General features: G+C 42.5%; 4 protein-coding genes across 4 annotated transcripts in view; 3 read left to right on the top strand and 1 right to left on the bottom strand.

The window, feature by feature from the left end:
- The first annotated feature begins 17,810 nt into the window (after positions 1 to 17,810).
- Positions 17,811 to 32,025, top strand: SPARCL1 (SPARC like 1). The gene is made up of 11 exons (XM_026041302.1): positions 17,811 to 17,849; positions 22,153 to 22,267; positions 22,400 to 22,453; positions 24,063 to 25,148; positions 25,912 to 25,981; positions 26,540 to 26,658; positions 27,275 to 27,395; positions 28,380 to 28,516; positions 30,301 to 30,449; positions 31,136 to 31,284; positions 31,852 to 32,025. The coding sequence occupies exons 2-11, from the start codon at positions 22,214 to 22,216 to the stop codon at positions 31,878 to 31,880; spliced, it is 1,968 nt and encodes a 655-aa protein (XP_025897087.1). The 5' UTR covers positions 17,811 to 17,849; positions 22,153 to 22,213; the 3' UTR covers positions 31,881 to 32,025.
- A 5,686-nt stretch (positions 32,026 to 37,711) lies between these two features.
- NUDT9 (nudix hydrolase 9) lies at positions 37,712 to 45,170 on the bottom strand. The gene is made up of 8 exons (XM_026041308.1): positions 45,037 to 45,170; positions 43,686 to 43,925; positions 42,473 to 42,568; positions 41,616 to 41,702; positions 40,609 to 40,720; positions 40,074 to 40,220; positions 39,753 to 39,837; positions 37,712 to 38,494 (listed from the first exon to the last, which is right to left on the bottom strand). Exons 1-8 carry the CDS (start codon positions 45,168 to 45,170, stop codon positions 38,319 to 38,321), a joined length of 1,077 nt encoding a protein of 358 aa, XP_025897093.1. The 3' UTR covers positions 37,712 to 38,318.
- A 718-nt stretch (positions 45,171 to 45,888) lies between these two features.
- LOC112948941 (estradiol 17-beta-dehydrogenase 11-like) lies at positions 45,889 to 56,661 on the top strand. Its single transcript, XM_026041286.1, has 7 exons — positions 45,889 to 46,259; positions 49,463 to 49,570; positions 50,228 to 50,359; positions 51,935 to 52,041; positions 53,400 to 53,537; positions 53,883 to 53,999; positions 55,375 to 56,661. The coding sequence occupies exons 1-7, from the start codon at positions 46,050 to 46,052 to the stop codon at positions 55,454 to 55,456; spliced, it is 894 nt and encodes a 297-aa protein (XP_025897071.1). The 5' UTR covers positions 45,889 to 46,049; the 3' UTR covers positions 55,457 to 56,661.
- A 6,983-nt stretch (positions 56,662 to 63,644) lies between these two features.
- Positions 63,645 to 71,399, top strand: part of KLHL8 (kelch like family member 8) — a 25,341-nt gene continuing 17,586 nt past the window's right edge. Inside the window, exon 1 of the mRNA XM_026041291.1 lies at positions 63,645 to 63,756. The gene's annotated coding sequence lies outside the window, so the exon portion shown is untranslated. The remainder of the gene's footprint in view (positions 63,757 to 71,399) is intronic.

The raw sequence follows: 71,399 nt of genomic DNA, 5'->3' as shown, positions 1-71,399 counted from the left end.
GATGGGGCTAACTGAAAATCAGCTCTATATACCTGAGAACAACATATATACAAATATTTAGGTGTGCAGATACACATTCCTATATATATGTATATACACACATATCTATGTACAGGCACACATGCTGATCAAAGACTTCAATGCATCTCCATGTGCACAACGTATGACAACATCAACATACACCTCCATAGGCCCCAGTCCTTACGTCTTCAATAAGGGCAGAGCTACAAGGAAAGCAGCTCCCTCTGTGCGTGGCCTCCAGCAGGACGACTTCCTTGCCTTTATTTGGCCATGGCTAAATCCACCACGTCGGCATCACACCCCACTTTGCTAATAACAGCACAGTGAATATGCAGATGTCTTCTTTTCAAGTGGGCCACACGTCACCATTCTGCAAGTTGGTCTTTTTTTAAAAGGAGGAGTCTTCCTGCATACTCCCTCGAGACAACCCGGCTTCTCCTGCCCATGGTCACGTTGCAGGTGACGGATGTTGTCAGCCCCCGAGGGGAAAGCCTGCAGCAGGCCCAGGGTAAATAGCCCAGCCTGAGCTGCTGACCACAGGTTCACCAGGCTTCCTTCAAGAGCGGGAGAGGAAGGAGACTACGTGTGTTTTATCAGGGGGAAACGTGTAGATGGTCTGAGCAGTGGGCACTGGTCATTCCTGCTCTCACACGTGCGTTTGCACTTCGCCTTCTCACCAGAAGAAGGTCTCTTTGTTTCCCTGGGCAGAAGAAAGAGGCCTTCACAGCAGGGCTACAACGTCATGCTGCAGAACCCAAAGCAAATTAAAATCAAGTGCAGCTTAATGTCTTCAACTACGGCTTAATCCTCACCTCTGCTTTTACTTGAGTTTCTCTAAGTCGCTCTGTATTTCAGGGCCAAGCGAGTTCTTCCATGACGCTGGAGTCAGCCTTGATTCCATGTCAACTTGTAGCACTCGCAACATCCCCTTAATGTGGGAATCTAGGTACTAACACAAGCACCAAGTCACCAGAAAGGACAAAGAACATGAAGAAGGGGACATGTCCTGCCCCTCTTATGCTGTAAGTACCTCACTGAAGGAAAAGGCCTCTGAACAAGCAACGACCTCCAAAGGAGAGTCATTTTCTTAGCCTTTCATGCTCATGTGAGAGAGCAGGCCTTAGAAATAAAAAAAAAAAAAATCCTCCTGGGATTTGGATGTAAGCAATGTCTTTGGCCTCCATGCTCCGGAGGACGAGTTCTTAAGGACCACCACCATAAAGCTGTGTCACATCACCTTGTGTCACATCAAAGGCTCCACAAGGTGCTTGGAAAGCCTTTTTCCTGATAAATACTACTGCCTGGCTATATCTCAAAATCTTTGCATCTTGCTGCCTCCCTCTGTCACTACACATTTTCTTGAACTCTGGTCTCTTACACACACCACATCAATTCTTACGCTTGCATCTTCTCTCCATCCTATACCCCACTCTGATTCCTAGGCTTATTGCCTTCATTCTATCTCATTTTTTTCCTGACTATCTTCCACCTTCTCCCATTTTTCCTCCTTTCTCTCTTTCCCTAGCACCGCCCAGAGTGGCACCAATGCCTTTCTTTGCTATTCCAGGGGTCTCTCTAAAGCCCACTGCTGTGGGCAGAACAACCTCCATGGGGGTCAACAAGCCCTCTGTCAAACCATCTGCTGTCAAATGCACCTCTTGGGCAGCTCCTTTGCCTCCTCTTTCTTATCTGCCTATTGCTGTAGATACCGTGGGATGTATTTTCCTCTTCAACCTGAGACAAAATTATACCCCTGCCTTTTGCCAGAGATGAGTTCATGTTACAGACCTTTTTTAGGTGCCTTAAACAATAACAGTGTTTTTAAATTGAACCTGCATTTAACTCAGCCTCCAAAGACCTGATGTTGCCTTTGTCAAAACGTTGCTCTTCGAGAAAGGGATAAACATGGAGTTTTGCCTATCTGAAAACACACCACGTACCCATCTTTTCATAACAGCCAGTTAGCCCCAGATACCTTCAGCAGGTCACTTACTGCTGTCAGACGAGATCATGCAGCGGTTGCCACCTCCATCTCGCTCGTTGTTGGGTGAAAGGCTGCAAAACTTGTCCCCCTCATTCCATGGTGGAGACCGGGCCACCAAATAGCACGTGCTCACTGGAGCCTGCTTGAACCCAACACTGAGGGTATCACATCAGTGAGCATCTAGGGTGCAAAGGCTGCTTATGTGAGGAGATACAGCTTTGAGCAGAAATATAGTTCAGATGGATGAACTTCTAGGAAAATTAACAGCTCCTTAAACATGGACTAGTTTTATTCATCCAGCTTTGCACTGCTACTGAGGATGACCTGGGGTCTCTCAGAAATCTAAGATGAACATGGTTGCCTTCTCCTCTGGTGCCTGCTATTTTTCAGTTTGGAAAGGGTTGCAATAAAATGGCACATGTCATCTCATCAGACTTGTGTTCGACACCCTCAGCAAGGTGGGTGTCAAACCCTGCATGTTTTCTCCCAAGACTGGAACTTTAAATTACAGCTTAAAATTCCTATCATTTTAAATTTATATATGTATAATTTTTATATAGGTCCCCTGTCCACTAGAGGAAAATAATTAACTCTGCTAGTCCTGAGTTGAAAGACCGAAGTCTTTTCACCAAAATCATTTCTAGAATCGTCTCCTACATAACAAAACTGGGGTCAGTTCGCACCCTGGAAGAAAATGGGCCAAGTTAACCAAATTTGAGCACGCTGGTGGCAAAGCAAACTTTGTCCCCCCCCTCACGAGATGGATGCAAGCCAGGAACAGCACACGGCAAGGTTCCCACTGGCTGCCACTGCTTCCCCACTGACTGACAAGCAAGTGTCCCATGTGCCGGGGCTCCCCATACAGCCCGGGGGACACCCATCAGGCTCTCTCTGGCACTGTCATACCACACTATTTATATAATATACACATATTTAATATAACACTTGGAGACAGGGTAATATAACACTTTGGGGCAGCGCTGTTCTTCCAGAAGCTGGCCACACTGAGAGAGGATGGAGTCCTCCCACACCAGCAGCCTCTACTACCAAGGAAGATTCGTCAGAGTATTAAGATCAAGAGGGCCCAACCAATATATCATAACGTTGTAACAAACAATTCAAAACAGGAATATTTAAGAGCAATTTAGTGTATAGCAGGGTTTGGGAAGCTGGTCCAAAGCTACTGAAATCACTGGATTCCTGGCCTTGAGTCTTCTTGAGTTTTTAACTAGCAGTTCACAGCATGAGGGCACTCGTGAATTTTTTTGACTGACCTCTAGTGGCGATAAATGGCCAGCAAGTAATACAGCCTTCTCAAAATTAATGAGATGATTAAAATAGATGGATCTGTTTGTCATAATCAGGGATAGACCTGTCCTGACTGTTGCACTCAGGTCAACATCAGTATTCGGTCTTGAATCCAAATCCTCTGAAGTGATTTGAAAATATCCCATAGATTTCATTGAGCTTATGGCCATCTCAAGTGGTTTTTGCTTGCTGCCCTGCCAAGGATCTATTTTCAAGGTCCTTTTGGCCATGTTTTGTAATATTGCCAAAAAGGAGCCAATTTGCTTGTATTAAGTCTGTGAATTTGTTGTTAGTTGGAGGAAAAAAAAAATGTTACTCATTGTGCCAGGCACTCATGGATCCTGGCATAGGCTCTTTGCTCCCTTTCTTGCTGTTGCTGTTTCCTTCTGCACTACCTGCCTGTCTGCTGCTCTCTGCTTCATCAACAATGTTTGTTCCTCTTGACCCCAATGCTTTCCTCCTCTGTATCCCCAGCACCATCTTCTGCGTTCTTGCTCTCAGAGCAACTCTCACCCTCTTTGCATCTCTTACTTACTGTTGCTACAGTAAGGAGGGCAGGTCTTTCCCATTTGAGATATTTTTACCCCGTGGAACAAGTCTGCTGTTGTATTTTCTAATTGTTGTTCAGCACACTAGGGAAAGAAAAAGGTCAGAAGCTCTAAAACGCCATGCTCGGCTAGTTTAGCTTGGGTGTCAAGAAAGGCTTTGATCCTAGCAAAGCCCTAGGGAACATCTTCGACGATACACGAGGGAAGGATCCTATCAACCACCTGAGGCACCTGAAGATTTTCACTTAAGCACAGCCTTACTGCTTCCCTCTGCGTGCAGGGGTACATAAACAGTTACTTCACATGCGTAAAGAGTTGTTGGGATACATCAAATAACTAAATCCTACATAAGCAGCAAAGATTCAGAGTGAAGAAAAGCTATTTTAACCACACAGAATTTAACCGTTTTTACATGAATCATTCAAAACTTCCATGAAACAGTTAAGCAGGCTATCAATTGCTGCTGTTTTTCCCTTCTGTAGAAAGTTTCCAGGTAAGGTTTTCCATGACTTTCTCCAGGGCTGTATTTTCAGACCTAGACACTCCAACTGCACCTGCAACCCCACCCGTGGCCATTTGCTTTGCTCTTGTGAGGCAACGCAGCCACGTCTCCCCTCCCTACTGCAAGGTGTCATCCATCCCCACCTAACTCCCCCAAATACCTGCTACAACTTATGTCATTTGTGTGATTTGCTTAACTTCCTTTGGGAAGCACAAGCTTATGTACCAAGGCAGGTTATTTCATAAGCAGCACCAGGAGCAGGTCATCTACCCAACGAATGCTGCCATGATAGAACAGGCCACAGCTCATTTGGACATGGACAAGACTCACGGCTTTGAGCAAGAATACATAGCTCCATTGCACACATGCATGAAAAATATCACCTGTCTTCGCTTCTGTTAGTTTTTCTGTCCTTTGAGATGGCAGACGTGAGAAGTAACAGGGTGAGGGAGATGGTGAGAAAAGCAACCAAGCTAAAGATGGGATATTCAGACCACAGAGGAGGAGGTCGCTGAATCAGAAGTAAAATGGCTGCAGGACTGGTTCCAAGATGTAGAATTTTCTTCAGCGAACAGTACCCAAAACCCAAAATTGTCAGAATATTTATCCTGTTAGGACACTTTCCCTCTGATAACAACTGCTAGTTTTGACAGCAGCAGTAAAATCCTAGAGACAGACAAGGAAAAATCAGAATCAGATCAAGATTCAACGCACGAGCCCTCCATCTTTCAAGGACTATCCACTCATGGCTTCCGTGCAGATCTAAAATCATTTGCCATTTCCTTACTACTGACATTGATCCACTTCTTTAAAAGGGATACTAAATCCTGCAAATTAGCTATGTTTTCCTGTCACTACATGGTCTGCGTAGATCTAATCCTGCACCCATCAAATCTACAACAAAACTCCTCCAAGAGAGCAGCACTCCCCTGCACAAGGAACTGTCCCACCTCCCACCCCACCAGTAAGAGGTGAGACTCCAGCACCCAGGGTCTTCCAAGGCAATATGTTTCTAAATAAATGAAGGACTGGAAGCTGGAGAGACACACAAGTGGTGATAATTGCAGGTGGATAAACCGCAACGAGCGGTTGCTGACACACAAGGGGAGAAGCAGCTTGTTTTGTTTTGGTTTTGTCTCCTATGCACCTGGAAAGAATTTAAGCAGGGGTGTTTTTCTTGTTCTTTAAAGTCATATTAAATATTACCAGCACTTAGCAGTGTTAATAAGACAGAAAAATGCAGTGGCTTGTCATAACATTTTAGATATTCAAAGAAAAACATTGATACTAATATTGAAAAACCACCTAGGTGCTTTTTCCTAAAAACCACCAAGTTACAAGGGGTTCAATATGGGAGATGGACATAGCCGTCCTGGTTTTGCAGTGGGGAATCGTGTGCGAGTCTGACTTAAATTTGTGCTTTTAAACTTGCATCAACTTTCTGCTCACTGAAAGAAAACCAAGAAAAAAAGAAGGGTGGAACCTCTTGAGCTCTTGAATTACAGATATACAAGGTCCCATAAAGGTACAGCCATACATTTTATCGGAATAATGATTTGTTTACTTACAGCATCAGGAGAGGATCATTAACCCACTTTTAGATGTCTATGATGAGGCTTGCTTTACAGTCAGAGAAAACAAGCAGCTTTTACAACACAAATCATTTCATCTATTTTAGATGCCTATTTTAGGATGAAATAAATAGCACCTGTGAAGGGTCTGTTTTTCTCATCTGAGTGTCACCAGCTCTGATGCAGAGGGTCCATTGGATGGTACCTTCGACACTTGTACAGAAAAATCCCTTCTGTGGTGCCTGGTTAGTAGTTTCAGCAAATAACCTCATCATTACTGTCAGCCAGGTTCTCTGACACAAAAACTTCAAGTTTTTAACTGCAAGTTTAAGATGTTTAGTACCTCTAGGATAAAGGGTTGTGTGGGGCATGAGAAGAACCCTTAAAAAATAGCCATGTTTAGGCACCCCAAAATGAGGATACTCCAAATAAAGACCATTTTTAGCAATGCAACCTAATAATTGCCCAAGGTCAGGCTGAAAGTCAATTTTCTGTTTCTGTCTCCCTCTGTCTCACATAATCTCCTCACTCTCATATGTGTTGTCATGTTAGGACCAGCATCCTAAAACTCCTATGCTTAACCTTACCTTCATTATTTGAAGTATTTGACATGAATAGAAGAGTTTTCCTGAACATACCTACCTCCACACTTGAAATTTCCTATTTCCTTCAGCTGCATTAATAACAAAACTCAACTATTTTAATGAAACTAATGCTGGAATCATTTTCAGCTCTTAGCTATTCAGTACAGTGACAAGGTGGCTTCTGCAAGAAGTGAACCCTTTCATTCAGTAACAGCAAGTGAAAATCTCTATCACTTTCAGAGAAAGTCAAACACATTATTCACATAATTCACCAGTGAGGTAAAACTCGTATCAGTGAGTTCAACTCATTAACTTACCATTCACATACTCAGCAATGTGAAGGCCCTCTAAAGTCTTCAGGCTTTACAAAAGGTAGATTTGCAAGAAAGACTTAGTGGGATTGCACAAGCTGTCATCGTGATGGAGAGGAATGTGACAGTAGCCTTCATCCCCTTCAGGGACCTCTCCCTCTGGAGTAATATAAATGACTGGGAAGAAAAAGGTTACATATGAGCTATGAATCTAAGCAGGCATTAGTTATCCAAAGCCCCACGGTTGTGATACTATAACAAATGGTCAGGACCCAGGTAGAGCAGAGGCATAATAAGAACATGCTATAATAACTATAAAATAAGTTTAAAAAATGAATTCACTGACTTGACTGAAAAAGGCAGGTTGTATATACTGCTTATAGGAGCTAACACTTTTACAAACAAAATATTTAACAGTCCTTACTTTTGCTTACAGTAAAAAAAAAAGAGCAAAATGTGTCATATAGCAATCTTATAACACCGCAATGACATGATATATGCACTACTGGCCATTTAGGACAGACAAGTCACACCGATCCATCACCCCAGTCACAACCCAAATTACTATTGCCAGACAGAACCTAACTAAAACAAAAGGAGCCAGGTTTTAAGTCCTGCAAAACACATATTAATCTACCAACCTCATTCATCTGCAGTTACAAGATCAGCTAATTATGGACTGCGTGGCCAGTTTTAGTTCTAACACTTCTAAGTTCATGCGGATACTGCTAAAGATTGCTGGTTTCAGATCAATGACAGCAGTTTTAGATAGCTGGTTCTAGTCCGTGGCCAGAACGAGTATTTGCACACCAGGGAGTCCTGGTCAGGATGGCTCAATAACAGTAACGACAATAACAGTAACTCCTAGTTTTCGGTTACTTTAAACTTCTAAAGTTTCACCTCAAATATGTCACCATCTACAATTATTCTGAGCTCAGAAGTCTCCCCCTTTCGAAGGGGCAGTGGAAGACGTCTTGGTCTTGCCAACTTTCTCTGGACACGCCAGGAAAATATCCGGCTTGCCACACAGAGCTGCCATCGGCCACATCGCTCCACAAGTCCTTGCACTGTTTCTCAAATTTTCTTCTGCTGAGTCACAGATCTAAGCCCTGGATATCTGTATATTTTCCATGAACAACCAAAGCAAACATCTCTGCCAGCAGCTGAGAGGAACCCTGAGCAGATATGAGCAGTAAGCCCAAGCTCTCAGCATAAGGCCCTAAAAAGACAAGCAAGTCTTTGCGGTGGCCCGAGTTACTCAGCTAATTGCCAAGTTCAGGTGAACTAGCTACGTTGCTGAAACCAGAAGAAACCCTGGGGACCAGGGGAATATCCATCTTCTCCCTGCCAAAAGCACAGGATAAGGACTGCCTTCTCCAGGGACAGAGGGTTCCCATGGAACAAGGATAAACCCACTTGGGCTGGAATGACTTCTCCAACCGCAAGGCTCCTGCAAGGTCAAGGAACTTGAGCAAACACTCCCAAAACCATGGGCCTAGCTCACAACTTTGGGCAACAGGCCCTGAGTTTTAGGTCTGAAATACGGCCAGCTGCGTTCGCATGCCTGTGAGATGTCTATCAACATCCCTACAACTTGTTCTAGGTGGAAGAAATACACAGGACTGGTCGAAAAGGACTGCAGGAAACAGGAACTCCATGAGGGAAAATAAGTGCGTCTGAAGCACGTGACTAACGGGAACGAGCAGCGAAGCCAGGAACACGGTGGGCTGCTTGAGGGAGGACCACAGCTATACGGACAGGCAGACTTTCCTTCTGGAGAGCAGCCAGTCCTCTTTGGGTTTGTATGCTGTAATTATGCCTCCCTTTTGGCTAAATTTACCACTGCTCAGCGTGGCTGGACAGGAATTCTTACCACAGTCCTCCTGAAAGCCTGGAAAAGCTGGATGCATACGGTCAATATAGCCCTGACTAATAGACGGGCAGCAATTTGGCATGCACTTTTTCAGGGCCGTTTTTCAGGAGTTAGCAACATTTTCCCTGTTTGGAGCTTGATTGGGCAAAGACCCAAATCAAGCGCTTGAGTTACAGCTCCTGAAGAGGTCCAGCCTTGCGCTTACACATCTGCCTGTTGGATTCCTTTGGAGCAGGGCAAAGACATCACGCGACACCACCAGCATTTCTACTCCTTGACTAGAACGTCTTGGGGTAACTTACTGCAGTTGGCAAAATAAAAATAAAACTGTTTCACACACTAGTTGTTTTACATCTCTCGGGTTGGTTATTTTGGATGTAGTGTACATGAAATGCCTGTGTATCTTTCCTCAGGCTTGACTGAGTCCAGATTCCATCTCAAATATTCTCAAAGGCACTTGGAAAATCCTACCTATACAGAATAATCAGAAGATAAATGACTATAGCTCAATATGAGAAAGACTGAGACTTTTCTGAGTAGAAATAAGGTTCCAATCATGCTCTGGGTTATCCACAAATATTTTTGGCAAAATATGAAATCTCCAATTCTCCAATTGAAATTCCAGTTTCACAGAAGGAAAGGAGTCCAATAATCTCCTCTGCTCCTTTAGCCTCAAAAGGCAGAGAGGATGAGTGCTTCTGAGAGCAGATTTATTGGCAATACAGAATCACTCCAAATAACCAAGTGAATCATGAATCCATTCCGATTTTTCTTTCTTTTTTTTTTTTTTTATACAACAGAGTTGTATAAACATGGGGGTGTATTCTGTTATTGTAATTCCATACCAATCAAATTACTTGCGCACATCTTAAACGACAGACTATATTCTGCTGAACAAGTAGACTCTCTTTCTATTAAATTTCCAATGAACTCCATGACACACATCAGAAAATCAATGTGCCTACAATCAAACGTGCTAGCAACAACCTTTTGACTTGAACCATCTTCCATTCACTATTCCCACCGTACGTCACTATCATCACACAATCACACACAGGAATAGCAGAAATCTCCCAGAGAGGAAAAGAGTCCTGAGAAATGAATACCAAATAATTATCTTCATGCACAGGATTCACCCTTCTATGCAACCAGTCCTTCACAATTCACTCACACAAGAGGATAGAGATAATCAATAAACAAATAGGGAACAAACATCCAGTGTTTTTAAAGTTCAGGACTAACATCCATGATGAAAACCTTCCTAGATGCTTCTAATAGTTATGCTGCTTGAAATGTTTCTGAGTTGCAGATACCCATAGGGATGAACCTTCTCCCCACCACGTATGTTGCCTGCCCTTGAGTCATGTAGGTTAACTGCCAAGCCTCGGAGCTGCTGCAACGGCCTCACTGTTCCTAGAAGTAATTACACAGTGTGCTCTGTGGTTCCTGTCTCGAAGGAAATGGCATAAACCCCACTGTCTTCTCCAAGAAACCTCTCCTGAGACAACAGAAATGGAGAGGACCAAGCCATAAAAGGACTTCCTTCATTAGCCCAGGCTTCTGGATGGTGCGAGAGTGGACGAAGGGTCCTGCAGAGAAACAAAAAAATCAATAAAAATCAGGAAGTCAGGAAATTTTGAAAGCCTTTTTAGTGATTGTATGAGACAAACCTGATTCTGGCTCACACGATCGCTCTAAAGACTAAAGCAAGGAAAACGGTCAAGGCCTGCTAGTTACAAACTAAAGGTAATAAAAGCACAACCTGTAGGTTGTCCCCACTATGCCTTAGAGCCTCACCTTGATCTTTTTGGGGCCACACCTCGGACTAGCTCAAATACCCCAGCAAGGAGCAATATCAAATATCATAAGCAACAAGTGGTCTGAAATCCTGGAGAGCAGCTCCTGTTGGAAGCCATTCAACAGGAATCCTACTTCACACCATTGCTCAATGGACAGAAACCGTTATAAAAATCATCCCAGGAATCCCAACTATATTCAGATTTCACACATCTGAAGCCTCATCTGTAGTAAGGCCACTTTACTCACAAACAGCCAGTCCTTTCTTTCAGGAGATAGACAAAGGGATAGATCTATTCCCTGCAATAAAATAAAACTTTGTCATGCATGGCTTGTTAATTGGATCAGCTCTCATCTGGAGAGCATCTCATGGAATTGCAACCAGATATACTTTATACCAAAGTATAAAATGCTGTTAGCAAACCTAAAATTGAGCCCAAGTGCATACTCAAGTGTAGAAGAGGACACCAACACCGCGAACACCACATTCCTCCTTGCTAAAATTGGGAATTGGGAGTACTGCTCACTGCTGCCACCACTACGAGGGCCTGAAGGAGCAGAGGGCGGGCTGCGCTAGAACATGAACAGAAACGAGGAAATGTGCATTTAACAGTATTAGTTTCCAAGAGTTTTTCCTCTGTAGCAGTCTAACAGCATTGCTCTTCCTATTTCTGCAACAATTCCGTCTGGCCTAATAATGATGAGACTCTTTAGACTTCAGTTTCTCCATCAGCTTCTTCACTGAATACACATTGTGCTGCTTCTTTGCCCTTTGAGAACATTTTGAATTTAGTAGCATTCATTTCTGGGCATGTGAGCTCACACTAGGATGACTATCGCAGAGATCTCCATCTTAACTGTGCGGCCCTGATGACAGGTTTGTTGAGGTTGTTTTTCTGGCTGCAGACCTCAAATGCCCAGTTCCTGGAGGAAGGAAGGTGACAGTCATAACTTCCTGCAACGTAGCACTTCCACACTGTGTTCTTTTTGTTCTTTTTTGGTTCTTACTTCCTTCTAAGTATACAGAGAAATAAGTGCTTGCTTACACAGGGAGAAGCTGTGCTCCTATAGCGTACTTGTCCTTTCCCCCCACACACACACACTTCCATAGTAAGATTATAATTTGATTCCAAGTTTTTTCCTCTCCCCACATGTATTTTAGGATTTTCAGCATTGAAATTAGCACAAGTCATTCAGCACAGGAAGTGACAGCTCCTGCACTAGACAAATGTACTTTGAAATAAATACCACACTTTGATTAAAATATATATATATATATATATATATATATCAGTTCCTCAACTTAAGTATAACAAAGCAGCAGACTGGATATAGGTAGCATATGCCTGGCCATGCACATTTACTGAATGATTAGGAATTTTATCCAATTCATATCCTTTTGGTGGAGGCTTCTATACTGGTTGCTTACTATTTCTGAATTGTGGATACACGCATAGTTTTCCTATACAAACGAGACAAAGTTTTCCAAATAACCACCTAAATACCTAGCAATTAATATTTCCCAGCATGAAACTGGATCAGAAAGGACTATGTGGAAGTTTGAGGTGTGAAGAAACTTATAAAACCACAACGGACTTGCAAATAACTCAGGAAAACAATCAGCTCTATTAGTTGGCTTTTGCAAAACTTTACAGGCTTCCAATACTCTACAACTTTTTTAGGAACTTAGAGATAGGCATCAGACCTATCTCACAAGAAGCACCAGGACTTGAAGGAAAAACAACAGCCACGGACGCTCCGAGCCTGCCCGTATTTAGCTCCGCTCAACGCCCTGCTCCCTTCACACTTAGATAATTTTGTTTTGAAACAGGCCTCTCTTCAAGTGCCTTCTCCCACTAGAGAACTGAAGTGTTTTGGGTGTGGACCGCCTTCTAAAACCGGTCCCATCAGGTAATTCAGAAGTGATATTTTTAACCAGACAGATCACCAGGCACCAGGCGTTACAGCCACCCACCCACCTACCGGTACTCGCTCCGCCTTGTGAGAGGGGCTGTAAAAAAAGTGAGACCTCAAGCAAGCTGGATGACAGATGTGACAGGGGCTTGACCCTCACAGTGCCACACACGATACCCACGCTTCTTTTTTGAGGAAAAGGCAATTGAACCAAATTATCACTGCCTGCAGCAAGGAAAAAGAACAAAGATAAGAGCAGCAATTACATATGAAGCTTGCAGCCCAGTGTTGGGGAGAACACATGGATCATTCTGCATCCTAAAAACTTTTGGCAGTGACTAACTAGTGCCAGGGAATGGCTAGCCCTCTTCTGCAAAGACCTGCAGTTGGTTCCAAGTAGTCTTAGAGCTGCTGGTAGCAAGAGCAGCTCACGCCAATTCGTCCTTGAAGTCAGGGTAAATGGGGCACCAGTCAGTCCTAAGGGTTTGGACAAGGCAGTGCTGCAGAAAGGCTCCTGTCTGGGGGTGGACACGACAGCCCCGGCAGGCAGGCATGTGCAAAGAGGCACGAGCTGCTTGGTCACACAGTGCATTCACCCGTTTGAACAGGAAGTCTAAAATCCACAGTAATTTCATGTCTACGTTCACTGAAATTACCAATCTGTAATGCTATTCCTTACCATATATTGCCTTTCTTTTTTTTTTAATAAACAACTCTCTGTCCCCAAGCAATTCCTCTCCAGAGGGCAGTGGATGCTAAAGGCAGTGCCAGGTACAGAGGAATTAATTAATGAGATTAGAGTGATATATGTCATCAGGTCGTCATGTGTCGAGAGACCGACCTTTTTTTCTTCATGTTGATGGCCCATCCTCACACAGCTTCTCACTCGCCCCGGTGATCATCGGTATCGCTAACCCAATTTAAGCCCAATTTATTAAATTCTGCAAGATTGAGTCCTCCCACCAAAAAATCACCCCTTATTTATGTAAATACAGACACCCATGAGAGACATCTGTCCACATAAAAGGAGTCCCCTCACACCTCATCGCTAACAAACACAACCGCTTCTACAACAAATTGCTGCAGTCAACAGAAACACAGAGACTTGAGCCACTCATGTGCTTTCAACAGAGTTGTACTTAAAAGCCCTTGGCCTGGTTTTCCGTTTCTCTTTATTAAAGCAAATGAAGACGTGAATAATATGGCAAGGCGGAGCACATTTCAATACCCTTGAGCTACAGAAGGGTGCAGGTACACATAAGATACCTGCAATTGAAATCCACCTCGAACTAATGTTGGGGTAGGAATCCTTTCTGTTTTTCCTTCTTTTTAAGGATGTGTTCCACAAAACATTTGCAACAATATAGTTCATTAGCCAAGCCTGTCTGGCTGACAAGCCAAAATTGCCACCCCTTGGTCTGAGCTTTAAAATAGCTCCTCCCAAAACTAGAGTCAAACATTCCCAGGTTGTCAAAGATGTTTATTTCTCTCTCTCACTCTTTTTTTTTTTTTTTTAATCATTAAATTTGAGGATCTGTTGGCCATGTGGTCCAAGCTGACACAGCCCAGTGCTGGAGCTCACCGAGGGCAGGATTAGTCTCTCTAACACACCAAGTGTTGCAGGTCTCGCAAGACCACAAACAGGGTTAGCCTAAGCACCCAGGCAGCCTAACCAGAGCCTCCACCTTTTCCTGGAGTCACTTCCCATCTGTTACACATGCAAGTCACGTCTTACACATTTGGATGACTTGAGTCCTTGCTGGAATTTTGTCCTGTTCATTTTAACACATGATGAATATCATAGCCTGAACACTTTCTGTAAAGCACTTCATTAAGTTGGGTAAGCAAATAAAAGGAACAATATTTAAAGATAATATCAAAACACAACTCAATCTATCTTACTATCTTTTCTAGGTAGGACTGCACATTCACCTGATGAGTGCAGATGATTAGTTTAATTAAAAGCATTAGGCCAGATAGGACGTTTATGCAACGAAAAGCAAATAATATCAACTCAGCACCTATGTGTCCTACCCCAAAAGCAATCGGCAGTGAACTTCCATCAGACAAGTGTATTCCTACTGGAACTGCAGTGAGACCAGTTCTTGCCCCATGCAAACAAATAGCACACTGAACAGATCCACCTGCTAAGGAATGGACTGGCCAGCCCAGTTAACCTATTTGCACGGCTTCCAACTGAGTGTCAAACCTCACATTTTGCATCTATCATCATTTTTACTTCCTAGCGTGCAACACAAGCCCTAAAATCTAGGATTTCACTTGCTTTGAGCTACCTTTTCCAAGACAATTTTTCAAGACCTCCAGTACATCACTGAGCTTCCTCCCAGTACTTTATGCACAATGCTACAAATATATATGCAGAAACATGTTTAAAAGCCCCTAACTCATTTAGGTGCACCTGAAAATGCACAGCGCTTGAATGCAGCGTGTAGCACATCTGAGAGCCAAGTCGACCTTGGCACGTGAGAACTGGAATTTGCAGATCCAAGGAGGAAAGAAACTGGACAGTTACTGAAACTGTGAATGGAGCTCCTGGAGCCGGGGCATCACAGACCTCAGCAGCTCAACACCACTCTCTGGTGGGCACAACTCCGAAAACGCTCGGAGCCTCTGGAAGCGCAAGCAGCTCCACAGAAAAGGAAACTCTTCTTTCAGTCCAACTGCCTCCCTCTTATGGTAAATAATCCCCCCAAACACCTTTCCTGCTGGGGAATGAAATGCGAGGTGGACATGAAGCAATGTACAGGGCTGGAGCTTTGTCTTGTCTTCCTTTGCTTCAAGTGCCCATTTATGGTGACATTTGGGAATAAGCTAGATGTATCGCATCGCTGTACCTGCCTTCTTTCCTGTGTTTGATCTTCCTGCTACCTGTGATATGAAACCTGTATAAAACTAATTCATGCCCTTCTACTGCTGAGCCAAAACTGATGCAATCATATACTCCCCTAAAAGGTCATGATAAGTACACTGGTACTTGACTCCATCACCCTGAGTAAAACAAAGATGAGAAGAGGGGGTAATTATTCTGTTTTCAAATGAAATCATCTAAAGAGTCACAGCAATAATGCCTAGATTGTCTAGGTCTAATGTCAGTTTTCCAGCACAAAAACTATCCTTTTTGGCGGGTTTTTGTTGTTGTTGTTGGGTTTCTTGCCCTTACTTTATCATGATGGTACAGCACCTCTTTCTCGTGATCAAGTTGTCAACTGCTCATTGAGAAGGTCCTACACTTACACTCCGTGGCACACGAGGAATGGCTGCAAATTTCCCTGCTAGCACCGAGGGTGGTGCCAAGTCCCAGCAGCTTGGCATTCAGAAAACAGGCAGCTTCTTGAATGGCCAAAGCATTTTGCCATCAGAAACAGAGGTTTTGGTTTAACGGAACCTTTCTGACAACTTGTAATAGCTTTGACAAGCTATATCAATGAAAAACGCATGATATTTCACCAGCCTCAAAAGAGAAGTATTTCTTTCCCTACCTCAGCAAGCTCATTTCAACAAATGCATACCTACCAGACTCTGACATCAAATGTGTCTTATTTAACAGCAGCATTAAGATTAACATTATTAACATTATTAACAGCATACATTTCCTATGAATTTCAGCTTTACATTTCAGGACAGTTCTTTATTCATCCATCTAAACCATGATCTGATGCATACTCTTTGCATGCGACTCCACACTAAAGGTATAATTATTTCAGACATATTTTGCTGTACTGGAGATCTAGCAAAGTTTAACCTGAAATAATTTCAAACTCATGTTCATGGGCATTATTATGGACATCTTGTAAGAAAGAGTTAAATTCTTAGCTAGCATAAGATTAACATAGGCACGTTCATCCTTACTCTTGAGCTTGTATCAGTTGAGCATCAGTACCATATTTAGCATATTTAAAAGTCACAGAAATACACAAATCTTCAACCCCCTTAATATTACAAGGGAAGATATTCATGACATATGAATCACATCGTTATCATCTTTCCTTAATGCACAGCAAAAGCAAGAAAAGAAAAACACCAGGCTCTGAAATCTCATCTACCCCTTCAGACACTGACTGGTTGACAGACCAGCACAATTTCAACTCCAATAGGCATGAATGAGTTTCCAGGCAAAGAAGCAGAGATAAAAGGACAGGGGATTTTAATAATTTCTCATGGGCTGTAGTCAAAGTTTTATTTACTGCTTGGTCTACAGACAGAAAGCTCAGCTGGGATATCAGCCTCGGGAAGTTTTGGATTTACCAGGAACAAGTTTTTCAGGTGGCCATATAAAACAAGGTAAATTTCCATCAATTACTACATTTTGTCTAACCATATACCTTTTGAGAAGTACAACATAGAATCTAGTAGAACAGTAATCTGGATAAAAAAGGTGCTGAAAAGATTATCTATGATAAACTCATTGACAGAATTTACATAACAATTTGCACCATACATGTACTTCAGTTTTTCCTTTTGGACCATCCTTGCACCTAGGCCGGCACAGTGTGCAAAACAACCTGGCTACTACAAAATAACACTGGAAGGACACTAAATAGGGATGCTACATTTGCTGAACTTACAGCATGCACCACGGGAACTGCCTCTGTTCCTGCATCAGGGCATCTGAGACCAGGACCCACCCCAGTATGTCTGATTCGAGAACCAGCTTGGAAGGGTTTCAGTTCAGGAGGTGCGTTTCATGGAATAATTTAAAGAAAAAGTTACAAATAAAAACCAGAAGGTACAAAGCCTCTGTTGCACATAGATGCCACTTGCATGCTGCTCGCTCAGTCCCTGTTACAGGCTCAGGGCATCATCTCCAAAACGACCAACTCTCCAGAGTTATGTGAGAAACTCCAGCTGGGCTCCTTATTTTGGGATTCAGCGCTTCACTCCCTGCTCCTTTTCCCCCTTCCTTACTGCTGATTTCACACACTTGATGCCCTGGGTACTGCAACAGCAGCCAGCAAGGCAATGTGGCAACGTGGTGCCATGGTGCTTCATCCTCCAGCCTGCACTAGGGCTGCCCTGGCTCATCCCTCTGCTCAGCTCTCCAGAGGCCAGCCAGCGTGGCAGAAAATAGTGCCCCTTCCCTCCTGCTCCCTTCCCCCAGGAGACTAAATAAGTCCTTTCCCCATGAGAGCCAACTCGCACTGGCCCAGAGCCTGTGAACATTGAACACTCAGCACTGATCCAGTTAATTCAGCGGAATTACACCGCTTCATTCCCCCATACACACACCCACTGATCTCGCAGAAGCAGAGGAGGGGATTTCACATACTTCTAACCGAGAGCCATAGCAGGAGACACTCGCTAAGTCCATCTAAGATAGCAAAATACATCACGGAAAAGCAACGGGAATTTGCAAGGCTCGAGAGTTTCCAGCTCATCAGTGGCTAACCAAGGACGAGCATCTCTTCTCCTACTATGGTACTGTTGGGTTTTTTCTTTTTTTTTTCCCCTCCTTCTTTCTTTAACACCTTAGAGTGTCTTGTGTCTAACTCTCTGCAAATCCTCATGTTCATTCCCTGCCATGTTGCCAGGAAAACGCGTGTTCTGCAGGATAATAGGCACCATATAGCTATTGCGTGGGGAAGAGGAACTCTGCCTAATTGCTAGAGGCCACTTTTCCCCCCTCAGATGCTCTGCGACACTGAGGCACTATGCGATGGTCAACGAGAGCTAAGCAAAAGCCTCCTGAAAAAGGTGCCAGGTGGTCCAGTTCAGTCACTGTGCAACCTGGCTTCCCACCCCCTGCCAAAAGGCTCCTGTGGTATCAGTCCAGAAACCTCATCCTTCAGAAAAGGCCATGATAAGCAGAGAGATACTCACCCTTTCCTGTAACTGTGGGAAGAGATAAGAATTGTGTCTGGCAGTGGAGGATCCCTTCAGGAAGAAGTGTGTAGACTTGGGAAAATGTACAGCCTCAAGTGCATCTGTGAAGAAAATACAAATGTGAATGAATGCCAATACCAATCAGTTCATATCAAATATGGAAAATAGCTACTAAAATGGTATTTTGGTTGGAAAATTCACATTAAATATCTTGACTTCTACTTCAATAAAGCTTTCAAATTTGACTTTTATTTAAATTAATTTTGTTTTGTGAACAAAAAAGCAGAATAGTTACAAACTTTATTTTGCTCTAACATTTGTTTCACTTCTATGAACAATTATCTTAAGCAAATATAAACAGTTAATTGGAAAAACATGCTTCAAGCCCTTCTGAAATACCATTCTCTTATTTATTGATCCAGCTATTACGAAGTTATGGCTTTAGAGATATAAAACCGCTAGCAAACATGGATTCTGATTAGCAGATGGGTCAGGAAAAATGGGTAGAACAATTTTGTTTTGCAACTTGCTTGCATATTAGAGCTGCTGCTTTTACTTGGTTCACTCTTCCACCTCTAGCTCTCTGCCTCTATTTTCTATGGATGTACACACACACATCACCCCAATCTATACATACATATATGCCTATTTCAGAATATTTCAGAATATTTAAGGTTGGAAGGGACCTCTACAGATCATCTAGTCCAACCTTCCTGCTCAAGCAGGCACACCTAGAGCATGTGGCACAGGGTGGCATCCAGGCGGGTTTTGAAGACCTCCAGAGAAGGAGACTCCACAACCTCCCTGGGCAGCCTGTTCCACTGCTCTGTCACCCTAACAGTAAAGAAGTTCCTCCTCACCTGGAGACGGAACTTCTTGTGTTTCAGCTTGTGGCCATTACCCCTCGTCCTATCTCTGGCCACCAGTGAGAACAGCCTGTCCCCTTCCTCCCTGCATTCTCCCTTCCTGAACTTATACATATTAATCATATCCCCTCTGAGCCGTCTCTTCTCCAGAGAAAACAGGCCCAGCTCGCTCAGCCTCTCTTCATACGAGAGATGTTCCATTCCCTTAATCATCCTGGTTGCCCTTCTCTGGACCCTCTCCAGAAGCTCCACGTCTCTCCTATACTGGGGTGCCCAGAACTGCACACAGTACTCCAGGTGCGGCCTCACCAGAGCTGAGTAGAGGGGCAGAATCACCTCCCTTGACCTGCTGGCAACGCTCCTCCTGATGCAGGCCAGGATGCCATTGGCCTTCTTGGCCACGAGGGCACACTGCTCACTCATGGTTAACTTAGTGTCAACCAGGACTCCCAGGTCCCTCTCCGTGGAGGTGCTTTCCAGCAGGTCGACCCCTAATCTGTACTGATGCCTGGGGTTATTCCTCCCCAGGTGCAGGACCCTGCACTTGTCCTTATTGAACCTCATGAGGTTCCTCTCTGCCCAACTCTCCAGCCTGTCCAGGTCCCTCTGGATGGCAGCACAGCCCTCCGGAGTGTCGGCCACTCCACCCAGCTTGGTGTCATCCGCAAACTTGCTCAGGGTGCATTCCGTGCCCTCGTCCAGGTCATTGATAAACAAGTTGAACAGCACTGGGCCCAGTACTGACCCCTGGGGGACACCACTGGCCACAGGCCTCCAGCTGGATTCGGCCCCATTTATGACCACCCTCTGAGCTCTGCCATCCAGCCAGCCCTCGATCCACCGCACCAGGTACTCGTCTAGCCCACTGTCCCGGAGCTTCCGTATGAGGATGTTGTGGGAGACAGTGTCAAAAGCCTTGCTGAAGTCAAGGTAGACAACATCCACGGCTCTCCCCTCATCCCCTCATCATCCCCTCATCATTCTGAAATATTCTGAAATATTCTGAATCCCCACAAGGCAGTCCAACCATCAGGGTTAAGCCACAGACAGCCCATCTGAATCCCCACGAGTGCATTGCTGTGGGGCCAGCAAAGATGCCCAAAATGGCACAGTCACCACTAGTGAACCAAGTGCCCACTGAGATGGGTTTGAAGAACACGAGAAAATTTTGCAGGTAAAACTTTGACTATAACCTTCGAGTTTCCAAGCAGAATACACAGCTGTGAACCTTTACATGGTATCCTTTTTATTTAATACACTTACCTCCAGGACATAATACATATATCTTAAGGATATAAGAAAACATGCTCCCTCAAAGCCAAGCAGTTACCTGTTTGTTACCAGAAAAGCCATTCACGCTGACACTCAGTTGGCACCCCTTTGTGCAGCTCTCCTTAAGGGGCCAATTTCTGGGGCCAAACACATCAGCTGCTCCCTCCCCTGTGCTGCTCACAGAGAAAGGCCCGTGCTGCCTCTGCAAAGCAACCTGCAGGCTCCAGCTTGCTCTGGGGGACAAAGCCCCGAGTGCTGCTCTTGCCTATTTTTCCTGGCATGGGAAGAGCAAAGCTTGACCAAGGGCAAAGATGCCCTTCACGTGAGGCACGACCTTCACAGGGACAGCATAGCGTGCCGGCACAAATCATGCCTCAGGGCTTTTTCCCCTTCTTTACAGGCTTGGCACTTGGAGCGGCAAATCCCTTTGCTCCTGCTCCAACAATCCCATGGCCTTCACAGGGATTACTCGGGCCGCATAAAGAGGTTCTCTTGGTTTCTGGCAAAAGCTCTTGGCACGAAACCGCTAGCGCCTAACTGGACACCGAGGCACGCCAACAGAAACACCAGCTTTGGTCCTGATGGGATTGCAGGGAGCGCAAGCTGTTGTGCAAAGACTGCTGGTTTGCTTTGTGGAAGCAGCCGCTGCGGCGATTATGGACTTGGCAGCTGTTAGGACAGTAATCCCCAGCTTCCCCTACTGCCCTCCCATCTCTATTAGCACTGATGGCGTCAGGAAAAAAAACAGATATTATCCATGTTATCATCGCTTCTGAACTTGACCGGTGGTGGCTGTGCATTAGAATAGCTGTCACAGAAAAGAGGCGAGGAAGGAAACGGCTTAAAAGTCCATCAGGTTCAGTATGTGGCAGCAGCAGAATGCTAGACCAAAGCCGCTGCACAGAAATGGATAATCAAAAAGGCCAAATAATAGTCAGGAACAGCAATATTGCAATCTGAGAGTGCTTACCTCCGAGAGCAACACAACTTAAAGCTGTGGGCCTGTCATGCTATTGGAAGTAATTTTACTATTCCTTCCAACTCGGAGCTGCCATCCGTAGGAAAAAAAGATATTCAACAGGACTACAAACCTCTATTCCCTGGATAACCTGACTGGTTCAAGACTGATGCTTCCTTTAGGCAACTGCAGACTGCTTATTAACAAAAAAATATTCTGACAATCAAGTTACACCCCTGCATTTCTGGCAAGTTGCTCTTAAATCAGCAGGACAACAAAACTCACCTTGATCCCAAGTGCCTACACATTGCACAGTTGGGAGTTTCACCTACACCCATCCATGGTTTTGTTTTAGCCTATATTTCTCGGCAGGAACATCTTCAACTGCCGTCTCCCAGCGGCAACGACCAGTCATGTTGTACACTCTGCTGTATGCAAGGACTCAAGTCACTGCAGCAAAGACGGTTTATGTGCAGGATATACCTCACTGGAGAAGATATGCTCTGCATGAGCTAAAAGAAAAGGACAAGCTATTGTAATGAGCAACATTTAAAATCCTCAGGTTGCGCACTAGATGCATTTGAGAACGGTTGCTCTAACTGCCCAAAACCTCTGCCAATTTCTCCATATCCCAAGTGGTTCAGCCAGCCAAAACCCAAGAGGCCCCGTGATGCAACAGTGCAGGGAAATGCTCTTGAGCTTCAGACTCGCAGGTCACTGCGACCACCATATTCCCTGCATCATTTATCTTCAAACTGACGGACCTGAAATCCTAATTCTCTTTCTTTAATACTGTTTGCAGAAAGGAACCTGCTAAACTCCACGGCTGCACCAATAATTATTATCCTGAAGAACTGAGAAGCATGAAGACAGCAGCTCTCTTGGTTTGTCTTGTAGGATCTGCTTTGGCCATTCCAGTAAGTCCTCCGTGTTTTATTACTAGGACGCATTTGAACATCTGCATATTGGAAATACTTTAATATTAACTCACTTCGCTATACAAGATCTTTTTTTAATAAGGAGATGTTTAATTCCATTGTCTATTCTAGACCTATCCCTTTACCTACAAGCTTGGAATCCATGGACAAAAACCTGCAGAAAAGGTACTTGTGTCCTTCTTTTCATGTTATAAGGCAAACTACAGTCATGATTACAAATAGAAAAAAAATTACACTAGGCATAGGCTTGAAAATCCATTTAGGTTAAAAAAATTTAAAAAAACAACCGCCAAAACCTTAAAAAAAAGTGCCCCTCTCTCATGGCAATTATTACCAAAGGTCTCATGCCTCACACAGCACAGCTAGCAGGAAACCAGCACAGAGTTGTAATCCCCATGACAAAAAATTCCATTTATTTCAAGAAATTCCCTTAAATGAATTCCCAAATTCATTTTTTCAGAGGCCAGTTGTCCCCTAAGAGTAAGGGTAACCAATGACATGTACGTTGACCGAGTCCTAAAAGGTTTCTGTGACCCTGGGGATCAAGTTATAACCAAAGAAACAAAGGCTAGAAACCACATTCAGACACATCTAAATGTCAAGTGCAGTGCACAGTGAGGATTCATAAAGAGAGAAACCAAAGCATCTTTCTAAAAAGAATAAAAAAATATAATGCTGCATGATCAGAGGCAACCAAAATGCATCATATTAAGGAACATTTGGCCTTGCATTTTGTAGGCCACCGAACTCAAAGCCCCTCACAAATCTTGCTTTACACATACTTTTTTGTTGTTGTTGTTTGTTTTAGGTAGCAGGGCAGTTTAGGCCTTACAACTGTTTCCATCTTCATGAACTACTCTCCCCAAAATTTTAAGGGGAACTACGTAAGGCACTATTTTTAACATGCAAGAAGCAACGCCAAAAGTCCTGAGGTTTAGTACAGAAAAATATCAGATGTTCCTACTGCTGTAAAAAAGACCCAAGGGCCTGTACTCACCAAGCAGCAGCCAAGCTGAGTCTGTCTAATAGCAACAGAAGGGCCATCCCTTCTGCAAGACATAACCTTCACTCTAGAACTTCCTTCCTGCTCAAGGGTTTAAGCCTTTTCCACTCAAATTAGTAATTTGCAAAGAAACTACTATGCGAAAAAGGCCACTCAAACACCTGCGACTCGTCCTTATGATACAGTAATAAGATAAGGCGGTGCTGTCACCACCTACAAAAGCTCCCATTTAATCCAGTTTGGAATAATCACGTAGCTTTCCCTGCACATCCCAAGACTTATTGCCATGGCATTGCCCGATCAAAGCTCCTTCTCTCCTCTTTTCACAGACCCTCTATTTACCTGTGTAGGGGGATAAATACCTTCTTTGCTGAGATAAGAGGTAATGAATGCAGCCTAAGGCAGGTGTCTGAAGTTACGGCTCTAGATTGCTAATTAAGGAATTGGTCTGACACATCACAAGACCCCCATAACACATCATCCTAACACATCATCCTTCTACCAGACCTTAAAAAGAATTTTATGGACTTTTTTTTTCCCCAGACAAACAAACAGGGCTAATACACACAACTGCTGAGAACCCAAAATGATACTGACTGTGAATTTCAAGCTCTGAATTAACTTAGGGGAGGACTTAGGATGAAAAAGCATAAAAAGCAGCATCATAGTGTGCTTTTTTCAATATAAAGCCAATTTACATTACATTGACTAGCGACTGATTAGAATAAATTCTAATATCTTTTTAAATACCTGTTTTCTTCGTTCTGGAAGGCTCAAGACATTCAATCTGATGCCTCAGCAGAAGAGAGCCCAGAGCACGAAAACAACGGTGATTTGCTGTCAAATCCCAGAAACAAAAACCAAGAGGTACCACTGACAGCTACCGAGCCCAGGCCTGCTCGAACACAGGGAGGCAGCAGTAATGAGCACGAAGCCTACAACAGCCCCAAGAGCTCTAATTTCCTCTCGCCGCACATTAAAATGGGTTCGGCCCCTGACAGGCAGGACGGTGACTCTGGAAGCAGCAGCGGAGAACAGGTCAGCTCTGAATATCACCAGCTCAGGCGGCCTGAGAAACACAACAATGAACGAATTTGGGATGATGAAGGAAGGCTGGTGGATGCTCGCAGTGCGCAAAACGCCTGGACCTACAATAAAGATAGAGTTGACCTATCGGAGAACAAGCGTGATGGTGATGAAGAGGGCAAGGTGGAGGAGGAGGAAAGGGAAAGGGTGGAAGAAACCATCTACAGAGATATGAAGCACCAAACCCAATTGACAAATCACAACAGTCAATACAAGAGGGAACAAGATGAAGAGGGTGAACAACCTGATGAAATCACGGGAGATTCCAGGCAGCCACTCCAGATAACCAAGAGGCACGGTGAGAAACTTGACCGAGAGGAGCACGAGAGGGATGAGACCCAACCCAAGCCTCACGAATCAGAAAAAATCCCTCTCTCTCAAAAAAGCAGTAGCCAACATCAGGATGACGGACAGCAAAGCCAACAAGGCAAAGCCAATTCTCATGCACACAAACAGAACGTTGATGACGACGATCACGATGGTGATGTTGATGGCGAAGAAGATCTGAGCAGTGTCTGGAAAAAGAACTATGCAGAAGGTGGAAGTATCCAGAGTGATAAACCTGTAAGTATCAGCGCGGAGTGGAAAGGGGACAGCAAAGATGGCAGTGCACGTAGCAGAGATAATGGTGACGACCTGCATGCCACAAAGCAAGACTTTGCTCACTTTGAGGAAGATGACCATCATGAGCTACTCGATTCTGACAGCAAGGAACAAAAGGAAACCAGCAGTTCTGTTCAGAGTGTGAATTCAGTGGAACCTGAACATAAGGTAAATGGCCTTAAAAAAAAGGGGGGGGGGGGGAGAGGGGGAGGTCATAAATTGTCCTAAATTAAAGTTCCTGATGCTTGAAAGAAGATTTCAGAAAAAGAACAGGTCTAAAACATCCTTAAAGTTTTGGAGAAGTCTCATCTCCTTTTACTCCTTATTCATCCAGTTCATGCTGTGTCACTTCACATAGAAAATTTAGATGAACTGGACCAGAGACTGAGCCCAACTTCTGTAAAGCCTCCTGCCCAACGTACTACGTAATGGAACACACCTATACATACATACACATGCATATGGAATGTCTACACATATAAACCAACTGGAACCCAGCCTCATACTGAATAGAAAGGCCAGTTCATACTCCACTCCCAAAGGATTTTCAAGGCTTTCATTTAAAATTGAACAGCTTCAACAGAGAAGGTCAGAGTTCCCAGAATAACTAGCAGCCTGTGCCAGGGTGCTTAGGACACCCTTCCACAGGATGAAGGACTAGGGCCTCCTCTATCAGATAACGAGGACCTTGCACACAGATCTCCCATCCCCTGATAAAACAGATAGATAGACAAAAAAGACAAGTGCTTTGTTTTGAAAGGAGTGCTCTTTGCCAAGACTATTAAGGAAGAACCTTACTCTTTAGAAGGAGATTAGAGCTGTTTTATCTGCAGCAGAGTAGGCAGCTGTCCAGAGCACAAAAGGAGCACTATACTATGCCACTGTATCCCGCACTTACCGCAATTTCTGCTTTTATCTCTCTGACTTAAAGGTTAAAGCTACGAGCAGATCCTACGGCGAGGGGGAAAGTGCGAGCAACAGCAGTGGGAAGGCTTTGCTGGGTGAGTCAACTGCACACGGAGCCCTTCCATACCGGCTACCTCACTGCAGCTGGGGAATCTGCTGGTCTGCATTTCTTTTCTGTGTTCAGCGGGATGCAGTTTCACATGACTGCCCCATGCTTGTGCATAATGCTTTAGAGCACACACCATCCCAGAGAGGAATCCCTTCTGCATACCCTTGGATTTATGCGTTTGTTTCTGAAAAACATTCATGTGCAGCACAGATTATGTTGATTTTACAAAAATGAGTCATCTTCCATTGAAAGCTTCCATGGAGCTTCCATTCAGCTCCATCAGCTGAAAAGCAGTACCCTGAGTTAAACTAGGAGGGCTAACACCTTAGATTCAGCAAGGACAGATAAGGGTTCACAGCAAACCTAAGGCTCAAAGGGAATATCAGCCCTTATAACCAACCAGCTACTCCAATATGCACAAAGTGCTTGACTACTGGGCTAATATTTGGCTATATTTACTATTTCCTGTCAGGAATACTTGCCAAGAAGGCTGGTTTTGTCACCTTGTTTCTAACAAACCCTCCCTTCCCTATCTTACTGTTAGATGCATGCAGGAACTTCCACTGCAAGAGAGGAAAAGTGTGCCACGTGGATGAACAAGAGCAACCCCGCTGCATTTGCCAAGACCCTGCTGCTTGCCCTTCAACCAAAGATTATGAGCATGTAAGTAGCTCATTCATCACACAGCATGAGGGGAAAATCAACTACAACACTTACAGGATACTACATTCTCCAGGCATTATTTAGAGCAATTCTAGCCTAAAAAGTAAAAAAAAATTAAATTAAATTAAAAAAAATTAAAATCTAAGTGGGTTTCAGTGATTTTAGTAATTGTACCAGTAGGTACAGAATACCAAAACTTAGGGATTCTTGCTCAACAAGAATATAAAAATACATGGCTAAAAAATACTGAACGTGTGTTGCTTCTATTGTCTCATTCAGCAAATACCATCTTCTCTGTCACTACAAGTAAAGTGGAATACTTTTATGTTTCAGAGCATATACCAAATATACACTAGCATATAGTACAACAACACTGTAGCAATTCAGAGACAGAACCACAGACATTAAGACATTCAAAATGGGTGTCTAACTAGAGCTCTATAATCCTCATGCAGGTATAAGAAAATAACTAGAATTTTCACGATTTCTGATCAAATTCTGTGGATATTCCTAACTGGCACACTGAATAGCAATGTTGATTTTGTTATTATGCCTAAAATTGATAAATATTCTGAACACGGTAGAGGAGGGTGGTTTGACTGTTACCCCATTTTAGGTTTGTGGCACTGATAATAAGACCTACGAGGGCCTCTGCCAGCTCTTTGGCACAAAATGCCAACTTGACGGGACAAAAATGGGGCGCCAGCTGCACCTGGACTATATGGGATCCTGCAAATGTAAGTCATAGGTTTTTGTGTATCGAATTTATCTTAGCTATAAAGATGCACTAAACTGAAAAAGTACACACTCATCATAAGGTATTTGCTTCCTCTTTTGGTTTTTCCCCAGTCTGCGTCACTTATCTGCTAATTTAAACAGGCTTCCAAACCTTAAATGTTTCAGCCCTGCGATTTTGTCCTATAAATAAGGGCATCAGGGGGCCTAATGCAAAGATGATTGCAGCAGTTTCCTGTCCCCATAATATGCTCTCACATATTAATTTTTCTCTGATTGCAATAGCATTTCAGCATTCCAGTTGTTAATGCATTTCTTCTCACTGGGACAATATTAAATCCACATCCATTTTACCAATGAAAATGTCAAGTTGAAAAAGAATCACAGAAAGACTTAAATGAAAAACAAGATCCAGTGGCTAGAACATCTCAAAGTTTTTTCACTTACCACGTGCTCTTGGATGAGCGTACACTCACTTTCAGCTGAAGCATTCCTCAGATGACTAAAACTCTGTTTCTATGCAAGCCCAAAGGGCTGAACAACACATTTGTGTCCTAGTTGCCGCAGGATCTTGCTCCACTGCCTAGGCCGTGTTACCATTTTAAGCTGCCAGAGGCACCCCCAAGTCCTTCTAAGAGAGCTCAGACAGTTCCACCCCCCTAAATTACAATCCCATGGCAAGAATTAAGAAATTGGCCTAAGGGGTGGTACAAGATCACCCAGAAACTCTATGCAAGGCCTCAGTTCAAACCTCTTGCTTGTGACCACCATTTTAACTACACAGCTTCTGCTTGTTAACAATATCAACATCACAAAGCATTTTAAAAGTATAATTTAACCCATTACTTTCTTCATTTTTAAAATTGGGTCCATTTAAAGCTGACCAGGAAATGTGTTCATGACAACTCCATCCAACTTAGCCTAGAAATGCTTCAATGTCAATTTTACATGTCTCTTGCTAATGAGAGTTTTACCCTTTGGAGCAGTTATCCCTCATTGTACAGACTATGAAGTGGATCAGTTCCCTCTCCGGATGAGAGACTGGCTCAAAAACATCCTTATGCAGTATTACGAACGCGATGTGGATACATCTGGATTCCTAACTGAAAAGCAAAGAAACAAAGTAAGTAATCCTTCTTGAATTAACCCCCTCAGTTACACTGTTAGGGCTGCATGTGCCCTCTCCTCTGTGACAGTTTCTCATTCGATTTCTCCCTTTTCTCATTAGCATTTTTGTTCAGGTTCCATAGACTGAATTATATCCCATAAAGTCAGTCAATTGTGCTAGTCAGTCTCAATTAGACAGGTTGCAGAATATGCTCAAGTTCTCCATACCCATCATCACTAGTACCTAAGTATTTTTACTATGAATGTTCTTTTGTCCAAGTGCACATAAGCCAAATTTAAATGAATGCTCACAGACAAGGAGCAAAAGAGACTTTAATACAACAGAATTGGTGCGCGCACACACACACACACACCCTTGGATAAACATGATGTGCTTGAGAAGAATCAACACAGCTGCTGTTCAGGCAAGTACTTTGTGACAAATTACCTGGAAAGAATAATATGGAGAGAAGAGTGATGCAATTTGAGCTTTCTACAAGGCTTAAGGAATCTGAGTAGATAGAGCATAAAGGCGAGAATGTGGATATAGATAAAACAATTATGAAAAGACAGAAAACGGTAAAAAAAGAAATGGCCAAGAGAGGCTATTTGTTGAGTTCCACAAGTCAAAAGAACTTGTGTCATTCAGCAGCTCTGTGTTACCTGAAAGAGAATGGTGGGTAAAAAAATATTGCTCACAAGAAAAAGGGATTCAAGGAATTAAGGACTTGGCCTCACTGAAAAATTGTTGAAGGACCCTATGTCTGGACAATAGAGCAAGCAAGATTCAAACCTAATTTGTAATATACAATATGCATGATGGAGATGTCTGAGAGAGAACCTTGGCTTGGATTGAGTTGAAAACTCTTTTTTCCCATTCTTGTGACACGTTATGCTTTGCAATCAGTATAAGTGTTTCTGAAATTTAAGCGAACCGTTATTGGTATGGTTTGTAAGGTTTTTTTTTTCATGTCACTTCCTATTTTGTCTACTCATAGATTAAAGTTACACTGATATCAAAGATGCATAAAATTATATGGGCCTGGAACTCAGTTTAAGACAAAAATGCTACTTAATCATTCAGTAAGCTGCCCAGCAGGATCACATAGAGCAACAGTCTGCTCAAAACAGAACAGCCTCTTTTGTATCACTGGGCCTTTTATTTGAGAAATTTACACCAAGTAAATGTTTGGTAACAGCAATTTTTCTGAGGATACAGACATCAGAACTGCCCCAAGCCCCCTAACAAAGCAAATAATGCTCATTAAACCAAGCCCCTGGGCTGCTCTGACTTGGGAGCACACAACAGGTGACCCTAGTGTTTACACACAATTTCCTTGAGGAGCAGTGAAGACCATGTGCGCAACTCCAGGGCACAGCGGTCTGCTGGAACTCCTCACACCGAGTGATTTGAATTACATGACTGGTGAGATGATTTGTCTCACACTGGAAGGTCAAGTTGCTTCCCCAGCAATCACGTTACCCTCATCTAGTAGCCTTCTAGTCTTTCATCTCCTACCAGTCTGAGGCTCTGGTCCTGCTTAGGCAGGTCTGATGATCAGCGACAGGAATTTCACCTCCTCTCCCGTTACTATCATATTTTATATGGGCACCAACAAAAACTACTGGCACACTTGAGACAAGGCTTTTGCGTAGCATACGTTCACAAACAATACCAAGTTGGTTTCTTCAAGCATATGTCATCAAGTTGATATTTCTTGAATCACCTCCTTTTGGGAGTCTTGTCTTCTGGATAGATCTTTACTGCTAAAAACAACTAAGTTCTTCTCTTGGGTTCAGGTCAAAAAAATCTATGAGAATGAAAAACGTCTCTCGGCCGGCGACCACCCAGTTGAGCTGCTCCTGTATGACTTTGAGAAGAATTATCACATGTATGTATATCCTGTACACTGGCAGTTTTACCAGCTTGATCAGCACCCCGTTGACAGGTAAGCACTGATTGAGTATTTTTTCTTGGCTGCTTAGGCTAAAACCCTTATACTTTTCTAAGCCTGTCAGAATATACTCTATGTACACAACCAGCCCCCCAGTTATTACAGCTATTACAGCTAGTATCTCCTTTCGGAAAAGCCACTCGCTTCATAAGCACAAAAACTTTGTCTGATTTTTGTTGGAGACAAGTCTGAAGTCTAACACTTCTATCCTCTTGTGTTGCATATTCAGGTATTATTACATTTGAAGCTCCATAATTTTTTAATAGCTAATAAGGGCCTAATCTTGGGCAAGAGCTGGCTCATGAGTTCAGGCTATTAATGAGACAAGAGCAACAGGCCAAACTATAAAGAGCACAAGCTATCAGCAGGAATAGTGAGGTACCCATCGCTTTCAGTTCAACCTGAAAGAACCCTCTCATTTCTAAGGAGCAGCTAAGGTAAAATACCACCAGGATCAGCATTAAAGAAACTCTCTACTTGATACTACTCCAAGAAAACTTCACCCACATGTCGGGCCTTCAGTAGGAGCAGCTGCAAGGCTGGGGGCCCTGAAGGCCTCATAGCAGAATTGAACTGTCTGTCAAAGCCACCATTGCCATGTTCTAGCAGCTAAAATCATCTTGAACCACCCTGGTGAAAATCACCACTCAACAGCTTTACCTCCTTGGTCTTTCTTGCAGAGTATTAAGCCACTCAGAGCTGGCTCCCTTGAGAGCTTCTCTTGTCCCCATGGAACACTGCATAACTCGGTTCTTCCAAGAGTGTGATGGAGACCAAGATAAACGTGTCTCTTTGAAGGAGTGGTGCCACTGTTTTGGGATTAAAAGAGGTAAACCCAATAGAATACCAAAATACATAGGGCAAAATGTTCCTACTAAGACTAGACAACCTATCATATCATACTTTAAGAGGGAATTTCTACCCCCAAGCTAATAACTGCTGTGCACTATCCTAAATGGAACAGGGCGCGGGACTAAGACCACAAGAGATGCAGGGTTTTGGTTGGATTATTGGGACATCATCAACAACACTGAAATTCTTTTAGATTCAATACCAAATCATTCCCCTCTCTGGTGTCTGGTGCTGTATGTTCCACCTGCCTTCTTCACTACAGAAATAGTGTCTTTTTTATTCAGTGCCTTCAAGAGTAAGGCAAAGCAGGTCTTCATTAGTATATTAGTGGACAGAGCATGCTCCTGGGAAAATAGATTAAAACTTCAGCTCAAGAAGAGAACGTAATCAATAATAAAGTTGCCATGCTTACATTTTGCAATAGAAAAAGGCTACAGTCCCCAAGCCCTCTGAAATTAATACATGTCTTGATGATGATGCACATCAATATGTTTCTTTGCAAAGACTGAATCATTCAGTGACACTTGGTTCTTCTCTGTTGCAGAGGACATAGATGAAAACCTCCTGTTCTGAGCACGACTGAACAGAATCCCAGTGCTTTAATACTGGGTCAACACGAAAACCCAGTTTGGTTCTTTTCTCATTAGCAGCTTATTAGAAGAAAGACTGAGAAAACTGAATAAGGTTTTTTGAATAAAAGCTTTTGATAGGTCAACAGTTTTTGTCCAATAACAAATGCACAGACCTCTACATTTGTTAACAGCAGAAGCAAACAACTCCAAGATATGCACCTACATTGTATTTTCTTCTGCATCAGTTTCTAATCTCCCTGAATCTAGAAACAGTCTCTAGAAACATTTTGCTCATTGGTTTGCCAGCATAGACTTGCCTTCTTCCCGCTCAAGTAGGAAGACTTGCTACTGCCGCTGTCTTCCGTAAGACACAGTAACTTGTGCTCATCGGAAGACAGGTACTACTCACACAAGAACAAAGGATAGCAAGAACCTTCTTGAAGGCCACCAACTCTGCAATGCAAAGGTAGGCACTTCCCTGAAAAACCCCTCACGTGGGATGTTGTAAGAAACAGTCCTGAGCCCTATTCCTGCTAAGGAAGATGAGAAAACACTTGACTTGAAGAAAGTCACCTTTCCAAGTAAAGAGGATTCAGATATCCACTTGCTTCCTGCTCATTGTGCTCTTCAGTCAAGTAGCACTCCCAATCATAATGCAGCTCCAGCGTGGTGAAGGAGAGACAAAGAATCAACCTATGAATATTTTCAATAAGGGAACTTCTCATAAACAGGCTTTTGCCACCAAAACCCATTTGACTAGTCATTTCAGCTATCGACATCGTAACACGCTTCGTTCTGCAACGCCACGAAACTGAAAACAATTCCACGCCGTTCAGATGCACAAGAGAACATCCTCTCTGTTAACTCCATACAAGAAGGCTCTTACGGAGGAAGTGATGAAACACTCATCAGCAATGTGCTATATCAGACATTTTTACTTGAGCTTTCATAGTTTGGGAAGAAGCCTCCTTTGTCGTTATTTGACCTATAAACTAGAAACCAGAATTCTAAGTGAAAACCATCTTAACCTGTTTTTTAGATGTCTTGTTACAATTTAAGTTAAAGTTACATTTAAGGGTTTATCAATGCCTCATGTTTTAGAAGTGTTGTATAGGTGCAAATAAAAGATGTTATTGCTTATGACCTTTTGGATTACATGGATTTTTTTGCAACCAATACATATATATATACACTTATATGTATACACAATCACACATCTAACCATAGGCATATGTATCACACACAACAAATGCAGTCATACTGCACTTAGAGCATGGCACAATCTAATCTGATTCTCTCTGCTCCTCCCTACAATTTACTTAAACGTTTGTGTTCTATTAGAAGCAAAAAAAAAATAAATCAGCAATAGAAATTCTCCGTCAGGCCCTTTCAGAAGTAGAGATGTCGACGTAACCAAAATTTCATCTCAACCCATTTGGGATATTTCAGGAGAAATATCCATCTGCACTTCATACACTATCCTATTTAAATCCCAACCATCCACTGCTAGAGATAGAGCACCTGACCAGAACAAACAAGATAACAGAAATCTCACAGCAGGATGCTTACTAATCAACTTGGGACCAAATGTTGCATCCTTCTTGGTTCCAGTGAAAGTCACGTTGGGATCAACAAGGTGCTACCAACACTCGCTAAAACATTTAAAAAAAAAGCAGAGATAGTCTGAAAAAATATTCAACATGATCCAGTTCCACCCTGTCAGATTCTCTCAGGTACATGAATCGTCTTTTAAATTACCAATTAACTTCTGTGAAATTATCACAGAAAAACTAAGGAAAAACTAACAAAAAGGGCATTTAGGATTACTAATAGACTTTTGCTAAACCCAAGTATTTTCAGATGTAAGAAAATATGGCTCAAACTGCCACTATACAGCTGACATAGTTTGCCTCACAAATTAATGACTAATTCACAAGATGAGATTTGTTTATTCAAACAGAGCTTCTATTTTAAGTTTTAACTCTCCCAGTTAGAAACTTCAGTACTCTAATCTCTCTTACCACAGAAGTATTTGCAGAAGAACAGGGAAGCGCAGAATCATAGCATCAAAAGGGCATCGATATGGAAAGATCAAATAAAGATACCTTCCATAACACACAAGTCTTTTCACTGCACTAATCCTTGGAAGATGGACAGGCCAAAGACAAATCTCGTTGCTTTATCAGAAAAGGAATTAAACTAAATTGCCAGGGGGTCTTAAGAACGTATTGGGTGTGATATCTTGTGGTTTTCTGATGTAAGCCACCAGACTGAAACCCTATATATATAGACACACACACATATCCGAAGTCATTCACACAATATCACAGGTACCAGCTCATTTGAGGTCTGATCCACTGCCCAGCTATCCAACATGCCAACTAAAGGTAATAAGAAACGCGTTCTTGTTATCTGGGGTACATTTGAAGAATTTTAAGTGTTTTTGGCATGGCTGTATCCTGAATGCATGTGAATAGGGAACATGTGGGAATGAGGCAAAAAAAAATCCAGGGATCTTGTCTTATTCCCCGTTTACAAGAAAAATGCAAATGGCTTCAACGGGTATTGTTAGTTGAGTGCAAAATCTAGGATTAACTCAAGATAACAAGGGAAACATGCAGACAGTATCTCAACCAAAGCACAGGCAGCACTGAAAGCAGAAGCACGGATGCGTTACCCCATAAGGACTTATCCTAACTATGCACTTGAGCTAATAAGCAACAGAGATGACAATGAAGATCACTTCACAACCCACATTCAGGAATTCAACTCCTGCTGGCTGATCTTCCATTCCCTCAAACCCCAAGAGCACCATATTCCCTTCAGCTTCTCCTTCGGCCAAAGCAAGCCGTAACGCTATTTTCTACTTACTTCACAGGTCTCTCGATGAAAATGCAATTCCTGTTGCTTTCTTGTCTTCTGAGTCTTGCCTTTGCTCAGGTCAACACAGTAAGTGCTGAACAGAAAACTCAATAGCAGAAAGTCCAGGGAAAGAAGCAGGAAGTCTTAACACTCTCAACAGAAAATGGCAATATTTTAAGCTGACAGGCTGTCCTTAAAGATCTATTTTGCTATCAGATAAAAGGTGTTTATGCTATTCCCATGCTAAAGCATAATTTAAGATTAAGCCTTCAACTTTCAAAGCAAAAATAATAAGCATCAGTAACAAGACCATACCCAGGTTATCAAAGTCCGAATCTTTTTCCCTACTCATTTTGGCTTACAATTTTGAAGGCACAGAAGAAAGTTAAGATGCCTTCTCTGACTTGTTTCTAACACCACAAAAGAAACAAACCATGTGACAGTAGAGTACCTGCTAGCATTTTTACAAGCAAGATGATAAATGCCTCCCCCTAAAGGAAATGAATTCTCTTTTCCACAGCAAGACGAGGATCAAGAAGGCTCTGGTTCAAACACTGCACATGTAAGCCTCTTCTCTTGATTATTCCACTAGTTGTCAAAGTTATCTTAGTTTATTTGGGGTATTTGGAACACGCTGGCACGAAGCTTGGGGCTTCCGGAAAGGCCAAACGACTCCGCAAGTCCCACCAATGCTTTGTGTCCTCCAGGTTTTTCACGTAAGTTCTACACTTCGTTTGCTGCGACAGAAGGATTCTTGGCCACCTAAAGTTTGGCTTCGTCCTGTGCTATGTAAGTTGCTAGTTTTATTTACAACAGAGGACAAAACCATGGGCATGCAAGTGCATTTATCTGTTAAATATTTACCTGAGTTAAATATTTTCTTCCCAGAAAGAAGGACTGGCCTTGGAAAGAATGCAGTTTCTCCATCGCAGTGAGTATGCTACTTCCAGGATTTACCTTCTATTTCCCTCTAAGGTTTTCATCCTTATTAATGCACATCATATCAAGTGCTTCCTCGGAAACAGTAACACACAAACAACTCATTCTGTCCTGACATAGCACAGTACAGCCCTTCTTGTATTCATCCATCATTAATGGCAAATTCATTCGTCGTTATGACAGCTTGTGTGGTCACATTTTAAATAGCCAGCTATGCTGCTAGTGGCATACATGGTATGATATGTGAATTATACGTTAAATAACGCCTAGTCGTTCTCAATTGCAATTCTTATTTCGTTCTGCAGATGCTTCCAAAGTTGATGTCTCTTGCAGAGCACGGCTCCTTCTGGACAACCTGCACCTTTCCACAGCTCGTTTGCAGTTTTAGTGTCACTCCTGCCAGTGCACTGGAGGCTGCAGATGAACAACTGACTGCTGTGTGTGACACATGTGCCTCTCAAGTGTGTTGCACAGCTCCTTCAATCCTTGCTTCATTCCTTTTAAGCTTAAATAAATACTGAGCATTCAATTAATTCTCTTAACCTTTTATTTAAAAAAAAAAGACAACCAACAAAACCCCATACATCAGTCATGTCAAAGGTCCTGTTTCCAAAGAAAAGGAAGAGCAAAAAAGGCAACTCCAAGTTGAAAAACGAAGGTTAATTCTTATCCAATTTTTCCCTTCTGAATTGCAGTCTCTCAAGTCCTTATCTTGTCCTACCAGATACACTCTAGTCTCCACTCTAAGGTTCTGAGGGCTGATGCATCACTAAAGGCTTGGCTAAAGCAGCCACCAAATCTCACCTGGGAAGTTGAATCAGTTAATTTAAGGAATGCCTATGGAAGCTTATACAGCAGCTGGTTTATGCTGTTTAATAAGTCCCAAACTAGATTGAAGCTGAGTGTGAAAGAAAAGATCAGGTAAGAAAGAAAGAAAGGAAAATGCAAATGGTCTAACATTAATTTTTCTTTGCACCTAGTTAACCATTAACTTAATAACATTCCCGGGATAGCCCTGTCTACTATCATCCTATGTCCTGAATTAGATTTCCTCATCTAACTGGAAGGGGGAAATGACATTGAACAGTAGCAAGCCTTCAAATCATGATTTAGGCAGAACATCGCCAGCCATCTCAGCCATTCGGAACTCACAGGGCTGTGTTACCCAAGATGAATCTAGGCAAGGAGAGGTTTCAGTGTGCTGAACATTATTACCTTACTCAAAATGCACTAAGCTGCCCTCTGCCCCACATTTTCCATCCCTTATTTATTGTAATCAATCCTCAAACTGTGTAGAAGATAATACAGAAGTTCATCCTTGCGCTGCAAATGACCAGCAATACTAGTTGGACTAAAAGCACGCAGGGTCAAGTGCTGTGCAACTCCTGTCAGCAGAAATGCTTAAAAAGACTGATGAAGCAAGGAAGGGCAGGATACTCAACAAGCTCTTTAGGTTAATATATTTTGAGGTCAATCTTGGTAAAAGAGAGAGCAGCTACTCACCTAAGGAGAACATATTTCATACGTGGCCTCCTGCAATACTAAGCAAAACACCTAAAGTCACCTTCAGCCTGTTGTACTTACCAATTTAACAGCCACACAGGATTCAGACAGCTGAGATGATGGGCTAAAATCACCATGATATCTTCTCTCCATACTCTAAAACACTCAAATCCAAAGCAAGGGCACCTTTTGGTCTTTAACTACGTAAAACACAAATGCAAGCAAGATAACCACTCACGGGCGCATGTTTTAGTCAATGCATGTGCCTATGTAAACTGCACACACAGCTAAGAAGCCAACTTGAAGACTGATTATTACTGTAGAAAATAAGTATTTCAAAATTTAAACAGAAAAAAATCTCTCACTTTCACTGAAAGGCAGCATGTTTTAAATATTTTTTCTCCCAGTTTACGCATTGGGAAATGTGCCTACTGTACATGGGACAAACAAGATATCTATAGGGCAGCAACCAGTAAAACCTTCTATTTAAGGTTCTTTCCTCTTAAAATTCACCATAACACACTTTCAGATAATGAAGACCATTTAAACTATAGACTGGAACACAATGATATGTGAAAAATAATCTCAGTAATTAGAAAAACACTCAGGTCTCATGTAACCAATCACAAGAAGCAGCACTTATGTGACACTTAAATCCAAGCAGACACCAAAATGATCTTCCTAGAAGCCTCACATCCCTCAATAATTCATGTTCCTGACAAGCAATCCATGTAGAGAGAGAGAGCTGGAGTGGCTGGCCTTCAAACCAGAAGAAGTAAGAATCCAAACACTGTTTAGTTCAACGCAGGTCAACACGGGCCTCATTTCATTCTGGTTCCAAATCAAATCAAGAGACTTCACTTCTGCAAATTTCCATTAGATCATGTCTCACTTCAGTCATAAGTTCTGCCAGATCTTAATCTGGAACATGAGCCCACAGCTGCACAGCATACACATCTTCCCACAAACACAAAATCACTTGCAGCACTGCCTCTTGAGTGCCTGAAGAGATTTTGCTAGTTGATTTGAGCATCAAACGGGATGAAGACATGCTGGCTTGAAGACTAAATAATAATAATAAAAATAATAATAATGCTATTTGTCTCAAGAGTTCAATACTTGGATTGCAGAAGCATTAGTCACGGCACTCGGAACCAGGATCTTCACTCCAGTGGGCTCCCCGCTTCTCAGTCACGAGCTTTATGAAGTGGCTGTGATTCGCATACAGCTTGAGCTTTTCACTGATGTCAACCCACTTGACTTGCCCGGCATCATCACCTGCTTCCAGGGGCAAATTATCCATTGTCTCACCTGATCACAAAACAAGAGAGTCAGGACATACTATTACATCTTGTCCCGCTTTCCATTCTCACATCTGAGCAGTTCCGCCTTTTTGTTCTTTCAGAGTCAACCTTCAACTACTCCACATGGGTAAACTAGATGTTTTTCACTGAATCTGTGCCAGAAGTGTCTCACTTGCCTGCAAGAGTTCTTCTAAAGTTACCCTCCACAGCAGAGCCACAGCTACTTGTCACCACTCTTGCAGTGACATAAGTAGCCAGGTAAGTTACTAGAAAGCGACACAGCAATGTGCAGTCACCAGCACCAACAGTTTAACACATCCCTCCAACTCTGATGTCACTTGCTTGAAAACTAACAGCTGAGTGCTTCCTTCTTCAGGAAAAGCATTTCATTCTGAAGCTAAAATTGTTTATGGAAACCCATACATTAAAACTCTAGCAGTCAGGCCCCAAAAGTTCAAATAACACTTAAGGGATGCAGCAAAGGTTTCTGAACCGTGCTAAGGTTTCAAACTTGCGTTTACCAAGAGAGTCCAAGACTTGGAAAGGCAGAAAAGAAATGTTTAAAAAAGTTAACCAAATGTGTATGACAAACATAAGCAAGGCACAGAATCTTCATTAATTCTTAGGATTGTTAATTCAAATGTCATTTTCAGCAGTACCACTGGTATCTATTAAACTATTCCAAAAACAGTGGAAATGTTCTTGTATAAAAGTGCTGTTCAGCTCCTACAAGCAAGGGATAACTAACTGAGATGACTTATCTAAAGATGAGCATCTGATATTATATTGTATATGGATATACACACACACCAAAGTCCTGGATATATATATATACACACACACACACACACAAAGTCATAAGAACATACACGTCCATTACAACTTAAAAAAGTAAAGCAAGTAAAGGAGTCAGAAAATTAAAGAACAAAAATATAGTCAACATCTGAAACAAGGCCTAAGACAGTATTTCTGAGGTATACACTAACTCCCATAAGAATTTTTTTTTACCTAGTATTTTCTTCCTCCCCAGACATTCAAAATTCAAGTTTACCCAACCTGAGCAAAATACAGTAAAAAGAAATGAAGTCAAATGTTTCATCTCCATTAAAAGGCACCTCATTCATGATTTACAGGTACCTTGTGGAGAAATAAAACATGCCAATTCTCAAAGGGCTAATTTTCATGCAAGTGTTTTCCCTGTTTCAGGGCAGAGTAATGGAACAAAATTTGAATGACAGCAACTAAATGTATAGGTGGATACTCACCAGATTCATCATGATAGTTCACAGCTTCTGTCTCCATCCAAGCATTATCAGTATTCCGAGGGTCATCCACGTATCCCCTGTACACCTAAGCAGTGAACAAACACAGCCACCTCAATGTCACATCAAGTGAACAGGGTCAGTTAAGAAGCTTTTTCTTGACAGGAGCCCAAATAAAACTTACCACCTTTCCTTCCATTTTGGATATCAAATCCTGGGCATCACAGCTTATTCTTTTAGCTAGGTACACATTTTTTCCAACTTGTTAGTAGCACAAAGTCACATGGATAGCTCCCAAGGCAACCACAAGAGACAAAAGCTTACCACAAAGGCTTCCTGGCTGAACAGTCGCTGTAGTTGTTTTTCCAACTCTTCTTTTTCTTCAGGTGATTTCTGTAAGGAATTCAGGGCCTCTTCTCCAAACTCTCGCTTAAGCGTAGCAGTAATCTTCTCTCCTGGATCTACCATTCCCTTAAAAGAAAGGATGGAAGAAAAAAAAAAAAAAAAAGAGTGCATCTATTAATCCTTTTGACTTGCATTTCATATATTACATCCATCTACATTACACTCAAAAGTCAAAACTTATTGGTTAAGAGCAAGCACATACACCACTCAAACTGCAATTAGATACTATTGATCTTAAAAAAAGCATTTAAAAAGAACAAGAAAAAACAGATGATGAAGAAATACTAGGAAACATAATGGATGCTTTGACTAAATATGACAGTTCACACAACATTTCCCATCATGTCTATAACGTTATGTCCTTCATAAAAGACCATGTTGTTACATGCACCCCAATCACATTCTCACAGCTTACAAGAAGTGAAGGTTTCGGTTCCAATGTTTTTGTCCTTACCCCTGGAATGGCCCATTCCCCACAATCTCTCCTCTTGATAGCTACAAACTGCAGGATGTTTTTGCCAGTAACTGGATGAGCTATTTTATTGCCACTGCTATCCCTCTTCCACCTGGCAAGTAGGACGAACAAGACAATTATTTTCTCTTTCTTGAAACTGGAGTCAAAACGTGATCTGAGAAGTTAACCACAAGACTCCTGCACTAGCTATTATACAGCAAATAAAGCCAAGACCTAAGATAAGGGTGAAGACAGATAACAGCTGTCTCAGAAGATCTAATTCAAAACACAACTACAACGCATTAAGATTTTTTTTTAAACTATCGTGGTTGCATCTTCAAGTATGTTTTCTAAATTGCACCTTTGCTACCTAAGCCTTCTCACGTGCACCTGGTGTTCTGTTTATAGTGTGTATGCACATGCAGAGAGATTAAAGACAAAAGCACCAAAAATTACATGCATTTCAACATAAAGAAAAATAGCCCATCCAAAACCAGCCTTCCCCTCTATCCTAAGCCAAGCCAGCATTAGCAACGGTGCAAGGCACACTATTTTCAAACTGAAACACCAACAGGTATAAAAGTTAACTCCTCTGATGTTGCAGAAAGTATTTTTGATACCCTGTGTAAGGCCTTTTGGCATGCAACACACACACAGTGTAAGAATATCATGTAATCATGCCGAAGTTTGTATTAATTACTAAAGATTGTTTGTATAGCATATTCCTGTCAAAGTCCAATTTCTGGGTTTTTGTTTTGTTTGTTCGTTTTTTTTAAATCAGCTTCCTTAACACATCACAAGTGATGGTTTGTCAAGAATCAAGTCCTAATCCTTTTCCAGAGGCAAAAATAAAAACTTAGGATTTTCCATCTGTCCATATGCACACATACTTCTGCATAAACACACAAAAATATCTGTTCCAAGTACAAGCCTATTGACAAATGTGTTGAGAAAAACAAGGTGTGTGTATTGCTGTTCTGCTTCCCATCACCTTTCAGTCCTCTTACCTAGTTACAATAGGATCAGCAGCATGATTTGGTCCCCAGCGCCCTAACAATCCTCTGCCTGCGAGGCCAGTCCTTCCTGCAGGATTTCTGAAATAAGAAGCGGCATGATGTTGAAGAACCCATCTTCCCATAGGCATTTCCAAACATTAAGAACAGCAGTTTTCATGAAGCACGATTTGAAGCACCAAAAGTTAAATGCAGTGCCAACATACACTTTAAAAAGCAAAACATGAAAGTAAGAGCAATCAAGATCAACAGGACATTTTCCCCTGCTCTAACAATCTCTATGTCTTACGGCACAATGAAACAACAAGTACAAAATAGCTTCATTAACTCCCATATCTGTCTTGGTATGTGTCTGATCATGTATTATTTCCATTGCCCATATAATAAAAACTACTGTTAAGAAGTTTTCAAGTCACAAGGCTACCAACATTACCTACCAACAACAGAAAAAATAAATCCAAGTTAGATAAGGGCAGATAGATAATAGTTCTGCTCCAGTCTGGTGTAGTAGGAGTGGTACAAGGGCTGGGCCCAACAGCAGGTCAGGCTGGCAAAGCACAACTTAACCAAGATATCCTGCTGTCAACAGGCTGCTGTCTCTCCCGCTTAGGACTTACACCGTAACCTAGGGCCAGGGTTGTGTTACCCTGAGACCTTGTAATGCCTCTCTGCTGCAGACTTCTTCCAGAAAGACTTTTCGGAGAAAATGATACTTAATTTTTGACTTCGATGGGGAACAATTTTGATTTTATTCTCGCAGGTAACATCTACTCGAGCCAATACAGACCAGCAACAGACAGATAACTCTAGATGCTCATTTCAGTGATGCAGCTCTAAGTGATATAACTCACCGGGGCCTCCCATTTTCAACCACGTACAGGCCATTCAGGCTCTTCCTCTCCACTTCTCCATCTCGCTCATTAAACTGGGGAGAAAAATTTTTATCACTGTAGAAAAGAAGAATTTAGTAGAGACAAGTTACTAAAAGCAACACCCCTATGTTCCCCAAAGGTCCCTCAGACTTGCAACAACAATCATCTAGCAAATGCCAATTATTTTTCCCCCCCAGAGTTAAAGCATCAGTCCCTCTTTCCCTTTAGTTATAAGGCCTCAGCATTTACTGACTATATGTTCTCTCACGAACTCAATCTGCAGACATATAAACTTGCCCACTCTAAAGCCTTTAACACATCTTTACCGTACACTTCCATTTACACAAGTGTTTGAAAGGTGTTATTGTTAAGGTTAGAGAATATAAAAGCAATTTCATCCATCATACAAGGATAACAAGCTCACACTTGTACAAAAAAGGACTTTTCTTAAAAAAAAATGTATTAAGAAAAAAAGGATGAGAGTAAGGAAAACTATTTATATAATTCTTTTGAGCAGATCAGTATTATAAGGTATGATTTATGCAAAGTAGAGGCTGAAACAGAATGCTACTATCTTTGCTTTTTTAAATATAGCTGAAATTATATGACTTGATATAACCACAAGCTGCATTAGATGCACCTATCCTTCCAGTAAGAAGCAAACAGCGTTCCCTGGGAAGCAGAAGACACACATATAATAAGCTGAAGTGGACACATGGTTGCAGCTTCTGCATTTCTGGAGTCAGGCTGCTCAACTCAAGGACTACATCCAGTTCTGCACTACTACTGTTTCTTTTTACACTCAATCTGTGCAAAATAAACATATACCTAAGGAAAGTTTTTCCCCAACTTGAATGCCACAGTACTATCCTAGCTCTCGTGTCCAACATAGGAAAAAAAAAAACCATAAAGAATGAGGCAAATGGTATTTATATCATAACAAATAGAAATATACATAAGATAAACAACCATACAATATTCCAAAAGGACTGCTGTCTTTCACATAAAAGGCGACAAGTTCCCTGAGACTTCCAGAGCTGACCCAAACTACTCAGTCCTGACCAGCCTTCTAGGTCTTTACTTTCAGAAATCACTGTAAAAGGACATGCTATTTAAGCTGATGATTTTACGACCTTAGTTTTATTTCCTTCCTCCCTTTTCACAACAGAAAATGGCCATCACTTCTGCTTACCTGAGTTGGGGATCTGCCCAGCTGGGTCCAGCCAAGACCGCGACTGACGTGTATTCCACAGGGTTATAATCCCTCCATTCAGTCAACCAGCCCACCTTATCCCGAGGAACTCGGCTACGCTCAACGTTCGATCCTGGATACGGGGAGGTGAGAGCTTTGCTGTGGTAGAACTTATCGACAGCACAACTGCTTGACATTTTAAGTGGTTGAAGGTGGGACCAATGGGCCGCAGATAAGTTACTGAAAGAAAAAAAGGGGAAGAAAAAATCAAAATCTTTGTATCTTTAGTATTAACTATGTTACTTAACTCAGAAACTGGAATATTATGGTGTGAAAAGCAGCACCTACTGCTCCACGTAGGCACCTCATCAACACACTGACAGAACTCCCTGCTCTCTAAGGGATGGGTAGCCCAGAAAAGGGCTAATTTGAAGCATCCAAGAAAGCCCACAAAGCTGAACTGGGCAGGTTGCTATGCACACCGGGCCGTGATTTTGTGCTCTGCCAGTTATTACAGCACCAAACAAGACAACTGCACCCCAACTACTTAAATAAAGGCTAAAATAAGCCAGCTGCTTCAGTGAAAGGGGAAAAAAACTTTGGGACAGCCTGTAGTTTTACCATTCCATGAGAGGTCAAATATCCATCAATAATAAAACAGTAAAAAGGGATCTTTGGGCTAGAGCAGCTGACACTCAAGCTTTCTAAGCATTCTATGAAGATCCCCTTTGGCACCGAAACTGGCCTTTCAAAGCTTGGAATAAGGTTTAGATATGCCAAAATTAAACAAGATATATTTGCTATATGTGAAGCCTACAGTTCAGTATGGGGCCACGCACTTAAAAACAAAAACAAAAAACACCACCACAATAAAGAAAACACTTTGAAACAAGATGTTTGAGAGACCTTGATGGGGACGTTCCTTTCAAATCACTACGTAGGCACCTCCAGCATACGGAAAACCTGAATTTCTGCAAAACACACAGGGATTTCAAGAGCTGGCAGCAGCACCCTCGTGCCACCAGGCTCTGAGCGTGCCAGGGCGGTACTGAGGAACGCACTGCGCCCATGAAACCTTCCTCTCTGCAAGGGATGAGGGATATTTCATATACACGTGCAGCAAACTGCTGCTCGCCGGGCACGAGCGCAGTTGCTACGTGGCTTCCTTCCCCCTACACCCGCTTTCTCAAACACTCCGCTCGCCCACGTCTAAAGGAGGGTTCGCTCCGTTCCCGCCAGGCCAAGAGGAGGGCCTGGGCTGCCCAGCGCCTGCCCCTCACGGACCGGACAGCGGCCCGCGGCGCACGGAGGCGGCTCGGGCTCCGGAACTCGGTCCCGCGGGCCGCGGTACCTGAGGGCCGGGCGGAGCCCGGGGCCGCAGCGGGCGCCCAGCGAGGAGAGCGTGACCGCGCAGGAGACCACGGCGACGGCCCGAGCGAAACGCGCCCCCGTCACGGCGCGCACGGCCGCGCCGAGCAGCCGCATCCCCGCCCCGCGGCCGGGCGAGGCTCCGCCCCGCGCAGGCGCCCAACGGCCGCCGCCGCACGCGCCCAACGGCCGCCCCAGGTGCTCAACGGCCGCCGCACGCGCCCAACGGCCGCCGCGCTGCGGCCTCGCCCCTTTTGACAAGCTCGCCCCTCATAGGCTCAATCACGCTGCGCTCGCGCCCATTGGCTGGCCCTTCTCTTTGCCCCGCCCACTCCCCGCCCCCTCGCCCCTCCCCCTGAATTCTGTTTTCTGATTGGTCCGATCACCTTTCCGTCAATGTCACACTGCGCCGCGCGGCCCGCGGGGGCCCCCTCTCGGCGATCGCGCCCCCCCCTTCCATTTTCCGGGGTCCCCAAAGCGGGGGTGAGGGTGAGGGTCATGGGACAGGGCCAGGGAGCCCGTGACAGGCAGATCCAAAGGGCTGGCAAACGGGAGTGGAGGGGCGCGAGCGCCCCCTGGCGGTCACGGACGGAACTGCGCCCTCGCGCGCGCCCCCTGGCGGCCGTTACGGCCGTTGCGCATGGGCGGCGGTTGGGGGGGCGGGTGGCGGTTGTCGCCTCACGGGGCGGTGGCGGCAGCCGCCCGCCCACCGGCGCCGTGCGATGCGTTACCCTCGCGCCGAGGGGCGGCTCGTCGCCCTGCCGCGAGACACGGCCACCGAGCAGCGTCCGAGGCCTTGAAACCCGCGCGGTTTGGCTGCCTTTTTTTTTTTTTTTTTTTTTTGACATTTGTCAAAGCTTATTCACCCCTGACACTTCCAGTGGAGGACTGCTGGCTGCTGTTGAATTATAACCCTCAGCCTTACCAAGAGGGATTAAAGTTCTGCCAAGCAACACAAAAACCTGTTTTTTTTTTTCCCGGGGGAAGAAAATAAAAATGAATCTGTTTCTGGAATTCCTGGTGTTTTTAGCAGTGCTAATCTACTCCTACCTAGAAGCGCTTGTCAAGCTTTTTATGCCCGTGAAGAGAAAATCGGTCTCTGGGGAGCTGGTGCTGATCACGGGTGCTGGCCACGGAATAGGGAGAGCGACCGCCTGTGAGTTTGCCAAGCGTCAGAGCAGATTGGTTCTGTGGGACATCAACAAGGTAACGCTCAGCTTCACGGCTTGATTCACTAACGCTGCAAGCGGCTCCGGCCGAACCGACAGGGACGTTTTTCTGTCGCTGCGTATACAAGTGTGCACCTCCTCTGTGCTCTTAGAGTCAGGTCACTAACAAGTGGGATCCCTGTGCGAGCAAAGCTTCACCTCAGCTGCCCCAAAGCATATGGGCACCCAGCGCCCGTAGTTTAAGCCAGAGCCCAGGGTTGGTCAGCGCTGGTTCCACATCCAGCATTCACAGGATACCTGCAACTGTGGGGCATGGTGCTGAGGAAGGCGCCCGTGAAATGGCTGCTTAAGCTGGCAGGAGAATAACCTGAGAAGCGTGTCGCTGCAGGAAAGCAGGACTCGCTCTGCCTGCTGTTTTCTAGTCCCATCTACTCGGCACATGTTGCTGGAAGAAGTGTCTGCTTAATGGTATCAGAGGACATGAGAAGTAGCTAAGTGAAATATAGCTAAGTGAAATGTAGCTAAGTGATGGTCATATTTTGTTAGTCTTCTGTCCTTGCAACAGAGTATCATAATTCTGTAGCAGTTCTGATTCCTAGTTGCAGAATGAAGAGCAAACATAAACAGGAAAATCTGCTTTAATATGTTAACCATTAAAATATTAATATTAATATCACAATGTTATGACTAATTGATGTTATCTCTTCTTGCACCTGAACTGCTCAATTATATCTTAGGAGCAAACTGCTCAATTATATCTTAAGAGCTTTCTTCTGGGAAGGTCTTACTTGGGTAATAACTTTCAGGTATTAGCTTTTGCTTCACCAAAATCAAGGTTTCTTCTTACTTTCAGTCATGTGAGAGATTTGTGTATAGCAACAAGAGCTTCATCTTGGATCATTAAGAAAGCTGTTATATAGGTGTTACAGAAGTATTGTAATACGTAGCTCTTAGGGGGACTTTATCTTCATCCGTGTGAGGTGTTAGTGAGGTAAATTTTGTAGGCAAAGCTTCTTGACCATGTAAATTGGGAAGCAAGAAACAGAACATAATCTCTCCTTGTGAAAGTGTGTTACTTGCACTGAAAGAATTCAAGACCAAAATATGTGCCTGCCCCAAACCTAATTCTGTGAATAAACCTCTGCTCCAGCTTGCGAACCAGCCCAAAATGAGGAAAGAGCAGTTCTAATAGCATAATATAATTTATTCCAGTACCCTAGAGTATAACTGAGTTTGTGTTTACCATCTGAGATAACTTCAGTGGCAGTCCCCCCTGCAAAAAAATCCCACAACTTTGAGCACAAAAGACCTTACATGTAATGGAGAACTGAGCAGAAATTATAGGGCATTACTGAGAAATAATGCACATGTTACCCTGACCATAAGGACTGCTGAGAAACCTTTACAGTATTTTGCTATGCTCATAAGTGCCCAAGTACAAGTTCATCCCTCCTCTGCCACAGGGATAAGGGCAGCCTGCTCTGTGCCCAGCATATTAAGTTCTCCCAAGTAAAAACCTGTAAAACCAGCATGCCTTAAGAATGTGGAAGCTTTGTTGTTCCTTTGAAAAAGGCAGTGCCATCTGGCAGCACAGTTTTCTTATCTAATGGACAAAATGTGTTTGCACAGAAGTATTTTTTTTTAATTCACGGCCTTTGAGTTAAAGGTTAAAGGTTTGAGTTAAAGGCCATGAATTAAACCTGCTCTTCCCAGTTTTACAGGTATTTCTTAAGGAAGCACACAATTCTGTAAAAATAAAGTGAAGTAGGTTGTTCGTGTTTTCACACTTGCCTTTTGACCTGTGAGGATTTAGCTCCGGGGTTCTTGGCTAAATTCCTACTAGCTGTAGAGGAACTGCAGTCTGCAAGTCACTGCTAGATTGCAGCTATGGAAACGTACATGTAAGGGCTGTGAAACTATGCATATCGTTGGCCAGCCTAAATATGTATTATTTTCAGCCACATCCTCTTCTAACTCATTTGTTTTATGCCCTCCCTTTATATCACCAAGGCTGCATAGCGGTGCGGTTGCTACGTGGTTGTGGCTGGTATATGGATTATTGCATAACTGAAGCAACTTAATTAAAACCTTAAAATACATATCTAAGTTTGGAATTTCTCACATTTTGTGTGCTGCAGTGAACAGTTGTTTTCGGGAGTGAGCTGGGAGAAGAGCTATGATCGGAGTGCCCATGAACAGAATGGACACTTGGAACAGAAAGCCAAATCCCTCAGATCCCTGTAAAAAATGTCTCTGTTTGCAGTGGATTTACTTCAGCACCATCCTCCATTTATAGAAATTTATATGTTGTCGATTTTAGCATCATTTTTCCCTAAAACAGTTATGATCTTTTTCCTCTTTCCCCTCCCACCCCCCCATTTGATAGCGAAATGGCACTGAGATGTTTTTAACTGAGACCATTTGACCCTAAATTCTTTTTTTCTAAAGGGAAAGTTCTCTCTTCTAGGCCAGGACTATAGAGAATACCCACTCAAAAACAGAGTTATTTTTTAAAGGAAAGGGAAGAACAGGGCTTAAAACAAAATAGTGAAAAACAACTCAGATGGACAGACAGACTTTTATACTTTTTTATTCATTTCAGTAAAAAAATCGTACTTGTTTTCAAGGAGTAGTCCTTGAGGTCTGTCTCTCCACTGGAACCACGTTTTGAGTCCTTCGTTCTGGGTAGGCAGTGTCCACAGCCACAGCCAACTCAGCTTAAGAAATCCGTTGCGCATTTGTCCAATACTGTTCTCATAAATAATGTCTATCTGCAATTGTAGACATGAAACACTCCTGTCTTCTCACAACCAACCAATTAATATTTAAAATTGTAGGCCCACTTTTTTATATCTCCAAGTTGTAATTGGATTTTTGATAAAAGAAAAGTCCAATTAAAAGCGCTGCTTAGAGTTGGGCTGTCCACCTGCTGTGCTTCAAAAGTCACTGTCCCCTTTCTATAGTCTGGATAAATGAGCTTTACCAAGGCCAAGGCACTTGCATCACCACATTGCCTTGCCAGCAGTCAGTCTACGTCCTAAATATAAGGTAAGAATACTGGTTCTCCTAGAAATCCTGGCTACATTCCTTTCTCTATGGAACCCTGAATGCTAAAAGAGGATTAAAAACAGTTACACAGTGTGGATACACCTTTAACCTTCAGCTTATCTGCAGTGATGTCCAAAGGACAGAACGTGGTCAAGGTGCAATTGAGTAAATTCTTCTCTCTCCCTCTTGCAGCATGGCATTGAGAGCACAGCAGAGGAATGCAAGAGGCTGGGCGCCACTGTTTACGCTTTTGTGGTGGACTGCAGCAAAAAGGAGGAAGTCTACAGTACTGCAGAAAAGGTACAAAGAAGAGTTGCCTGTTGTAAGATTGACACAGACACCCTTGGTTTGCCAAAACACAGAAAACAAAACATGAGGTGCCTCTCTCTCTCCCTCTTTTTCTGTTTCATTGTCTCTCTCTCATCTTTCAAGTCCCTGAAATATTACCCTTTTTTTACTGCTCTCTGTACGAAGAGTAATGTAACACTCTGTTCACATAGTGCAGCCACGTTTGTCCTCTTTCATAAGCCCCCTGAGTATCATGCCCTGTTCAGAGTTTGTTCTTCAGACTTTAAAAACCGTTAAAGAACTTTTTCCCTTTGTTATCCTGTACAACACACAGAGAGTACCAAGGGCTTTTGAATACTATCGCAGCTGAGAATATGAGTCCAATGGCTCAAATAATTCTGGGTTTTCATAGGACCAAATGTGACCTCACAGGGCACACTTTATGGGAATGTGTTTAGAAGATTATGAATATTGGGATTAATTAATGGCAGAACACAAGATGTACAACAGTTCTCTTTATACTGTGTAAGTCCTATAAAATCGGGATATTTAGCGTGATCTTTCCCTTCAAAAGCAAGTCTAAATCTGAAACTAGTTACACAGCTGCTTTTGTAATATATGTTTTTTTTTGACAGTGAATGACAGCATCTTTACATTCTGTCTATTAAGGTGAAAAAAGACATTGGAGATGTCTCCATCCTGGTGAATAATGCTGGTGTGATTACAACTGCAGACCTGCTCTCAACTCAAGACGGAGAAATTGAAAAAATGTTTGAAGTGAACATTCTCGCTCACTTCTGGGTAAGGGTCACTAGCATTTTTTTGTGTATATATTATAAACGATTCAAGTTTAGAGCATTGATTATCTTAAAATACGTATGTGTGCTTTGAAATTATGTTTCTGTTTTACATAGCACAGTTAAAGTACTAAATAGAAAAGCAAGTTGCTAAGTATGGGACAAATGAGAAGCAAGGAAGTGTACATTTTACAGTTAAAAGGATGTGCAGTTCCTTCACATGCCCTTGTCATCCAGGTCCACAGTGGCTATGTTAGGTAAAATATTTAATAGCTTTAAAATTCTTCAGCATGTGAGATAATATTACATGAGCCATAAAATCTTACGCTACTTGATTCCCTAACATTGTATTACTCTAGTTGTTACCACATTTAATCATGCACAATTGCCTATGCCTCCGAAAGGAGTGGTCACGGCTTATCCATATAACTACATTTTTGAAAACGGGCACTCCCTGATTTCCTCCTTGTGCATAATATGAGAAAACATTAAACACCCGTCTCCTTCAACTGGTTGAGCAACACTAGCATCCTGCTGTTCTGAGACCTGTCCAGTTTTCCCCTTCTTTCTTTTCCACGTGTTAGTTAAGCAGTGACAGCTTTACATGCGACATGGGCTATTGTGATCTATAGGAGTATTTAAGGTTTCCTTTGGGGTTTGTGCCTTTAGCCAAGGGCAGAGACTCTGTCAGCAGCATCTACACAGCCTAAAAATGCAGAATAATTCTTTTTTTGGCTGAAACACACCAAAGGACCACTGAAAGGGTCCTTGCTGGCCAAGCAGGACAGGAGGAGGTTGGCCCTGCAGCGCCCAAGCTGAGCTCCCCAGCATTGCTGAGCCGTGTGTCCCCTGCTCCAGCAACACCCGTGGCTCCGACCTCTTGGATCCACCTTCACGGTGCCCACCAACCCATCTAGTAGCCTTGGGCTGACTGCCTGCAGGGCTTTACATCCTCCTGGGACACTCTTTTACCTAGTGGATCCCTGAACAGATACACGCTTACCTGTCCTCCTCCTGTTACTTTTACCTTTCTATCTCTTTGCAGATTTTCGCACTGCTTTTTCTGAGCAGTCTGAGTCAGGGTTATGTAGTTGAGTATTTTTGGACAAAGGGCAACTTGGGTCCTTGGTACAACAGCTAATCCCAGCCATGGAGTGGGAGGAGATTTTAGCAGGGATTATAAAAGGCAGAGTTACAGGTAGTAAAGACTTTTTGTTTGCAATGAAAGAAAAGCCAAGTTACATATTGAGAAATTTTATTGTACACACTGTCAACTTACGCCTAAGAAAGAGCACAAGAAAAATATCCTTCAAAAAACAAAGAAAAAAAAAGGTTGAAAACATTATCAGTGAAACTGGGAAAAGGTAGTATCCGTGTTTTTCAAAATCGTATTAAATGATACCAATCTTAGGTGCCAGTATTGGGATATAGCAGCTGAAAAATCTAATCTCTTCTCTGTGAAATTCTAAAAGAATACACAACATTTTTAGTCATTTATATACAAATAATTGCTGTGGAACATGCCTGAGACAACATTGTTCTCTCTCCCTCCCATTTCTACCTTTTTTATCCTTTTAAGACAACAAAAGCTTTTCTGCCAGCAATGATGGACAACAATTATGGTCATATTGTCACTGTGGCTTCCGCAGCAGGTCACGCTGTAACTTCTTTCATGCTGGCTTACTGGTGAGTGACTTAAAATACTAGGTCCTCTTCATTTTTTTCCAAATGTTGCTGCCCCATCAACAAACACGGCATAACAGAGAGTCTTCAAATTTGAAAATGTGTTGCCCAAAGATGATGCTAAGAAAAAAACAAACAACATGTTAATACGGAGGGACAACATGTTAACACAGAGGGATTTCTAATTCAATCAGGAGCAATCCTTCCTTGAAGGAACAGTGCTTGAGAAATCATCTTGTTGAAATTTATACTTATTTTTCAGTAAGTAGAGAGTGGACATGTTTGAGAAGGCAGACTACACCTTCTGTTTAAGCATACAGGTTTTGTCTATGCAAGGTAAGGTTGTAAGCTCCCTCTTATAAAGCCGTCTCTTAAAAACAAATAAACAAACAAACGCCCTCCAGAATAACATTTAAAGCACAAAATGTTAATATTTAGTGCTGTTAACAATCTATCTGACAACTTAGAGTTTGATGTACCCACTAGAAGCACATGAAACAATCAAGAAAATTGTGTTATATCAATGTAAAAATGTACATACTGGATCAGAGTAAAACCTCTCTGTGATAGTGGTTCAGGATGAAGCAATCTTTCTTGTTATATGCTCCATCTCCTATAGCCATTGATGGCAATTTGGTAACTCCTGCGTCAGGGGTTTTACCTGGATTATAAAGCCAAACCTAATGATCCTAAATAGACACCTCTCATTTTACAGGAGTTAGGAGCCGATTTATTCTGTTGGCCCCCACAAACTTCTGAGGCAATACTCTCCTGCATGCTGTGGGCATAATGGTTCTTTATTTTAAACCTTGTGTGTAAACATCACATGATACTTCCTTGTGTTACAAGAAACAGTAGATGGTTGTTCTCTGTTTCTATTGTCTGCAGCCTCCTTAATTTTAAACTTACGCTGAATTCCATCATCAGATTTTATTGCATAGTGAGATTTTTTTTCCGCTATCAGAATTTGTAGACACCTCATGCTGACTTTGTAAAATGGAAACTGCATCTGACATTTGAGAAAGGCAAACTCCATAGACTTGCAATTTTTATTATTATTTTCTAAGAATTTTTAACATTCTTCAGACTGTTTACCACTAAGCTGACTTTTTGAGAAAGGTATCCACCTTATTTCCATGTTTTTTTACCTTGGTAGCAATATTTAACTCAGGACTCTACTGTGGCATAGGCAAAGTTAGAATTAGTCCTGTCCACGTCGCTCAGGTAGATTAATTTTTTTTTTTTCCCAAACCATCAGTTTTGCCACAATTTTTTTCAGTCAGTTTTAGTTGGTATAAAATTAGAAACAGGAATCCTGCCTTCACATTAATGCTTTTTTCCCCCTTCTTCTCCCTGCCTAGTTCAAGCAAATTTGCTGCAGTTGGATTTCATAAAGCTCTAACAGAAGAACTGTCTACGTTGGGGAAGGATGGAATAAAAACATCTTGTCTTTGTCCAGTTTTTGTAAATACTGGCTTTGTGAAAAATCCAAGCTCAAGGTAAAGTTACAAGAGAAATTTCAAATTTTTTATATATATTTATATATATTTAAATATTTATATGTATATATATGTGTATATATATGTTTATAATATATACATCCCTGCTTCAGCTCTGGTACTCAACTGTACTGGTTAATACAACTTTTATATAAAATTTTTATATAAAATTTTTATATAATATAAATATAAACATAAGATTTTTATAATATAATACAGTTGTATTTGAAGAACCTGTCATCATGATGAGTCTTTGACATATCCTGCTTCAAGTTCCACAGGCCCCCTTCCCTTGCCATATGCCATGTTTTACTCATGTCACTTTATGTTTCCCTTTCATTTTAGGCTTGGAAATATTTTGGAAATTCCAGAAGTTGTAGACAAATTGATGGAAGGAATACTGACCAATCAGAAAATGATTTTTGCTCCTCCAAGTCTAAAAATTGCATTATTCTTTGAAAAGTGAGTATCAGAAGGAAAAACACTAAAAACAGACCCAAGATCATTACCTTCAAGGATACAGGCATCAAACTTTTAAAATTCTAATTTAAGCTTTATGGTAGGAGATGGTGCATTTTGCTCTCACGGTAGTAAAAAACAGTTTTGGCAGCATAGCATTTCCCTTCTATGGGATTTATCTTTAGACTTCAGAAATAAATATTCACTCTAGCATAATTTATTTTCCATTATTATGCTCATACTGTGTTTGGCATCAGTACGCCTGTCCTGACTCGACTGTGTATATCTGTAGGGGAGATTTTAATTTTTTAAACGTATGTTGAAAAAGTTTGCAGTGTACAAAAAGACCAAGTTCCAAGGCAATGAAGTAGGAGAGGGCATGTTTCCCACGAGACCAGTAGAATTTATGCACAGGAGGATTGTTTTGATCCTCATCTTCACTCTTGAGGGACACTTTTTCCCAAGTAACTACATAATAGTTAACACAGCTAAGGGCCTGACAGGGGGAGAAAAGGAGAAGAATGCATTCTGCTTAACAGCTAGGTACTTTCCATCCACATTTCTCTAAACCAGTAGCCTCAGAGAAGTTTCAGAATGGGCTATAGAACTGCTGCTTATTAGTTCTCCTTTCTTTTTTTTTTAACCTCAGAAGATTTAGGCCACAGAGGCTGAGGCAGTATCTTTGAAGAGCTTCCAGTGTTATCACCGGAGTTGATGACCAAGACCTAGAATTCACATCAGAACAACTAATAAAACTTTTCAGTTAACTTCTATAGAGTCCAAAGAAACAGTTTGTAGTAACCTGACAAACCTGGGTTTAACTTAACAAAAAATCTCACACAGTCTCAATATAATACCATTTATTTTGTTGAGGAGCTAGAGCAAAAGCTATCAAAACCCTTCAGAAAACAAATTTTCAAAGTATGTGTATTTAGGACATGGGGAACAAATAGACAAAATTTAGAACAAAAGGAAGAGAAATCCTCAGAAAAGAAACTACATCTCATATCACTCATATATTTAGTATCAGATCATTTCATCAGCTTGCTTCTTGTCAAAGACAGAAAACCCTCATGCACTTGTCTGTTCTGTATTAAACCACATTTGATCCTTCAGCAGCATTGCAGCCAAAGTCCTATCTTGAAATCTTAATCAAAGAACAGAGGTTAAATGTAGAGTTAAATCAGAGTTAAATCTAGAAAAAGACTTGAGGTGTACATATAGTCTTTGGAAATATTCCTTGTTTCAGCTATCAAGTTGATCAGTATGTGTGCATACATTTTGCTTCTAGACCAGCTCTCCTCTAACTTGTTATGCAGCTTTTTCCATAATTTCCTATTTTACTGTAGATCTAATTTCATGTTATTATCTCTTTCAGGTTGTTTCCAGAGCGTGCTTTGAAAGTTCTGAAAAAAATGGATTCTATTACGTTCGATGCGGTTGTTAGAAACAAACACTGAGAAGGAACCGCTTCCCCTTGTACCATATCATGAGTGAAAACAGAACAAGTGCTGATTTTAGTTCGGTTGCTTTGATTTAGAGCAAAACAGAACACAAACACTCCCCAGCCACCATCTTCCAGTCTGCCTAAAGCACAGCTTATCAGTGTAAAAGGATTGTCTGCCAATACATTAATCAGTACTCATCAGCAAGTAAAGGCATGCTATTTCACCTGAATTTATCATTTTCTGTTTCCAAAAGGTCACAATTCCATGGCAAGTACCCGCAGTAATGTAGCCTTTCAATCAAGGTTACGTATTAGCACAGTTGGCACAACTTATGCAGAATAAAGAGTTCTTGACCTTGATAGTTTCCCATGGAGAGAAGCTGCCCATCGAGAAGTTAAGCTTCTACCCATGTTTTAGAAGCTCATTTTGGTAGAATTCTAGGTATACTAAAAGGGGTTAATCTCATATAATACACTTTTTTTTTTTCTTTTTTCTTCAAAATGAGGACAATCCAGTCAAAACAAAATTCACACTCAAGTTTGTGCAGACCTGAGCTGAAACTGAAACTAGAAAGCTAAGTGTGAAGCTTTACTAGACAGAAGCTGTGGCAATTTGGATGCTTGCAATTGAGATGGCTCTGCTCGTAGGAGAGCTGAGCCGTGAATCTGAGCCAAGATTTCAGCAGGATATGAATTTCTACAAAAAAATAAAATGCACATGCTGTGATCTACAATTAGGAAAAAAATGTAGATATTTGTTTAGCAGCTACAGCACTTGAACCTTTCCTGCATTTGTTGAGGCTTGAGAGCAAAAATTAGACATCAGAGGGAGGCAGGAAAATGACTAAAGACACTTGCTTTTCCTGCATAGGAAAAAATCTGCTTAAAACATAGATGAAATCTTCTGCACTTGACTATTTTGTGGTACATTTTATCAAATTGCTTCTCTCTAATTCTCAGAAATCTTTAAAATGCCTTCCTGTGAAATCACTATAGTATTTCTCTGCAAATCACTGGAGGCCTTACCTCTTCTCATATATGCTAGAAAAATGACTCATCTCCTAAGAACGCTGAAAAAAAACAGAATATTATTGTTCTTATTCTACACGACAAATAATTCAACCTAATAAATCTGTAATTTATCTAAGTACTCAGACACATGTGTTAAAGAAGATAACAAGGATATACTTAGACTGGACAGACTTCATGCACGTGCAGTGGGTGTGTTTGTGGCAGGTGGGAGGGATGACCCTTTCAGCACTGCAGAAACTGGCATCTAAAATAACAGTCTTCTCTAGAGAAGAAAACAACTCCACTGAAGCCCATAGAGCTTCTACATCCACATAGAATATAAGATAAATCCTCAATGGGCAAACTAGAAAGTCACAAATAAGTCTAAACTTAAACTAATTAATGCATTCACTGCAGCTCAAAACTAAACCATAGATACCATACATAACTAACTCATCCCCAAACTCATTTTGAACTCATTTTTAATGTACTCTCAAGTACACTAAATACTTGAGAGCTCATCATAATGACAGTCAGTGAGAATTAACTTCTGAAATTAATCACAGTCAGAGAGCACAGGCTTCCAAGTCATTTATTTTTGCTCAAATAATTAGATAATATCCTACAGAAGACATAATTATGTTTTGGAAAAAAAAAAAAAGAAAATAAGGCAATTTTGCCAGTAAACACAGGCACACTTAGACCAAATCCTGCAGCTCTGCCAGAGAGAAGCTACAAACAGGGCCAATTTATCAGAGCTGAGATTCGCCTCATCTTTGATTCTGTGTCTTGTATTCCTGAAATGTGTATGAAATGTATTCCTGGAGGACTAAGCTCAGTTCACAAACTTTTTGCAACAGATTTGCTTAAGTTTTCCACAATTAATACCAAGCCTGTTAAGAAACTCCATGTGTTCTGTCCTGCTGTTTTGAATGCAAAATTCTTTGTTTTGCCTGCTTAATGAGGTCACATGCTGCGTCTGCTTCAGGAAACTATAGTCCTCCTCCAAAACTAATAGGAAAATGACTGAACAGTACGATGAATTGTATTTTAGATATTACACATCTGTGGAGCAAATTCTTCCTTGCCAGGACACTACCATCTGTTCGAAACTTGATACCTCAAAGCTCACTGGCTTGGATTTCTATCAAAGGGGCAGTGGATGGCCAAGTATTTTGTGGTTCACAGTTATTAGCCTGGTTTCTTCAGTGGATAAATACTTGCTGTGTTCCTTTTCTAATGTTAAAAAGAAATTTTTTAAAGCTATCCTTCCATCTCTGGCAACAAGCATACACCAGACTGAAGATATTCTACCCTGAAAAGCCACTCCCACTCATTTGTGCTTGGTGTAGACAGAAATAAACAAGATGATTTTCAAGATGCCTTACCAATAATAGTTTTGTGTGATTGCAGTCTTCATCTCCCCATACTTGCTCTTCCCCTTGCAGGTGCCAGGGAGCAGCCGGTCTGGAGAGGCACTGCACAAGAGGGCAAGCCAAGAGCTAAGGGTTACGGCGAGGCAGGCACCCCACCGACAGGGCACTGCCCCACAGTTCCCAAAAGGAGGATTGCAGAGCAGGTCCCACAGCAGTAGCCGGGGTCAGCCACCGTACCCACCTCCGGAGCAGTCGGCAGCGCCGAGGTCAAGCCGGGAAGCGGCGTCAGAAAGGCACACGGGCAGCAAGGTACAAGGTTGCCCACTGGCATTCCCACAGCACAGTCCAGGCCAACTGGCAGAGGTGCAGGGGTGAACAGCTCCGAGGAGGCCCTTTCTCACAGCCTGAGCTACCTGTTATATAACAGGATCTGCTCTGAGCAGGGGGTTAAACTGGCCCCTTCTATCCTATTAGAATTTTGTTTTGGTTTTCCCAGCAGACTGATCCCAGCTGAATTACAACTGAAGAGTTGACTTTGAACACTGGCAGCCAAACCTAGCAGGGTGGGGAGTGGTAGTTATTGCAATTATAGGCCCTTGCAGGCTCCTTAGGGCAATTACAGCCTGTGTGCAAACCCAGGCCCCCTCCTAGCAGCAGCAATTTGTGCTATTGATTCAGAAGTGTTGGTAAAGAGTATATTTTAAGTGCTGCTAGGTTATCTCTACACTTTCTCTATAAACTCCCTTTAGGTATACGCTACGTAAGAACAACAAGTGATGAAATACTGGTCAAATAACTCTCATGAGCACATTATGCTTTTAACTACTTGTGCAATCCCTGACTTGGCAGGCATTTCCTGGCTAGCCTTACTATTAAGTGGGCTCCGTTTGCTGTTAGATGGAAACACGCATAAATTTGTGGTGGCAGTACTTTTTTTGATGACAGTTTGATTAACAGTCTAATTGGCACAGACACACACAAACAAAGGGCTTTTTTTCTGGCTGTATCACTTCCATGTAATAAGACACAGTGTGGTAAACGACATGTTCCCAGCTTAGGATTTTTCCCTTCATATGCACAATTGCTGTAACTGAGAAAAGGAAAGAAAAAGTAGAGCCTTACACGCACACACACACACACACACACACACACATATATATATATATATATATATATATGCGCCTCGGGGTTGGTCAGCATCTTGGCCCCGGGTCATTCTAAACTCTGTGAACGTAACAGATTGCTAATGGGAACAAAAATGCAAGTCTTGGGCTCTGAGGGAGCAAATTAGGAGTGCATCTTTGGGGCTTTTTCATTCTGTTAATTGACATCTATTTTTTAGGGAAGAGTTAGGCAATATAAAAGTAGAGATGCTTTAATAGCACAGAGAGCAGCACACGGGCAAAAAAGGGTGCCTGAGACCTGAGAGCCCAGAGGCCTCAGTTGCACTGCTGGGAAATCTCCTTAACCCTTCTCCCAGCCTTGCTTCTCCTTCCACTTCCCCTCCAACTGACAGGACAGGCACGGGACTGCTTTCATATTAGGGTGGATATAGTCAAAAGGCTGTAAGCTGCACCAAGCATTAGGCTCACCTGCTAGAGATGCTGGCGTATAACATAAAGGAGATCAGCTTTCCAAATCCAAGGGAACTCAACTCACTGTGATCCTGGCTAGCTCTACAGGTGATCTTGGTATATTGGGCCAGAGCAGTGTGTATGTCTTTTTCCTTTGCATCATCATTTGCATCATCATTCTATCTTCCTCCCCAGTTTTCCACCTCAGGTCGGACGAAGCTGTTGCATCAGGGTCTTTAGAGGTACAGGCCCTTGGAGAAATACACCTGATGCAAACAGTAACTATTGCAGAAGGATAAGCAGAATGCAGATTTAAAAAGAGGGAAATGTGGGCCCTGCCTTTAAAGGTCTCATGCATTCAAGCAGAAAACAGCAGTCAGTGGTCAGGACTCTATTTCATGTTTCTATCCAGCATCCACAAGTTTTAAAACTACGACAGTTTAAGTTGTCCTAGGGCAAACAAGACGTATAATCAAAGCCTTTCTCAGGTTATTATTACCTTGTGCCCCAGAGGGGAATAAAAGCAATTGAAATTTCATCTGCTAAATAAATGCCTAAAAGAGCTCAAAGAGATGATCACATTACCAAATTACTTGGATGCAAACCGGGGCCTTCCAGCACAGTTCATATCGTAAGGGCTGTAACTGCTCGTCTGATCCTCAGACTGGGCTACCTCACATGCAGCAAGAGCCTCCAAGACAGACATGTAAGCTGCCTGGCCTAGCAACAAGAGAACCACCAGGATACAGCTCCAATTACTATGGAGCATATTGTGTATGCAAAATCAAATATCAGCTCTCCTTCCTTCCCCACAACTTTTTTTTTCCTGTGTCCATTTCCCTAGGGTTTATCCTTCCTATTTTCAGTCCTCCCCAAATCCCCCAACGCAGAACAAGCCCTGTGATATAGGCCAGTCCCAGGCACCACATAACAATGTGCAAGTCACCATGTCCAGAAAGCAAGAGCAGCTACAGTGCTCTTGCACAGTGGTTCTGTGGACCTGCCACCAACTCAAGAGAGTAGAACTGGGCCCCTACACTTCTTCATAATACTCCCATACAAGTCAAAGATGGTTTTGGCGCACAGATACAAATGAAATGCAGGAGATTTCATTTAAACATTCACTGTGAGGGTCGTTTAACACCAGAATGGGCCACCTAGGGAGGCTGTGGAGCTGCCATCCTTGGAAATATTCAAAAAATTCACAGCCCATGTATACCCCAAGCCTATATATGAGAAAGCAACAAAAGAGATTTTTCAGGCAAATCTTTCCAAAGCCTAAGTCTTAAATAGTTGGGCTGGCCAGATTCTAAAGCACAGTCCTCAAAGCTTCTCTAACTATCCAAAAGGCAGCCTTAGATGACATCTGTGCTGCGCCTCAGATGATATCTGAGCTGTATCAGTTGTAGCTTTAACGCCTACAGAAAGAGCTGTTTTGCATACATAACCCAATGGCTGCCTGCAGGTTACGATTGTGAAAAAGATTGTTTTTATTCTGCAGCTTGCAGACAGAGGATGCAGTGCCACCCAGTGCAAACCTGCCCCCTGCTTATGACACTTTCCTGCCGCGAGAGAACCATTGGACATTCGCTCGTAAGCTGAAGCCACCTTAAGGTAGGCATTTCTGCTCCTGCACCATCTAATTCCAGGAGGCACATATGATACATACTGATTCAGCTGAGTGTGGCACACAATACAGATGTCACTCAACACCCAAAGATCCTTTTTGCTCAGCCTCACGTCCCGAGTCAGAGAACATTCTGTTATTCTGAGGATGTTCCTGTTCTCAAAGCATCCCTGGCTGGTTAAGGGTGTTTATCTTCTGCTTGACTAGGCAGAGCTGAAAACTATCTCTTAGCTTATTATCATTAACTATGGATACCAAGGGGTTTAAAAATAGACAGCAGAAAGGCACATGATTTCTATTTTAATTTGTTGTCTCTCTCAATTTGAAATAGTTAGCCTTTACTGCGCAGAGATAAAAGGGGAAAGGCTTATGTAGTCCTTAAAAAAAGCAGCAAACCAAGGATTTGCCCATCTAAACAACCATATTACCTTTATTCTTTTGCTGTAGACTACGTTAAACTGTTCTTAATCCTGCCATCAAGCTTCCCAAGTTGCTTTGTGTTGCCTAACTTGAGAAACAATCTCAAGCTCAGGAGTGTAAAGTCCCTTTTGCCTCATAAATGTGCAGTGTGGAGCATTGTAAACAGAAGCTAGCCTTTTGTGCTCATAAATTGTTGTTGCAGAGCTAAGGAGACTGCTCAATACACTTAATTAAATATATAAGGAGACTAGTCACATTCTCATTTTCTGTATTATTATTCCTTACCAATGTACCTTTAAAAATGTTATCTGCATTTATTAAAGAAAATTTTCTAATTCCACAATTCCTAGACAAATTAGCCAGTACAGTGCTAAACTTCAGTCTTTAACAAACACCCATCCCATCAGTTTTTTATATTCTCTAACAGAACAGAAGTTCTTACCAAAATAGACTGCAGCCAAAAGGGTTTGCCAGGAGTTCAGCCTCCTGGTCTCTCCAAATAAAGGTCGCTTCCATGTCCACAAAAGGAAAGTGACACATAGTAACCTCTTTCTATTGACAGAAACCTCTTTCTATTGACAGAGAACACACATTACCCTCGTAAATCGTTACTTTCAAGGACTTAATAGCTGTCTGTGTTCGCAGGCAGGAGGGGAGCCCCAAACCCCCCTGACAGTACAACTAAGCAGTGACGTCGTTGTGGGCTTAAGACCTGCTCTAACCATACCTCAAGTCAATGGGAGCCCTTCTGGTGCTTCCCAGCAGTGACAGGTGAGGTGACAGGCAGCCTGCATTAGGAGCAGTAGCACCAACATCCTAAACAAGCAGAACAATAGTATGAAAACATCACTCTCTCATCTGAGACAGCAGACTGCACACTAATTCTGCTCCTTTCCTACAGACCACAGCAGTGAGTTACCTCTAATCCCTTTGAACAGCCTGTGACCAACTCGGTCCCTGCTACAGATGCACAAGTTAGCATCTTCAGGTAATTTTTCTCATGAAGACTTCAGAAAACAGCCAACAAGGCACCGCAATGCAGGAATTTTCCAAGATAGTTTAAACAAAACATAACATTCTTGGATCGTTTATCTGTACCACACTTTGGCTTGTTCAACCCAGCATGCAGTCATTTCTGCTGCTTGACTACTACTAAATTTTCACCACCTCTTGCTTATTTAAAAGACATAGGAGGAACAACACAGAAATCAAAACTACCACATAGTTAGGTTTTCAATTATAATGACTATTCTTGTACCCTTTCAAGAGCATTCTAGTTTCTTTTTAAATATGTCAGCTGAACTACCAATGTTCCTTAGTTAGATATTTTTGCCTTTTACAGCTCTAAAACAAACACAGGCCTCCTTCTCAGCGCAGGACACAGATTTTCACTGGGAATATGTAAACTTCCAACCAGTCATTTTGTAATAAACTTAGATTTTTAAAACACCTTCCTGCTTTTCAGTTAACTGTGCAGTCATTGGGGAGAGGAACATTGTTATACATATAGGTACAGTAGAACTTGGCCTGCAGCAAATGCAGTCCAACTTTTTACTTTACCGCTCCTGGCTGAAAATATTGCTTTGCTATTTAGCTGGAGGAGTGGAAGTAAAGCATTTTTAGCTGGTTATGTTTGCTTGCTTCTATGCAATATCATTACCTAAAAAAGGTTCTTCTGTACTTAAAAAGACAGGCATTTACTTAAAAAGACTAGTGTACTTTCCCTCTTTCATTGATGCTAACAGCTCCTAACCCAGACTTCTCAGATTCATAAGGTCAGTCTTACACTTGTTGCTCCATGCACAGAGGCAGTCCAAACTAAGCCTAGGGAAAAGCATGTAAGGGGAAACTTGCCTTCTCCTCTTGTTCAGCACATCATGTCACATCATCAGACAGCTCACGTGCAACCTGCACTTTTCACAGATTCTCGTCAGCAATCCCTAAACTATCTCATTACCTGGATGGTTGCAACCATAGAATGCTTGTCATCTTTTCTGTTTCCTTTCTACATCTACACTCATCACAGTACTTCTAGCATTGACTGCTCAACCGGCCCTCATCTACACGCCTGTTAGAAAAGATTCAATTCCTGGATCTCACATCTAAGTAGTGCCCCTCCTTCTTCCAAACCAATCCCTGCTCCCTCGGTAATGGCCTCATAACGGACACCTGCCAGATCAGCCAGCTCCGCCTTCATGGACCCCCTTTAAAATGCCCCCCAGGGGCCCTGTACCAAAGTCAACTGATCAAGAAAATGGGGGGAGTCTCTCTGTATGGAACCACTGCTGCCTTTTCCTTAGGACAGGTACTGTAAGTCTCCAGCACTACTCCCTATTGAGCTGGAACGGGTTCCAGCAGATCTTGCTAGATGGGTCCGGTTTTGGCGGTCTTTTTGCAGGGTCTTGCTGTGCTGCTCTCGCGCCCCCGGCACCCTCCAACCGCCACCGCACACGCCGCCGCGAGCTCCCGAGCCGCGCCCAGCCCCAACGGTAACGGCAGCGGCCGCCCCGGGCTCGGCACGCGCGCCCAGCCCCAACGGTGACGGCAGCGGCCGCCCCGGGCTCGGCACGCGCGCCCAGCCCCAACGGTRACGGCAGCGGCCGCCCCGGGCTCGGCACGCGCGCCCAGCCCCAACGGTRACGGCAGCGGCCGCCCCGGGCTCGGCACGCGCGCCCAGCCCCAACGGTRACGGCAGCGGCCGCCCCGGGCTCGGCACGCGCGCCCAGCCCCAACGGTGACGGCAGCGGCCGCCCCGGGCTCGGCACGCGCGCCCAGCTCGCTCCGCCTCCCCCGTCCTCTCCGGCGGGGGCCCGCGCGGCGCATGCGTGCCGCGCTGCCTCCCCCGTGCGGCGCTGGTGACCGTTGTGGCCGTTGGCCCCGCGCGGCGGCGGCAGGTGAGCGGGGCCGCGGCAGCCTTGGCGGGGCGGAGGGCGCCCGTCAGCAGCAGCGGCCACGGGGGGCCGGCGGTGCCGGCAGGGCACGGGGCGGCGCGGGAGGGGCGCGCGTGGGGCGGCAGCAGCGGGACGGGCGGCGCAAGCCCCGCTCCCCGTGGGGCTTCCCCTCGGGCCCCGCTCTTGCCTCACCGCTTCCCCCGGCCCCGGGAGCTCCTGCGGCGGCGTCACGCCGGGCTGCGGGGGCTGCCCCCGGGGTCCCCTGTGCCCGCACCCCTTCCCCTGAGCTCCTAGATCTCTTGCGTATATTGATAACTTCCTAACGTATAGGAGAGAAGTCAGCACCTTGGGGAGCCCTGCACTGCCTTCATGCCTCGCTTGCAAGCCGGTGCCCGATGAGCGCTTGGCTGCTCAAGCAGGCAGCGCATTGCATGCGGTTTTGGGCTTCGCATGTGTTTATGTAACTTACCCTTCCACCTCCCTTTCGCCCGCCTGCCCCAAAGCATTTAATGAGGAGAGTGTTTGGGATTATTTCCTTTAACTTGGTATGCTGTCAAGTTGCTTGCCTTCCCTCCATTGCTTCCCTCTGTGTATTGGTCCCTCCCAACAGCTCTTCTCTTACCCTCAAATGAAATGCTGAAGGTAGGTGTCTATTTTAAAATAAGCTCTGAGTACCCCCCAGCATGGCCCTTAGAATAGAGAAGATGATGGTCCATACATTCTTATTGCACCCTAGTTAGCCAGCCTGGGAAATCTGCAAAGGTTACCAGGTGGATTAAGCTCACTGGAGTTGTAAATGTTTCCTAACTCAAACATTCCTCAAAGAAGCTGTTTCAGAGAATGAAGGGCGATGTCTGAGACATGAAAAGAGACAACAGATGCTTAACTTCAATTTATTTAAGGCGAAAAATTCACACAGCAGTGAATTTTTCCACTAACAGGAGTAGAACTGTAGAGCAAATTGGAATTAAGACGTACTAGCCTCTTGTCAGAACATGGACATTCCTTTCTGTGAGATGCTGTACTAGAGCCCTACAGCTGTGGGAACATGAGTTGCTGTAGGATTCAAGCACACTTACGAGGGGACATAAATTGACTTAATTTTAAGGCTGCATATGATGAACTAGTCTGTAACAGCAACTCAGTCTTGCAGAGTGCAGCCCAAGCAGTTTTTGCTGGTTGACTGTTGACAACTGATTAGTTAAAATCAGTGAAGCTTCAATTACCCCAAGACAATTGATTTTACTAAAATACAGTGCAAGATACTATCTGCAGAGGGGAAGACATTAGGAATTCCTAGCCTTCACTTCTTTGTCACGTAAATGAGAATTTGAAATGCCACCACTCCACTAGTTCCTTTCTTTATTGCCTGCTTGAGCTTTCTTCCTGCTTTGACAGCTTCTAACTTTTCATTTCCACTCAGGCCAGTTCCTTACTGGTTTGTGGGATGAGTCAGTTAAAATCAAGGTCTGCAAAGCAAAATTCAGGTATTTCACAAGCCACACAGGGCCCCTTGCTTACAAAACTAGTTTTGTTTTTCTGTAGTAATTTTATGCCTTTTGTGGTAATGAGAAGTCATCATGGATTATTCATAAGGAGATCAAGCTGTGTCAGATGCATGTGAAGCCATTGGGCTGAGGCTTCAGAATCAGTTTAGGCTGATTTCCCCTGTAAACTGTGTACAGACCCTTATGTTGGAAGCGCTTCTTTTTATATGCTAAATACCTGTGTTAGTGTGCAAGCAGGTTATCTGCATTGTACTCATGCCTGGCTTGTTTATAAATTGTTAGTGGCTCCATATGGAGTTCACTTGCCTGGCATGTATTTTTTCTAGCTGGCCATTGATCTGCAACAATAACCCTAATCACTCTAGTCATAACAGAAGACATGAGAATTGTGTGATTGCTGCTAGTGATGGGCAGCAGTGTGGAATACTGTCAGGCAGTGTTTCCGTGGGCAAATAGATGTTATAGTGATAATTCCCTTAATCAATAAAGGTAGTTTAGGAAAAATTGGTTTTGCCTCAATTTATACTTAGGAGGAAGGGATGGTCTAAACATGGCTGTAGAGACCATGACACTACTGTCATTTTTAATTTCACCATCCCAGAGAAGGCAGTGACAACTCTGCTTGGCAAAGGACTGTGTTCCTGCCAGTGCTGAATACTGGTGCAAAATCATGTTGCACTTAGTGCTTTATCAATATTTCTTCTATGTTCTCCTTATCCAATGTTCTCAAGACTTCCTTGGATGAATAAAGAAATCAAAACAAACGCATTCTGTAGCTCTGTCAGACAGTTTCTTTAATCACTCTCCTAGATATTCTGGATTTGGTTCTGAACAGGTGAACAAAAGAATATCAAGCATAGATGAGTACTGGTATGTTAGGGATCTTTTTAAAGCAAGATTGAATAAAATTTTCAAGCAGTCATCTGTAAATGTTGCTAGTAGTTGTTCTGCATGGAGCTGGGGTTCAACCTCAGCAGAACTTTGTTCATCTTACTCAGATCAAAAAAAAGAAAAATCACAGACTAGCATAAAGGTATTTTGATGCAGAATTAATTCCAAAATGAAATTTTATCTGATGATACCTGCTGTGCTCTAGAAAAGACTTTTTCTTCCCTTAGTTTTTTCTTGGAGAATTAAAATAAAAATCTTTATACACTGTGTCTACAGCATTCATACAGGTTTAGTTATATAAGTATATGGAAGACCTTTGGTGGTGCCAAAGGGAAGAAAGCTTTATTCTTACCCAAGTTGCTGTTTTTAACTTAGCCATGTGATACAGAGGACAAAAATACCATGTCAGCTTTTCTTACAGAGAGCCTCTAAGTCTTGAAAGAATCTAGACATTTTATAACAATATTCTTTAAGCTATATTTTTCTACTTTAAAAAAAATCCCAATTTTTTGAACATGAAGCTTCCTAAACTCCAGTGATGGAATTGGTAAATAAAGCAGAGAAAAGCACTGAGTTTTTGCTTGAGAAGTTTGTTCATTAATCCTGACTTTTGTTGTGGTTTTCTTGCTTCCTTGTGCAGTCTGAATCAGAACAGTGACCAGCTGCTTCTGCAGTCCTTGCCAAAGCTGCTGCCTGGCTGCAGTTCGTATTGCAGCTGTCTCCTGCTCTTCCTGCTTTTCCCACTTGGTCACTTGACCTCTGCCAACTGCTCTGCCTCAAATGTTGTTGTTGGAAATCAGAATATCAGCCAAAAGGGAGACCAGCTCTGTTAGCTGCATCGAACTAGAAGGATTCTGCCTAATCTTGTGGTCCACCAGCTGTACCACATAACTCCATGCAGAGACTCATCATACCCCCTATTAATTTTGCACATGTAAACATATATACTTTTACATATATACCTTTTGTATTGGAGCCACTTGTAAAATGTTCCGCAGCTAATGTCTAGAACATGTGTTCTAGTGTTTCAGTGGGAAATTATGTTGATGGCTCTGTTGAACAAAAACATAAGAAGTTAGGCTGAGCAGTTCATAGCTCTGAGCTGCTCACAGTGCAACAGCTGTTTCTTCCCTTACCCTTAGATAGGGTAATTCCATTCTTCGGTTCTTGTTTTCCTGTAGTACAGAAGGCCAAGTTTGAGTCTCCTTGATTTAACAGGCCTTTTTGTTTTCCTGGCCAGCTGAACTGTCCTTCTGTGCACAGGTTAGTGTTAGTTTTGTCTGTCTTGTAGGTGGGTAACAAAAGCTATGCATAGTATTGCAGGCCACACTTGGCCTATGTCTTGATGTAGAATTTTGCCTCCCTTGGGGGCTTTGTTACAGTGGCTCATAATAATCAGCACTGAATTTACTAATGCTATAAAAAAAACTCTCCATCAGAACATTTCCTTGTTCAGATGGTTATGTAAGTCGTTAGTTTTGCTTCCCTTTGTATCTGAAATATATCCCTCTTTGCTTGAATTGTTTCACAAATTTGTGACACAGGGGAATTTGAATTTCATAATAAAATGAACATAGTGATATTCATGCCCAGCTGTCTAATAACTAATTGCTTGAATATTGGGAAATTATAAGAAGCATAATACTTAATCAGATTCAAGACTTCAGAAATTGTTTCAATTGGGGATGACTTGGCTGAAATCTGAATCAAAATCTGTTAATTTGAAGACATGACTGTTACCTGAATGAAAGCAGATTGAACATAACATTCCTGTGGTCTGACCTAGAATCTCTGAATCTGTGTGTTGTGGTTTTTTTTTTTTTTTTTTTTTTTAAATAAGGACAAATATGTAGAATAGGGTAACTCGATTCTTTTTCGGGGGCAAGGGAAACCAGAACTGAGAACTGGAATTAAAACTTAAGCAGTTTAGCTAGCTGCAGTCTGGGAAGGCTGAAGCCATTAATACCTCTAAATGTTTGTGGCTTGTACAGCAGAATGGCTGTTAAACAAATGATGGCAACCTGTAAACAGTTTTTTTCATAAGCCAGATATTCCTTTATATAACATTGAGTGACTGTCTACAAGAAAAATAGCAAATTATCGTAGGAATGGGGCTCTCAGTTGACATAGTTTGTTTGAGGTAGTATTTTAACTGCATTAGGATGTGACTCTGAGATGCATTAGCATTGTGCAAAGATTCAAGGACTTAATTAACAAGATAAAAAGGAAGCAAATCTTGATGACCGTCTTGCATATCTAGAAATGAAAGACAGCTACTAATTTTTAGGCAGTGCTAATATTTAGGCTAGTTGGCCAGTGGTGTTACGTTGTTGATAGTTAGAATACCTGCAAGTGGGCTTTCTATCTCAGTTCAGGAAAACTTGGTACATATTTAACATAATATCATAACATAAACACTAATCCCCCTGCAATGCTTTAGGAAGCGGTGAACAAGTATTTCTACGTAACTGCACAGCTTCGAGCTTGAACTTTTTGGCCCTTTCCCTATGTTTTCCCTTGAAGGCTGTGCAATGACAAGATAATTCCACTTCAAGCTAGGAGGAGGAGTTGGTTTGATGAAGCATACTGACTGACTTAAGATATGCATGCCCCTCAGGTGTTTATAGTTTAATAAACTGATTAAAGCATTCAATTCTGTTTAAAATCTGAGAAGTTAAGGGCCTACAGCCAGTCATTCAAATCAACTCAAATGTGTATTTTCTGCAAACAAAGCAAATGTTCATTCCACGTGCCTGGGTCCTGATAAGCTGTATTGTACACTTTAATATATATTCTTAATATTGTGGTTTACGTCTTGTAATATAACTTCCGTTTATGCTTCATGCTACTGGTGCATCATTTTGATAAGACATACACTTAATAGAAAGGTAGGTGCAATAGCAGCTCTTGATGAAGTTAATTACAAGAGCAAAATCAGTATAGACAGTGATCTAGATGTCCTTAAAAGTTAACTTTACCTCTACTGTTTTCTATAGCAGATGTTGATTTGTTCAAAAACTAAATCTGTGAGCTGCTGTAGATAGGAGAAGTGGAGGATTTGTGGTAAGAATATGCAAAGGAACTGGAGGAGCAAGATGCATCACAGAAATAAGATGCTGCTCAGTTGGTTACTTAAGAATCCGGGGCTTGTGCTGCTGTTTTTAAAGGAATATCCAGTGTAGTTCAAATTATAGCAACCTGCTCTTAGGTGGCTCGCCTAATATAGTATAGTTTTGGGAAGTGGTGTGTGCAGTTGCAATTAAAGCATTAGGATAAAATTAGCACATATACTAGGTGGAAAGATCTCATAACTTCGGAGCATTGGCAGTCAGCGGTGAGATGGCCTCAAAGCAACAGTAAAAACCCCCTAAGTGCCCTTCTTTAAGGGGTGGTTAAGTAAGTACCAATCATAAAGTCCAAAATAAGCAAGGGTTTCCTAGAGATGCTCTATCTTACCTGTGAATGAATCATACATGGTGGCTTTCAAAGCTACTGTACAGTATTACCATGTTTGTCTCTTCAACTTCTTTGTTGTCTCTGAAGCACTGTGGTGGCCTCCTCTCTCCCAAGTAGAGACTTCATTGAAGGATGCCTTAATCGAAGGTGAAGACACTAGTTGTGAACAATTAATTTGAAGATACAGAAAGAGAACACTCAATTACCTATTTTCTTCTAAGAAACTAAGAACAACTGAATTTCTTCTAAGAAACTATTTATTATCACTATATACTATTTTGTCAAGTGTGTTGTATAATCAATTTTCAGCAAAGAAGGTAGAAATTGTGATCAAAAACCTCTGTAAATACCCTTTAATCTGTAATATTTTTAAGTTAATTTTTCAAAGAAATAACATGTTCATATGGATATCTCTTAAAGACACTTACTTAAAGATTTGTAAAGAGTCCAGACACATCTCATCTCACTTAGACCTGCCTGGCCCAGCATAACCAGCAGTCCTGGAGCCACACAGTATTTGGAGCTGGCAACAATGTTCTGAGCTGAAGCAGGAGCAAATATGACCACTAGGACTGGCTTCTTGCTTGGTTTCCAGTGTTTTAAATCTCAGTAAAAGGAAGGGATGTGGATACTTGAAAAGCATTAGAGAAGAAAATTCTGTTTCCAAATAAATGACTTGACTATCTGTTTTAGAAGAATTTTTTATTATGTCAATCACTCTACTGCCTCCAACATCATAGACTGTAAGCAGAAATAATTGAATTACAGGCATGATCAGCTCTTGGGGCAGAATGATAAACAGCTGCATAGTAAATTAACCAGAAACAATAAAACCTAAGTTAGCCAATAAAACAAGGAAATACACTAGCAAATATTTTTTGCTTTGAAGAGGCTTTTCAAGTTTCAAGGCTTTACAAATGTCTTCTCCTCTACTGCTATCTAACACAACGCCAGCTTGTAAATTGAATTAATAACTAAGCTTTCAAACAGTATTTCAGTTTTCCTCGTGGACTTCCCAAATTTGGCTGTCATTTTAAGAAGTACTGTATTCAGTAGTATTCTTCAAAAAATGTGTATGTTGAGCCCAAATTTCATTAACTTGATGGAATAAATGTTTTGAAGGGGTTTAGGCATATAAAGCTCAAATGTGCTACTGCACTTGAATAACACTGCTCTTCCTCTGCTGCTTAACTTCTATCTGT

The sequence above is a fragment of the Nothoprocta perdicaria genome, unplaced genomic scaffold (genome assembly GCF_003342845.1).
Source record: "Nothoprocta perdicaria isolate Ctin4 unplaced genomic scaffold, notPer1 scaffold_281, whole genome shotgun sequence".
NCBI classification, from domain to species: Eukaryota; Metazoa; Chordata; class Aves; order Tinamiformes; family Tinamidae; genus Nothoprocta; species Nothoprocta perdicaria.
The sequence above is the reverse complement of the archived record's forward strand: the minus strand, read 5'-3'. Positions and strand labels throughout refer to the sequence as shown.

Coding starts and splice junctions, on each gene's coding strand:
- SPARCL1 (XM_026041302.1), top strand. CDS start 22,214: ATGAAGACAGCAGCTCTCTTGGTTTGTCTTGTAGGATCTGCTTTGGCC. Junction 22,454..24,062: donor GACAAAAACCTGCAGAAAAG/GTACTTGTGTCC, acceptor TCGTTCTGGAAG/GCTCAAGACATTCAATCTGA. Junction 30,450..31,135: donor GATCAGCACCCCGTTGACAG/GTAAGCACTGAT, acceptor TCTTTCTTGCAG/AGTATTAAGCCACTCAGAGC.
- NUDT9 (XM_026041308.1), bottom strand. CDS start 45,170: ATGCGGCTGCTCGGCGCGGCCGTGCGCGCCGTGACGGGGGCGCGTTTC. Junction 41,703..42,472: donor GTTGAAAATGGGAGGCCCCG/GTGAGTTATATC, acceptor TTCTTATTTCAG/AAATCCTGCAGGAAGGACTG. Junction 39,838..40,073: donor TCAGCCAGGAAGCCTTTGTG/GTAAGCTTTTGT, acceptor TTCACTGCTTAG/GTGTACAGGGGATACGTGGA.
- LOC112948941 (XM_026041286.1), top strand. CDS start 46,050: ATGAATCTGTTTCTGGAATTCCTGGTGTTTTTAGCAGTGCTAATCTAC. Junction 49,571..50,227: donor TCTACAGTACTGCAGAAAAG/GTACAAAGAAGA, acceptor CTGTCTATTAAG/GTGAAAAAAGACATTGGAGA. Junction 54,000..55,374: donor ATTGCATTATTCTTTGAAAA/GTGAGTATCAGA, acceptor TATCTCTTTCAG/GTTGTTTCCAGAGCGTGCTT.